This window comes from Carassius gibelio, chromosome A21, assembly GCF_023724105.1.
Source record: "Carassius gibelio isolate Cgi1373 ecotype wild population from Czech Republic chromosome A21, carGib1.2-hapl.c, whole genome shotgun sequence".
In the NCBI taxonomy this organism is placed as follows: domain Eukaryota; kingdom Metazoa; phylum Chordata; class Actinopteri; order Cypriniformes; family Cyprinidae; genus Carassius; species Carassius gibelio.
Window position 1 is genome coordinate 19,849,173 of NC_068391.1, and position 68,409 is coordinate 19,917,581.

The 68,409-nt window shown below is 36.1% G+C and overlaps 3 protein-coding genes and 4 non-coding genes across 7 annotated transcripts; 1 reads left to right on the forward strand and 6 right to left on the reverse strand.

Moving 5' to 3' along the window:
* Positions 1–2,907: 2,907 nt before the first annotated feature.
* Positions 2,908–35,984, forward strand: LOC127941616 (PDZ and LIM domain protein 4). The gene is made up of 7 exons (XM_052536899.1): positions 2,908–3,076; positions 8,534–8,685; positions 16,927–17,008; positions 25,534–25,733; positions 27,139–27,296; positions 29,797–29,950; positions 33,581–35,984. Exons 1-7 carry the CDS (start codon positions 2,984–2,986, stop codon positions 33,783–33,785), a joined length of 1,044 nt encoding a protein of 347 aa, XP_052392859.1. The 5' UTR covers positions 2,908–2,983; the 3' UTR covers positions 33,786–35,984.
* A 3,454-nt stretch (positions 35,985–39,438) lies between these two features.
* Positions 39,439–47,354, reverse strand: LOC127941615 (H/ACA ribonucleoprotein complex subunit DKC1-like). Its single transcript, XM_052536898.1, has 15 exons — positions 47,280–47,354; positions 46,488–46,549; positions 45,595–45,681; positions 45,178–45,269; positions 44,800–44,984; positions 44,640–44,704; positions 43,955–44,081; positions 42,528–42,658; positions 42,080–42,223; positions 41,875–41,995; positions 41,582–41,700; positions 41,398–41,501; positions 40,686–40,737; positions 40,456–40,614; positions 39,439–39,709 (listed from the first exon to the last, which is right to left on the reverse strand). Exons 1-15 carry the CDS (start codon positions 47,335–47,337, stop codon positions 39,641–39,643), a joined length of 1,575 nt encoding a protein of 524 aa, XP_052392858.1. The 5' UTR covers positions 47,338–47,354; the 3' UTR covers positions 39,439–39,640.
* Positions 41,754–41,829, reverse strand: LOC127942380 (small nucleolar RNA SNORD83). Its single transcript, XR_008149303.1, has one exon. It is a non-coding gene; the product is annotated as a small nucleolar RNA SNORD83 (small nucleolar RNA).
* On the reverse strand, positions 42,728–42,804 carry LOC127942378 (small nucleolar RNA SNORD83). The gene has a single exon (XR_008149302.1). It is a non-coding gene; the product is annotated as a small nucleolar RNA SNORD83 (small nucleolar RNA).
* Positions 45,054–45,130, reverse strand: LOC127942377 (small nucleolar RNA SNORD83). Its single transcript, XR_008149301.1, has one exon. It is a non-coding gene; the product is annotated as a small nucleolar RNA SNORD83 (small nucleolar RNA).
* Positions 45,346–45,554, reverse strand: LOC127942387 (small nucleolar RNA SNORD17). The gene has a single exon (XR_008149310.1). It is a non-coding gene; the product is annotated as a small nucleolar RNA SNORD17 (small nucleolar RNA).
* A 699-nt stretch (positions 47,355–48,053) lies between the features above and the next one.
* On the reverse strand, positions 48,054–57,759 carry LOC127942191 (trimethyllysine dioxygenase, mitochondrial). The gene is made up of 8 exons (XM_052537834.1): positions 57,556–57,759; positions 57,265–57,415; positions 56,476–56,652; positions 53,414–53,693; positions 53,190–53,309; positions 51,425–51,661; positions 51,196–51,334; positions 48,054–49,270 (listed from the first exon to the last, which is right to left on the reverse strand). The coding sequence occupies exons 2-8, from the start codon at positions 57,407–57,409 to the stop codon at positions 49,139–49,141; spliced, it is 1,230 nt and encodes a 409-aa protein (XP_052393794.1). The 5' UTR covers positions 57,410–57,415; positions 57,556–57,759; the 3' UTR covers positions 48,054–49,138.
* Between the last annotated feature and the right edge of the window lie 10,650 nt (positions 57,760–68,409).

Genomic DNA, 68,409 nt, shown 5'->3' on the forward strand with positions numbered 1-68,409 from the left:
AGGATCCTGAGCAGATTCAGCCCTTGTTCTGTCAGGTGTCCCGACAAAGGAGTCATGGTTTGTAAGCATTTATGACTGTTCTGGTTAATCTTAAACCATTGATTTCCCATGCCAGGTTCCTCTCTTTTGCATATGTTCGTATGCGTTTGTCAATGATTCATGGAAACTTTGCATATCATCACCGCGCAGACCATCAGCTCCCATGTGTGAACCCTACTTGGATGTCAGCATGTGAAACCGTGCAAACCATTGCAGGACTACAGGACTACAAAAGCCAATGAAATAAAATAAATAAACTAAGAAAGCTGCAGTGGACAGCTCAAGCAGTTCACTTCAGTATTTTTACACATTCAAAGTTGATGTATTTTAAATTAAATATAATTCAACTTCATTATTACAAATGTGTAATGATAGCTATATATTAATATCAATAAAATTACATAAGCATATTTTAGTGTATCATAAATGCTTGTCAGTATATTTGGCAATACACTTCACACAACAGATGTAATAATGATAAAGGATCTAAAATATGGTCATGCAGAATAAACCGTTAATATGTGCTTTATAAGTACTAATAAAAGCCAATAGGCTAGTAATATGCATGCTAATAAACAACTAGTTAATAGTGAGAATCAGTCCCTAAACTAAAGTGTTACCATATTTTTAAAGTTTATTACAAATTCATTTTAATAGAATGCTAAACTGCACTTCTGTTTCACATGGGTTCAAGTGCCAGAAAGCACTTTCTACCTACTTTCTTCCATTCTGGGGTGCATTTCCCAAAAGCATAGTTGCTAACTAAGTTAGTAACTTTGTTGGTTGCAATACAATTTCCCATTGCCAACCAACTAAGTTGCTAACAGGTTAGCAACTATGCTTTTGGGAAACGCACCCCTGAACGCTAGTGTAAGTCAATACTGAGCAGTTGAAGTCAAGGGCAGCGTCACATACACTGAGCACGAGGTGTAAATGAGATAGGAAGCACAGAATCAACCGATGAAAAGCCCAAGGCTGTTTGTTAGAGAGTATTAAACACTTGCTCTGCATATGTGACACACGTCAACTCCTTTTTGAACACACAACACTATTAAATATTAAACAGGACCATCTGTCAAACACAAGGTTATGCTATTCATGAAAAGTCAAAAAGCGTTACTTCAACTTCGAAGTATAGATATTATATTTTTTCTTGTATGTAGAGCCTTTGAATAGCCCCTACATTTGATCTTTTTTCTATTCCTCCCAGATCTCTCTGCGTGTGTTAAAGCACATATAGTCCTACTGTCCTCAGAAGTTGGATGTGAATGCACAAGCGTAAATACATCTGCTACCAATATTCCATACAGCATTATGCTAATGACATGAATTAAACAGTCTAATTTTCTCCAGCATGTTCATTGCCTTCAGGAATTGGTTATGAAGTCTATATTAGCATTCCAAATCTCATACTGTAAAGCAAAATTTTAATTTTAACTTTCTGCCCAGTGGATAGTTGTTTGGAAAAACAATGTTCTGAAGAGCTGAGGTCAAGGAAAATAGATACGAACGGCGTCGACATTAACTTTATGTTTTGACTGATGTTTGCAAAAGTTACAACTATTGAGAAAGCTGAGGATTATGCATGTGTTTTTCCATGCTAATAACTCTGAAAAAGCTTTGACTTCTGCAGTGACCAGTGTTCAGGAATGTCTTACCAAATCAGGTTTATTATTGAACACACACACACACACAAACTGTGTGTTTGTTTGCAAAACAACCAGCTGAGAGGTTTTTCTAAGAGGTGAGGAGCTTGAAACTGTTTACTTAAAGAGTTTACAAACCTTGGGTTGACTTTGGATTCTGCTTTCAATTTTAAAAGTCACATGAAAAAGTTGGCTAATATTGTAAAGTTTAATTTAAAGATTTTAAGTACCTTAGGCCATTTCTGACAGTCGGCGCTGCTAGGTTGTATTTACACTGAGTGATCTTTTCACATATTGGGTGTTATAAATGGGTCGTTTAGAAGTGGCACAACTCAAAGACAATAGAATCACTGTATAAGAAGGTGATAAAACTGTTAGATAAAAAAAAAACGTCATTTTATTATTCTTTCAAACCCAAACACAATCAATTGAGTTTTGAAAATAGGATGTAGCCTATTAAATATCGGAGTAAATATTGGAATAGTTTACCACAGTCAATATGAGACTCGTCATACCTTTATCATTTAAAAAATTGGCTGATGACGAATTAGTTGTGTAAACCCTTTACTTAGAAATGTTAAATATGTGTTGGTATTATTCTTTTATGTACTGTTGTATGTGTATTTGAGTGTATGTAAATTAACAATGTTGCTATAATCCGGTTTGTTTATATTTTGTATTACTACAAATGTTCATTAACATGGATTGTCCCTATCAAATAAATAAACAATACAATATAACGTTTTACTTGCTCGATGAGGATGTTAAAACAAATGTAATACATAAATTCCTACAACTTTCACGCTGTGAAAATAAAAACGGAAGACAGAAGACAATAGGCGCAGCGCTGAAAAGGGGCGGAGCTAGACTTCTAAAAAAAAAGAATCCACTTTTTTTATATATATATATATATATATATATATATATATATATATATATATATATATATATATATATATATATATATATATATAGTATTTTTTTTCATCTGAACATCTTTAAAAAAAATCTAAAGAACCTTTTATGGTATTAAAGTAAGGTCATTCAATGAACCACATATGCTTAATCTTTAAGAGCGTCACTTAAAAGCAGTTGAGCTGTTTTAAAGGGTTTCGTTGTGTTGAGGTGAATTTGTATGGTTCTGAATGAATTGTGTGGTGTTGCACTGGGCGGGTTGTGTGTGCTTGTCTGTTCCTCCCCTCAGCGCTGGACTCTCCTCCTCACTCTGCACTAGTTTTATTTAAAGAGTGAATGAGGACAGCGCAGTTTCTCTGCTGTGGATACCGTTTGAATCAAATATGTCTCACACTGTGACTCTCGCCGGTCCCTCGCCGTGGGGGTTTCGTCTGGTGGGTGGACGGGACTTCAGCACACCGCTCATCATCTCAAAAGTACGTCTTTTCTTATGTTTCTCTTTAATGAATAACTCTTTGAGAGTGAGGCGAGGGCCTCTTCACAGCCGGCGCGTTACTCCGCTGTCACGATGTTACATGACATTTGGGCTTTACGTCTCTTAGATCAGATAAACTTTACAAACTCTTTTTTTTTTTTTTTTTTGTATTGCGTTGATTGTTCTGTTACAGTAAGTACAGATAGTGACATCATCGCATTTGCCTCCCAATCTGTAACGATAATATTTTAATGTGACTTTATTTTGTTATTCAAACATATTAATCAGAAGTTGCTCTTTTAGGCTCATTAAACCTAACGGAGTTCTTGGGTCGGTTCCATTGAAATATGGACATCATCTCTAAAATCTCTTTAGAAAAATAACAGCAGAAACATGAGACTTAGAGTCTAAGCATATAACTGTAAAATCAATAGCACTGGTCAGATCATTTAGTCTGGGAAGAAATGTTTGAGTTCATGTTAAAACCTTTGATAATTTGGGTTCAGTCAATATATTGAGGTGAAAAATGTAAAAAGCAGGAAACTTAATGGGAAAGTTGATCTAAAAATGAAAATGATGACATCATTATTTCCTCACCATTGAGCTGGGTTTCTTTCTTCTGCTGAGCACTTAAGAAGATGTTTTGAAGAATGTTTGTGACCAAACAGTTGACGGTAGCCATTGACCTCTACAGTATTTTTTATATACAATGGAAGTCAGTGGCTACCATTTAACCACATTCTTCAAAATACCTTGTGTTCAACAGAAGGTTTGGGATGGCATGAGGGTGAGTGAATGATGACAACATTTAGATTTTGGGGCAAACTTTCTCTTCAGGGAAAGGTCTATGAGAAACATTCAAGATATTTCTGAGACCTCTTTGTGATTTTCACATTTCTTTGGGCTCTGACTTCGATGCTTCTCAAATAAATGAAAAGCTGAATCATGCTCGACTTACCCTATCATTTACTGCACATTTGTGGTCTGTAAATGCCAATGCCAGAAGAAATCTTATTCAGCTGGCTTCCACTTACATTGCCTTAGAAAAGCAGCAGCTGGTTTTCACCAATTAATATTTACAGCCCCAGCCAGCCAGGGCTTTATCTGTGAGATGAAATGGTTGTGGATGTTTAGTCTACTCCACACGTCCAGTGGATGAATAAATGGAGTGGATGCAGGCACAGTTTTCTAGTCATTTAGATGCAAAAAAATCCAAATCCAGATCCCATACAAATAAAACAGCCCCTAGCCAGAGTAAGAACCCTGTGTTGATCAGTTTCAATGTTGTCTAGGCCAAAAAAACATCTGCAGCTTGTGAAGATAGCAGCTTGATCGCACTGAAAGCTGGTGAAAGGCTCCTCAGTCTGAAACTGGTGAAGTGGAGGCTCAGATTCATATATTTCGCATTCACATCCTGACGATTTTCATCTGGCACTGTGGGTAGATTTCCCAGTACTTGCTGAAATGAACAGGTCAGCCACAGGTTTTGTTAAGTGTCTATTAGGGTTGCAGATGTTAAGTTGTCTGTTGCCAAAATAGCAATTTTTCCAGAATCAAAATGAAAACCTCCAAATGGAAAAGTTTAAACACAAGATGCAGTTTTAGGAAAACGAATGCGGACAGCTGATTCAGATAATGTGGCAGATGCATTGGTAATATAAAGAGATTGTTTTTCAAAACTGCAGTTACAGTAGCCATAGGGTCTCCACAGCCTTGTTGTAAAATGCCTTTGCTTCTGAGCTAATGGGTTGAAGATTTGGTGTTTTCCTGCTGTATGCGAAAGTGCAATACATAACAAATTGTCAGCGCTTGTGGCCATCCATTCACAGGAATTCACAGCCCCGTGTCACACAGAAGGCCATGCTTTCACTACTCTTTCCCAAGTCTTCACTTCAAAAGTACTAAAAAGATCTGAAACCTTCATTTTAAAGTTGTCCGAACCGGTTTAGCATGCACCGTCTTCTAAACATATTTACTCTGTTAATCTTCGGTGTCTGGCTGGCTTCATTGGGGATTTCACAGAACTGATTTATTGCATCCAGGGCCTTCCTCTTGTTATTGCTCTGTAAGGGCATGCAGTAATGCTGGCACGCTGCAGCTCATTGTCCACAGTCGTTCAGCTCCGCATTCGTAACACAGACACATTCCAGGAAGCCATGTGACATCATTCAAAATGAGATTAAGTAGCAAGTAGGAGATTTTCAAACACAGGACTCATCTAAAAAGTTCACAACTGTTCAGCGTCATGGGTGTTTTGTCAAGCAACACTGTTAAAGTTGAATGTCTGCTTAAATGCTCTATCGGACCGGGTCATGGACGGGTAGGGAAAAACATTGCTTAAATGCCAAGGATTGCCTACTTAAAAAATGCTTGCACAAAAAAACTCTACTGTATTTCAATGCAAATTCATCTGTCGTTAGAAGCTAGGCAGATGCCAGCACCGTCAGTTTGCGTGACGTGCACCCATCCTTGAAAAACAATACAAAATAACAAACTTTCAACAAAATAAGTTCCAGTTTACAATAAACATGGGTTCAGTTGCAACAAAGATACACATGGTTTGTGCTGAGCACATTTAAAGCATGATTCACTATTGCAGGGTAAGCATATTTGGTCATTCTTTGGGACTTCAGTGTGAAATCTGGGTACTGAAGGTAAACCGGTTTACAACAGCTGTTCTATACTAAAGTGTTTTTTAGGAACTTTGTGTCCTAAGAATTTACTAGGACTATTAACTTTGTGGTACATTGAAAACAACTCTTTATATCCAATTTTCAGTAAACCAAGCATACATTTTCAGCACCCTAGTATACATGTTTTTTTGTTTTTCATAGAATTGCCATTTATAGTCATTAAAATGTTAAGTAGGGATGTGTGATATTGGATTTGTGTCGATATTTGAAATGCTTATATCTTTTAACTCACTTTGACTGATAGCCGATGTCAATATATTTGCTTTTGTTTGAAAACAACACCAAGTCTCTCCTGTGTTGAGATTATGAATTTACGATTGCTGCTTTATTCTGAAACACAAGTTAAATAACATCTAAATGTTTTTTTGTGTGTACTTTACATTTTATTTTATTACAAGCAGGCCTGTAGTGCACCATAAATCAATAAAACGCTTTACCAGACAGGCATCAGGTCATTACACTTTTGTACCTTTCAGGTATTAATATCAACACTTTAGATACAAAGTTGTACCTTTTGAAAAGGTACAGTCCCAGTGACCGCTTTAGTAGCTGTTTTTCTGACAGTGTAAGATCATAATCTTCTCATAACTTGTCCTCTCTCTCAGGGCAGGGTAAACCAAAAATGTTTCAAGATAAAACACCATGTGTAGGATGACTCAGGACAGGCAAAGAAACTCGATAAATGGGATGAATTAACCTTAATAGTAGGTCATAGCTTCTGTTTGCTAAATATTTAGGGTTGTACATATGTGCTTGGCTTATTATAGGCTGATATATTTGCTAGTTAATGACTTTGAGGTAGGCTTAATCGCACTCAGAACAACAGCCCTCTGTGCTTAAGTCAAGTGTCCTGCAATTAGGAACAATTTCAGGCAATTTCCTGACTTAATGTCTAAACTGGGCTTTTGAGCGACATTTAGACGTCTCTGAATACTTCAGCTTCATTGTATCTACTTAGTATGTAGAGTTAAAGTGGGTCTTAGAAAATGTATCTCTTGTTAATGGGATTGGTGATTTCTACTTGCAATTCCCTATATAGTAGTTTGATTGTAAAAAAGTATAGATTTATAATATCGACCCATATAACAGTTCCTGAATAACATGAAAAGGCAATCAAAGATGTCTGCTTGCATTTCATCGTTTTTTTGCTCCAGAGCCCCCCATGAATTGAACAGATAACTCACTTTAGTTTGTGAGATCTCAAAGCCAACGAGTGCTGGCAGGATGTGTGATAAGCATGGGTTAGACATATAATTACTGATATAATTACTGAAAATTGTTGTCATGTGTAGAAAAAATGACCAACCAAAGTCTAACACATAAATTATTTTTTGAAGGAATTCAGCAGTTGTTTACTGTAATTGTTTAAAGTACTTTTAAAAAAGAATATTGTGGTTTTTGCTTCTTATGAAAACTGCTTGTCATTAAAACCGTGTCTAGAAATATTTCTCCATAAAATCAAAAGAAAAGACAAGAAATTCTGTTTTGCATAGTTTCAATTATATACCTTTTTAAAATCACTTTTATTACAAAGATCTTTGGCATTATGATGTTCCTTTTTTATGACTTCATTATTTCCTTCCCCATTGTCAGAAAAATAAAAAAAAACATTACTGTAAAGGAAAAACAATGGCTCATTGGAAAAACTTACCTATACTTACAATACACTGCAGTTTCCAGCTGAAATAGCACTAGTGGCAGTAAAACACCACCAACTTTTAATCGTTCCCATGCAAATTATGGTGTAAAAGGCAGAAAATTGATTAAGAAAGGTTTTTTCACTTGGTTCCTTGCTCTAATAACTCTAATAACATCAGAACACTTCTAATGTACAATATAGGGTAAGGGTTCCCAAAAATATTATGTTGTAAAAATGTATATGTAAAATATTTACTTGATATATCCCTTGAGATTTTAGGTTAATATTTTAATAATTAAATGACATGTTGTCTTCTCAGATAAGTGTTAATGGTCACATGACTTGCAAGTAAACAATAAAATATTTCCTCTGTTTTTAGTTTTTAAATTATTATTATTATTTTTTTTTTTTACAAATTATTAAAATATATTAGTAGTAGTAGTAGTATGTTTTAATACTAATTATAAAAAATGAAGACACAAATATATTTTTGTAATTTATTTTTACTGCAAAGTAAAAATTCAGTATTTGATGATAATTATAACAAGAATTTTATTTCCCACTAAAATACCACTGTTTATGTCTAAAGCTCTTCACTTTCAAGTCTTATAACATTTCAAATCCTTAAGCTTTTATTTGACAGAATACTGGTGAACTTTTGTCCAAAAATACTGAATGTAAATAAAGAGAACAGGGTGCTTGCAACACCAAGGTCACTGGTTTAATTCCCAGGTAATGCATAATACACTTACATTGTACTTACAGTAAATGTACTGACTGAAAAAAAACTCTTGTTTTGACAAGATTTTTAATTGCTGTTTTAAGTTGATGAAATGAAGATATTAAGAGATTTAATAGAATTTTGACAGGCAAGGCTTTGCAACTCATAGAGTCAAAAAAGCAAACTAATCAGAGCTACAATAACTGCATGGGTGCATCACATTGAATAGTCATTGCATTCTACATTAGTCAAGTGTGACTGATCATATATCATTGGTCTAGTTGTTGGCTTTGTCTCACAGATGGTTTCCAGTCAGTCAGTAATGGTACCTTTGGCTGCAGGCGCTGCAGTGTTTGTCTTGGGTGTGGTGCCTCCTTAACCTCTTTTCTGTTTGGCTTTTGTTAGATAACACCTGCGAGTAAAGCAGCGTTGGGCAACTTGTGCCCTGGAGACACCATCCTAGCCATCAATGGAGAAAGCACAGAGACCATGACACACATGGAGGCTCAGAACCGCATTAAAGCCTGCACAGATCAGCTTGTGTTGGCCATCAGCAGGTATACCTACCTTACTCTCCAAACATTCACATGGTGCAAAGATATGAGACCACATGCACATCTGTTTCCTTCTCTATCAGAAAAAAATGGTACAAGAGCTGTCACTAGGGCACTACCTTTTTAAAAGGTACACTTTTGTGCCTTATTAACCCCTCAATGGTGCATATTAGTAACTTAAAAGTTCGTATTAGTCCCTAGAGTGTGCATATTAGTACATCTTAGTACCTTTTGAAAGGGTATCACAAAAGTAGCAGCTATTGTACCTTTTTTTGAGATTTTGAAAAATGCTTGAGTGCTTGTGAACTTCTCTAAGTGTTTATTATGCAGTTACAGGTCAGATAGTGATATTATTGTGACTCTTTGTTTGAGCGAGTCGTCTAGGCCAGACATAACAACACTGGCTCAACCAATCATGTGCGTTTGGTGCAAGGATCTGACTACTGGAATGATTTATAATACGTCACGATTTTTCAGACTCTCAGTTCTAATGCACTGTACACAGAGAAAAAGAAATTCATTTACAATCCCCCTTAACAAACTTCTGCTTTTTTTTACTTTTCTATTCAATATAATCCATTAAGATGTAATATAATGATAAAGGGAGTCATGCATGTATGCTGAAATTGCTTTTTAGCAATGTTAGAAATGAACTCTTCCATTTAAGAGCAATATTTTCCCACTAGTGTAAGTTTTTGTTGTTGTTTTTTTGCCTTTTTTTATTCCTTGTTAAATGTATCTGTGTTGTCTAACATAATTATTATAAAAACACAATAAACATAAAAAACGTTACTGGCCAACTAGTTTTTACAAGAATTTGGTGCTTGGTGAATGTTAATGTTAGGCCCTGATCATAGCAGGTGCTGCCCATCATAAATAAAAGCATGTGACAGGCGTGGCAGATCATAATCAGAGGAATACATCTGAAAAAGGCAAAACAACAAGCATGTTTACATGCACACCGATACACTGATAACCAGTCATCCGGCTTACATGCAAACCAATAACCCGGCATGCAAGTAAACTGCATTTATAGTGTGCGTTAAATATGCTAAGTACAGAAGATCAAACGTGTGAGACAGTCAGTTCTGTGTTGACCGAACACAAACTGTGTGTTGATCGTACTGTTCCATTTTTACACAACCATAGGAAACTTCATTCTCCCAACATCGTTCTCCCTAAACGTTTTAGTCGTCAGTATAATACTTTTTAAACATACAGAACTTTCACATGCGAGTGTGAGATTCACCCGGAGGCATTGTATGCTACATCTTGCCATATTTGGTGTGTGTTCTCTGAGCAAGCTGCTCTTGTTATTTGGAAAAGCCCCGACCTCTGTGCTCGTTTATCATCTTTTGACATCAAGTGGTACGTTCACATAGGAGTAGTAAATTTATTTAAGGATACCCTGGGTTGTTTATACTCGGCCTTCGACTGGGAACTTTAGAGACTCCTTTAGTTTTCCTCAACAGCTGATCACATTTCAAAACCTTCAGCCAAAATGTTCTTTCATCAGTATATCTACATGACTAGAGTACATTTTTTTTTACATTTTGTCAACATCTGATCTTTGCTGTCTTTAGGTGTTTTTATGGCCTGCATAGATGGCCCTGTGAAGGTCATGTGACAGCATTGTAAATGCAAAAACACGGCCCCCCGTATCTTTTGGTATGTGACCTTTAGCAGATGACAATGATACATTTGTATTAGTCTGTGCTCTTGAAATGAGTGTTGCACAAGCACGTCACTACTATAGCGGTTTGTTCACACTATTATGTTTAGATGGAAAAAACAAAGCTAATTATATGTTGTTAGTTGCAGTTTAATTTGAGAGATGCATAGATGATAAATTGGAAAAAATGCATGACACATTATAAATAAGACAGTTCAGGTATAGCCAAAAAAATGTGCTGCCTCTTTAAACTTTTATAACCCAGTAAAAAAAAAGAAGAAAAAAAGCGGGTTCTTCCAGTTAAATTAAATGTGCATGTAAGTTTAGATTCGATAACAAGATTTAAGATTCGAGATAAATCAGTACTGGATTATTCCCAGTAAACAGTGTCATTTGTGCCAAGGGGAAGTTTTTATATTTATTTTTTTAATAAATCATATTTTCCCTCCAGGGTTCCAACTGCCATTTATCACCATATATATATATATACCCAGCCCAGGTGACGAAAAGTAACGCAAAATTAACGTAATGCATTACTTTCTATAAAAATTAACTAGGTAAATTAATTAGTTACTTTTTTGAGCAATTATGGGGATGAACATCTGCATAAAATAGCTGATAACATACTCAACTAGTCAGTCTTCTCGCTTTTTATTTGTGCTGATGGTTCTGAAATGGGGACATGTAAATAATATTTGGATTAAAAAGTCAAACTTCTTTTTAAAAAAAAGTTTATCATTACTGACTAAACATTGTCACATATTTGAAATAATGTGATTTAAATTTAATCAGTGTGAATCAGTATGACATATCCCACAAACACGGCTCTGTCAGTAATAATTACTACCATAATAAGCTAAATTGTTTAATTGATTTATGCACATAATGTAACATAATTCTGAAATAAATGAATTTGTTGTCCAAACATGTCAGTGTTTGAGGAATGAGGCTGGAAATAACACACAAATGCTGACAGTGGAAAATAAGAGCCAACACATTTCAGCCAAAATGACCAGGAAAGCATGGGATTCTGAACAGCATCCAGTATTTACATAAACATATTACTGATTTAAGCAATTCCAGAACCATTGTCTTTCTTGCTTAAGTACTAATAGGAGTTGAAAACCCCAGTGAAATCAAAACATGATCTTAGCATCACCCACTGAGGCTTTGTTTTGACTTAGCTGAATGTAAGACCTCATCCATTACTCTTTTGTTTTCAAGGGTCACAGTTTGATTGATATCTCAGTGACGCAGGTTAGTAAAGGTCATGACACACCAAGCCTGTGGCCTGCCAAAAAGTTATGCTTGAAAACTCTGTGAAGACTGTAGCCGATGGCCAACTCACATGTGTTATGCGTCAGTATGAGAGGTCTCCATGCGTGAGATAACTCTCCAGACCTGCAGGTGGCAGTATTCTGTATTCAGCATTCAGAAATGGAAACTGAATCTAGAACTGCAGATATACCACTTTGAATATGAATCATGATGATTAGTTGGCTTAATTACAAAACATAACAAAATTACTAAAATTAAATAAAGGAACCACAGAAAATATTCAATTTAAATACAATATTAGAGTAAAAGCTAATTCATAATATTAACTAAAACTGCAATAGTGTATCAGTAGCCGGGTTTCCATCCAAAGTTACGAATTTAACTTGTGCGCAAAATTGGAATATCGCACGAAACATTTGCGAACAAGCACTGTTTCCATCCAAAGAGTCAAAGACAACAAAATCGTCACTTCCTGATAAACTAAGTGCGTTACATCTCTCACTCACAATTTCTCGTAACTTGGGGACAGGAGAGGTTTCAGTGAATAAATGGAAAAACAATGTAACTTGCATTATTATTTAAAAGAAGTAACTTGCATATTTTCATGTAAATTTACTTTAGTTGTTACTTAGAAAAATGAATCTGATTATGTTACTTGTTATGCGTTAATCCCAAAACAGATCAGTAGTATATGTCAAAAAACAAAAACTACTGATCATACTTGTGCATTTTTGTCTTCCCGTTCATGAACAGTTGGATTGAGCCCAGTGCATTATGGGTACTGAAGCTTTCCTACCTTTTAGGCAAATAGGAGCAGCTCTTTTTCTCAGCTTTCTCTAGTCATTATATTCTTTTCTACTGTATTGACAGCCAGTTATTTTAAAATGCAGTGTTGCCACTGGTCATTTACCCCTTTAACGCCCCTCATTCTTGTATTTCTGACTGTAACATTCAGAGTTTCCATGTCTGGTTACTGGATGTACAGGATATGTTCCCGCTTGACCTCTGAATCAGCACTGGACAAAAAAGGTCTACTGTAACATGTCATACAGACGCACCCTGGCGTATCCTTCAGCTACTGTGAAGGCAGAGAACAGCTGCTGGGAATCTCTCCGTATCTCGCTAGCCTCCTTCCTCTTTAAAGAAAGTTGGAGTCTGGAAAAGGCGGAGAGTGCGGATGACAAAGATTTGTTTCCACAAGTCATGAAGCTGTCGGAAAGAGCCTGCTGGGCCAGCGACTTAAAGCTCAGTGAGTCATAAGACCTGGGTCATGGAAGTGCAGGGGAGCGGAGAAAATAAAAAAGAGGAATTAAGGCAAAGAGAAAACAGGGCAGGACTTAGTGCTTAGTGGACAATGACGCAGGAATGAAGAATTGTGTGTGGATTTGAAAGCTTAGAGGAGGAAACAAAGAGAGGGAAGAGCTACGTTTGCCATTCCTTGACAGCTGAAAAGGGAATTTCAAAGGATCCGTGGAGAGGGGTGATGTCATCGAATTGAAGCACTTGTCAAATAACGTTTAGTGTTTGAAATTAAAATATAGTTTAGAATTTCTGGTACTGGTTTCGCTGTTGGTTAAACAAACAGGACTTCTGGTGGTTGAGCCAAAAGTTGACATGTTAGGACATCCTGCATTAAGCAGACTTGTACTGTGATTTTTATTTATTTATTTTTTACCCCACGGGACCCAAATATTTTATTAATACGATACTGGAGCAGGAATGGACACTGTTCTGCAGATTCTATCTCTGTCCCTAATTATACAGGGCCGGTCCCATGGAGCCAGTTTAGCCAGGTAGGTTTTAGATCAGTTGGGTTTTAGGGTTTTAGTGTTATATCCTGGGTAAGAGATTGCAAACTAATACTGGAACAGATGTCAGCATTAAAGTGCATTAAATGCATCAAAGATATAATATGTGTAATATATAATTCATACATCAAATCCAGGCAGTTTCATCTTTAAACCGTTTCACTGTGAACTGCTTTTATTTGGAGCAAGACACCTTAAAAGGATAAAATGGTTTTATAGTATTCTGTGTCTCCTGTTTATCACATCTCATCACAGTTGCTAGTGAAGAACAAATTGTCTCCAGTAAAGTGGGAAAAATGGGACAAATGAAAGTCGCTGTGTCTAGACTCTTTAGAAAGTCAGTGTATGAATGACTTATAGTTGACGGTGACACATTTAACTGAGAAATGCGAGAAAACATTTTATCATTTAAAAATAAATAAATAAACCACATGCTTCAGGGCAGAACCATTGTCTTTGTAAAACAGACTCTTAAAATGTGAGATTCAAGAATTTGCGAAAAAATAATTCCATTCCTTTTTCAGTGAATAATGCCCAAACAACTTGAAATGATTAAACAATGCTCAGATACAAATACATACACTATACAAATGCAAATAAGCATCTGGTTTTTATTACTGGGGCACAGCAAAATACCAATTGCTCTCTTATCATACCTCAAGTGTCTTATGAAAAATGACCATTTGGAAACTATATTTGAACAGTCCATCGCTGTGTTTTCTGGAAACCTCTGTGCATTAGTCATCTTCCTGAAAATGGAAATGAAACAAAGCAGCAAAGCCAAAGCGAACCCTCCACTATTGCAACTCGGTTACACATTCAAGGAATCCCAACCAGATGGGAAAAAATGATAGAGACAGAAACATTTTATTTTAGCAACAGAGTTGAGACACCCACTGATAACATGAGTTAATGAGATGACGTCATTCATTTATTTGTATTCCTACTGTAAATAGTACTTTTGAGATGCTAATCTCATTCTAAACCTAACCCTAACACTGTTTCTTAAAATATATATAATTTTTTTTAATGCAAACAGATAGGTGTAATCATCATTTATTAATTGCTAAAATGCCAAAGAAAAACGTACCAAAGTAGTCCAAATAACAATATGATAGCAATGGTTAAACAAATACATAAATGTTATTCATTTGAAGGTTTTGAAGTATAGTCTGGTTTAACATTATGCAAATATTTTATAACATTTCATTCTGTTGTGCAAATTTGTTAAAATTTCATGATTAAAATACAAATGAAAACAAATACATTAGATTAACCAATTAATTCCATTTCTTCACACATAAGGAATTATAATATGTTCATGTCTACAAAGTTGTTCCTACATCAAAACTTTACGTTTTAGATGACGTCAATCATTTTATTGTCTATGCAAACTTAAGAAAATGTATGTGTGGTAGAATCACACTTTATGTAAAATACATTCAGGTCAAGTCACCTTTATTTGTATAGCGCTTTATACAATACTGTCAAAGCAGCTTTACAGAATCATTTTTCATCTGACGTCAGGTTATTGATGATTCAGTGATGTCATCATCCAATTCAGTTCTCTTCCAATAGTGTCTGTGCAATCAGTCAAGCGTGCACAACTAAGCAAGCCAAAGGAAGCAAACCTCCATCTGTGACAGAAATGGAGAAAAAAACGCTTTAGGAGAAACCAGGTTTACTCTGGACAGGTGAAACCAGCATGGCGTGGTTTAACTCCAGGCTGCAGCACTGATCAGATTGTGCAGAGGACTCGTCTGGTTCTGATGGTCATCGAGGTGATGAGGTATTAAAAAGGGATCTGTCTCTGGGGTGAATCTAGCTGTCCTGGTCTCCACTGACATTCAGGGATGTAGAGGATGTCTCTAGGTACTGATCCACCATCTGGACTGGACACATACTGGATGAATGAAAGAGACTAATATTAGCGTAGATGCCATTCTTCTTACGATCTATTCTTGCATACTAATACTCATGAGATCATGTTGAGAAAAATCCCGTTTGTCCCTATGAGGAGGTCAGTCTCCATTTAAGTGTCTCATTGTCGTGCTGATAGAAGACAGATTTTGAACAGCCTCCCAATGCATAATTATGTGCCACAAACTTGCTTGATTATAATGGAGAAAGAGTGTAAACAAAATGATTCATTGTGTGCATCATTTCTGCCCACACTGCATCTGCCTCTCTAATTTCCCCTCATTCTCCGACACACAGTACTTCACATTGTTGATGCAATACGAGTATGAGTGTTTATTTGCCATGTGTCTCGTGTGGGTTTCGTAGAAATTGCTCAATTTCCCAAATAATTATGAAGAAATTAAAATTTTCGATTTCAACAAATTATATAAAAAAACTTAATTGTTTTATGTAAAATAAATGTACTCCATTATCTTGGAAATATATATATATATATATATATATATATATATATATATATATATAAGCCAAAAGGTAATCATCACAACTAAATTATCTGCATCAGCTTTAAATATATATATATATATATATATATATATATATATATATATTAATGGCTCACACCTGACCATTTCAATTCAATTCCATTTTAATTTGTAATTTTTTTTACATTAGTTGGCAACCAAGAATACTTGTTTCTTCTTTTGCTACATCTAATTTTTGAGGCCGAGTCGTAATTGTTGGCTGCATATGTCATCGAGATGGTCTCATTTAAGAAGAGTAACCGTTAGATTGCAAAGTAAGAAAAAAAACAGTATTTTAAACCTCACGAGGAGTAACAATCAATTATAATATAGGGTTACCTTTCTTAAATTATGTATACAGCCTACGAATGCAACCTCCAGAGGACACAGCCTCTGCTGCTTTTGTCTTGATTTTTCCTGCTCTGTTTACACAACTGGGAAAATAACATAAAGCTTTCCTGCCCAATATATCTTTCCTGTTATATAGAGCGGTGGTACTGTCATACCACCAAGTCCTACATACAACAATAAACAAAAACAAAAAAAATGTTACAACTACAGTACAACCATTTAAAAGCATCTTTATTCAAGTGGGTATCATATGGAAAACATCCTTTAATCAGTAACATCCAGATGACCCTAAGTCCCTTTGACATTCATTTCCAAGTCATTGCCTCACCCTGCCACATCCAAGGCAGCTCAGAAGGGGGTGCGTTCATGCTCCAGTGATCAAGTTTCCATTATGGGACCACAGAGGTTTCTTTGTTGCTCAGATCTGCATATGGCTGTGTGCATGTAGGTGTGAGTAGAAAGGGGGCAGAGGAAAACCACCGTCTTTGTTCGTCCATTTGGTCAAAAGATGCTTAGTATCTGTTTTATTGCACCATTTAACTTGACCATTATGCTGTTTGAGATTTTCATGACAAGCAAGCACATTGATCACTGATATCAGTCAATAATGTTGTCAGCCTTAGACTGTTTTAACTCATGTATGCAGCTCAATGGCTTCACTCACTTCACTGCTTTTGATTTTCTATTTTAGATCTGGAAAGGTTTGGTCTCCAATTGGATTAGAAGAAAACAAGACGAGTCCATTCACCGGCACACTGGAGTCTGAGTCACAGGTATAAATGTAATGTATAATGGGATGCTTTTAAACCCTCACGGCTTAAATTACGTTTTAATTGAAGGCATTTAGCAGATGCTTCTCTGGAGACTCATAATTCTTTTAGCTTCACATGTGAGCATGTTGTGATCAACAGATGTTTCTTTGACTCTCAATTCTGAGATTTGATCTCACAATTCTGAGTTTATTTGTTAAAATTATAATTCTGTCTCTCTTTTTTTAAATAGAATCAGAATTGTGAGTTATAAACTCACGATTTGCAATAAAGTCAGATAAAAGTTGTGAGATAAAAAGTCGCAAATACCCTAAAATAAAAATTTTAATTAGTGGTGATAACAAAAAACTGAATTGCACAAAAAAATGATAATGCAATTCTGAGTTAATATTCATATTCTTCCTCCGAATTCTGATTTGCGAGAGAAAAAAGTCTGAATTGTTAGATAAAAAAGTCACAATTACTTTGATCATTTTTATGCTATGATGGAAACTTGCTTCTATAGTATTGATAAGGAAAGTCACGACAGCTTCTTTATGGAAACTAACTGATATTGTTACACATGGCACCTTCATGTATGGTATAAGTCAACGAAGGTGTTCTTGTGAGTGATAATTTACCAGGTCAGATGCATTCACAAGGAAGGTGCATCTATTGAAATGAATGCATGCATGCTTATTTGGCTCTTTAGATATGGTCAAATATATAAAAAACTTGGTTATATATATATGTTGTAGAATATGTAAAGAATATGTTGTAACATTTTCTAGTCAGATTGATTTGACTTTTTCCCTATACAGTTTTTGTTTTATCCAGCTGTATTTACTTGATGCAACTAATAACATCCAAGTGAAAGATATAAAACCAACATGTCAAAAAAAAAACCTGAATCCCTGAGTTGGAAAGGGAGCACGCCCTTTGTGTCAGTATTTTGTTGAAACACCTTTAGCCCTTTCTATTCAGTCATGTCATGAAAAATAGCAATTGTCAGATATTTTATGGCAAATGAGACAGATGGTCTGAAATGGTTTTTGGCCCTGACATTGGCATCGGTTGGGCATTGCACAAATCCTTCAGTAAAATCACATTCCCATTTGGTGGCTGTATGTCATAACGTCTATAAAGTGTGTTTCCGTCATTTCCAGAGCAGATGTGTGCCTCATGCTGACATGTAAGTCATAGTGGCTTCTGCCATGGCCACTGGAAAGTATGAATGTTGAAAGTCTGTAAGAATAGTGATAGAACAAGTCACGTCATTTCCACTGGAAGTAGATGCAGCCAAGTATGTGTTAGATCCAAAGAATTTTTCAGAGGCTGTATTTTAACCCAGACTGTGTAGGTCAGAGCATAACTGAGGTATTGTTTCATTGCTTGGAATTCTTGTTACCTCAGATTTGTCATATGAGATGGAATTTCTTTTATGAATGGAACAAAATTGGCCATGATCAGCCAAGCTTTTAAGGCCCGCTTTTATAGCCCTCTTTTATTATGTTTTTTTAAAATAAATGCATTATTATTTCTCAAAATTCAGTTTAATTCTTGGTGTTCCTCGTTTTTATTTTTACTTTTCCAGTTATGTGAGTAATCATAATCAAACCATTACTGATTATACTTAGAATCAGTTTGGAATAATTTAGACAATTAGTTGAATGTTTAATTGCAGTCTCTTCTGTTCCTCAAGCATGCATTTATTTGATCAAAAATACAGTAAAAATTAAAATATATAATTTAAAGTTTGATGATCCTTCAGCAATCATTCTAATACTGTATGTACATTTGGTGCTCAATTATTATCAGTTATCATTGTAGTTCAATTATTAATAATGGTTCTTATTAGTATCTATGGTGGAAACAATTTTAACTTTTTCAGGATTTTTTATTAATGTAAATTTCAAATGAACAGCATCAAAACTGAAATCTTTTTGTAACATTATATACTTATTTCTTTTTGTAAGATTATAAACATTTACTGAAACTTGATTGATTAATTTGATGATTCCTTGCTGAATAAAAGTATCAATTTATTAATAAACCTACTTATCTTAAAACTTTGAATGATAAAAATGTATCATAGTTTCCACAAAAATATTAAGCAGCAACAAAATAATAGGAAATGTGATATGAAAATCTGCATACTAGAATGATTTCAGAAGAATCTTGAGAAAATTCAGCTTTGCACCACAGGAATAAATAATAGTCACTTTTATCTCCAATATCTTGCAATATTTGGTGCATTTTGTGTACGGTAACCTATTTCGTTAAAAGGAATAGTTCACCCAAAAATGAAAATTTTATGTTTATCTGCCTATCCCCAGGGCATCCAAGATGTAGGTGACTTTGTTTCTTCAGTTGAACACAAACCAATATTTTTTTGCTCAAACCGTTGCAGTCCATCAGTGTTGTAATGTAAGTGGATGAGAATCACATCTAAAACATACAATAAAACAAATAAAAACAAAAACACACACAAGAAAGCCACCTATCTGCAACGGTTTCAGGTAAAAATCTTGGTTTGTGTTCTACTTAAAAAACATTTTCTACATTTTCTACATTTTCGATACCCCGGGGGTAAGCTGACAAACACCACATTTAAATTTTTGGGGTGAACTATGCCTTTAGGGGTGGAACGGTTCAACTTTTTCACGGTTTGGTTTGTTTCACGGTTTTAGAGTCACGGTTTCGGTATGGTTCGGTATGTGCTATGTTTATGGAGAAACTATACTTAAAAATATATATCTAACTACGAGCAACAGCACAAATAAATACAAAAGGGTAAAGATACAAATAAAAGAAACATTTTTTTTCTTTATTTTTTGGGGGGGGGGGGGGGGGGCAGGTCTAGCATTAGTTTTTAGGGACAGAAATTTAATAAAGTAATAATTTGTAAAACAGCATCGCATATTTGACTGTATAAATTAAAGATTATTCTTTATTAAAGTTACAAACTCTTTTTAATAAAGAGTAGTGAGTGATTTCTTTGTTGTTGCTGTTCGATTAATATAAAGACTGTCACTTTAAGAGAATGCACTGATACAGTAGGTCTACATTCAGCCGGCTATGTCTGCTGTAGGATACTTACCAAAACAGTAATTTTCACGTATTTTTTGTGTGAATTTGTCCATTTAAACACAATACTTCAGAGAGAGCTTATACTTGCGCTTGTTCTGAGGCGCGGGTTTGCTCGCTTTGGATGAGTGCATAAACAAATCTTCTCACTGCGCGCGAGCGAGCGAGTATCCTCTGGCTCTTAAATGTTTAAACTGACAAAGCTTAAATGAGTTTAAACACAGATATCTGCATGTGGTGTTCAGGTCTCATCTGCGCGCACGCACTATCAGCACCCGGTGATGAAGGAATAAATGACATTGTTTTTCATTTTCTCATTTTTTCCATGTTTTTTATGTGTGGGAATCCAGAATGCACGTGCATAAACAGAAACATATATTAGCTGAACCATGTTTGTTTTACACATTATTTATAGCTAACCATATTACAGATGCTTTGTCAGATTTAAGTTGAACCGCGGTCCCAGCGCGTGTTGAACCGAGTGTGCCATCCCTAATATTTAGTAGTTTCCTTTGTATTATTTGATGGTGAGCTGGAGATGTTATGTTATGCGGCTGATTCTGGGAGTGTTTTTTTTTTTAGCCATATGGTTTCCATCAGGTCCTCCCTTCAACTTCTATTTCTCATTTTCAGTGTTCAGGTCGATATCAACCTCCATAAATCAGGGGTCGTTTCCCCACAGCAAGCCTTAATGAATAAAAGTAGGTTTGGGGTCAGTTTAGATTTATTCATTTCATTGCTAGCAGTCTGCTGCAGAAGCAGGGCTCTTTGGACGGTTCTGAATGTTCTGGCTCTCTGGGTCATCACCCAGAGCCAAAGGGCATGCTGGGATAGCATTGTAAAACAGGTCGGTGAAACCTGATGATAGTCAGGATTTATGAGTGGACACAAACACTCCTCATAAATATTTTTCTGGTCTTTCTGTGTTTCTGGTAGGCCCTCAGTGATGATTAAGTTTACTTTAGGATAGTCATTGCTGTCTGTTTGAATCATACAAAACATGTCCAAGTTGTGTTTATTTCAGAAAGAAAAACACGGAATTAAATTTAGCATTTTTGGTTGTATCGCCCCTGATGAGGACACTGTACCTCATCTTTTTAGTCCATCATTCTCTGGAAGTTCTCATTCATGTAGTAATTACATTAATAAATAAAAGTCAGTACAACTAAAATAACTGATTGATGTTTAGTAACACTTTACAATATGAATAAATATTACAGATGAATAAATATTGTCACAAATGTACTTTTTTAACTGTAATGTTCTAATAACTAATGTTAACTAATGGGACCTTATTGTAAAGTGTTACCAAATAATTCACAATAATGATTTATCTTGTTTTTGCGTAACAGTAATTTAAATTGAAGCAATTAATAAATTAATAAAAATAAATAAATAAACAAAATAGAAATTCTTATTTCCTTAATAATACATAGATTTTGTACATTTTTACACCACACTGTTTTAAAAGGTTGTCATGTAAAATTTTTCTGAAGTTGAGTTAAGGTTAGGGCTAGAGTTAAACAAAGTGAGTTTGTTTAAACAGCTATTTCAGTGATCCCCTTCATTCACTGTAGGTTAAATAAATCAATTTAATGAGACAAAAGCCTTATCCGGATTTATTAAATAACAAAAATTAAGCTTATATACTTAAAATGTATGGTAAAAAAAGGTACATAATTGAATGGTTTTCCATGGTAAGATTACAAAACTGGCACTTTTATAAGCTACACACCAGATGTGTAGACTAGTAAATCTGCCATTTTTATTGCAGTTACACCCTTTTGTGGCAGACATGTGAAGTAAAGAAGCATGCATCAACACACAGGTCTTCAACGGGTATTTTTTTAGCAACAAGAGGATTTCTGCCACGGTTTTCTCTATAGAAATGCCTCTGGGTGTTGCGTCCCCAACAGGGCTGTAAACATTATCTATAGCAGGACTATAGATGATATATGCAGAGTTCTGCCATGAAACTCTAGATGGTGCAGTCCGATAGGTCTAAGTCAATCTGACCGAATGACATCATTATCACATGGCACAGCTGATTGGTTCTGTCCTGTATCGGTAGCCAATGAGCTCGCTGCTCAGCATTCAAATATATGACTAGGGCTTACCATAGCAGTTGCAGCTTGCTTCAGAAACCCTCCACCTTCCCCAGCTCCACCTGTATAGATCTGCTATGAGGCGTTTCATCTATGCTATGTCTGTTATATTTGCAGTAGCAATATTTCTTACATGCTCACTAACAGTCTGTTTGGTGGTCTAGTTCAATTTATGTTCCCTGAGTTTTTAGATGATTCCTTCCCAGTAAAAGAACAATCTGTATTGGCCTGCATCTGAATTGTTTTCAAGTATGAACTTTTTTTTTAATACTTTAGATGTTTCTGTTCAGTGTTAATCAGCTACTGGCCAGATCATCGCTCTAATGCTGTAAAACAAACAATGTTTGTAATTATAAAATAACAAATGTTAATATGATGATAAATGATCTGCTGTTCAGGTCAAACCAATCTTGACCCATAACCAGAGTCTGTACATTTGTGGCATCTGATATCAATTTAACTGCTCTGTGAAGTTTGATTTTTGGGAGGTTTTGTATTCATATTGCCTCCATGCTTTTCCAAGATTTTTAAAGGTTCCTGGTATTTTAAAGGTATGTTTCATGCTCTGAATATTTATTTGAAGTTAAGCAAAGATCAGAATTGTCAAATACAAAAATAACTTTCATTCAGCGTCTATTGTGAAAGCATCACAACCTTTAAATGTTTCAGCTATACACTGTTTCTCCTCTTGGTAACAAGAAATCGTAATATTTTAACTTGAGCAAGTTTTTTAAAACCAGTAGTTTACGGTCTTCTAAGACAAAAGAGCTTGATGACAACATATTCGTAATTCAGTTATTTCTCCACAATACAAAAGAAAAGAGCAAGTCAAATTTCCACTTTGTGGACATTAAATAAACTAACTAACATTTATTAAGATGACCTGCAAGAGCTTCTGCATCTTTCTGATGTCAGCTTGATGAAAGCATAAGCAAGATTATTTTATCCCTGATCATTTCCGTGTGATCTTTACGTTCAAGCGCCACATGGATTTTGTAAACCTGCCATGCATTTTTGCACAGAAGCTGGATGGCAATGTTGGAACTAAAACTGCACTTTATGTAATCTATCTTATTTTATATTCTGTGAGGGTATTTATAAAGATACAGAGGAAAATAATCATGTTTTAAACATTATAAGTGGCCCTCAAGGGAACGAATAACATGCTAAAATGCATATGAACCTACTAAATCATTCATATTACTGCATAGAAATAGTCTCACACATTGTTTAAAATGAGCGACTGAGAACAGCTGGCTTCTGTCCACTTAAAATGAAAAATGCAATCTTCATACTGACTTGTTGCCCTTGGAACATTTTGTACCGTAATACTGAGTGATGGGAGATCTTTTTCACTGTCAACAGTAAACAGAACCTTTTCTTGGAAAGATGAAAATGTGGATTGCAGACAAACTATCTGCCTCCTGCTGTGGAGCTGAAAGATGAGCGCTGCTTAGATTGTCTATTTACCATAGAGAGAGAGAGAGAGAGAGAGAGAGAGAATTCTGTCATTATTTAATCACCTTTGTGTCATTCCAAACTCAAATACTCATATGTTTTTGTAAAACACAGTAGGATATGCCATGCATTTTGGAATTGACTATAAACAGTTGATTCCAGATTAATTTTCTTGATTCAGCTCTTGTTTCCCAATGCTTTAGAATAATGATGGTTCAGTGTTGGAGTTTTAAAAATGGTACACTATCAATTATGTTTGAAATAATAAAGGGTTTTAACTGTGTGAAAGAATTCTCATCGGTTCACCTAGGCTGCATTTGTTTGTTCAAAAATACAGTAAAATAGTAATGTTGGAAATTTTGTTACAATAACTGTTTTCTGTAATATTTAGTAAAATGCAATTTATTGCTATGATCAAATCTGATTTTTCAGCATCATTACTCATTGTCACATGATTCTTGCTGATTTTTTATTTAAATTAAAACTTTTTTTGACGTTTACACTACTTCAGACAAACTCTTTAGCAAAAAAAAATAAAAAACATCTCCACTCCATCTGCGAAGGATAACACAAATATGTTTCCTTAAATGACCGCTACAACTTGTACTCAAGAACTGAATTGACCAGAGGCGAATGTATAAGATGGGAATTTGTGTGCAACAGTAAATATTTAGGTATTTGTAGGTAAGCTGTTTACTGGGTGCATCTCAGATCTGTAAACCTGTCCAAGGCTGTTTTACTGATGGATCATGCTCGACTCGTACAGTCATCTCAATTCGATAGGGATGTAACGATTCACAATCCTGCTTTCAAAAATATTTGAATAAAATGAAATTTAAGGCAAATTATGAATGAACAAGTGTCTATTTCTTCAAATAAGTAAATAAACGAATAATAAAACTAAAAAATATATCTGTTTATATATGCATAGGGTTTATGATATTTCCAAGCTTGGATTTTTCTTACTGTTTTTTAATTTTTATTTTATGTCAACATTTTCCTGCAGAAAAAGGACCTTGTACAGAAAAAAAGGCCTGACTTTAGCTTTGTGAAATTATGCTTCATAAAAGCAGGCAAACTGAATGAGACCCAAACTCAATCTCTGACAGCAGGTGGCGCTTATGGAAAAACAGCAATACAGCATTTCCTAGGTTACAGCTGTGATTATAAACACTACTTTAATATGCATTATACAGACATAAGGTGAGGTTTTCTGAAGATAGTCTGTTATATTCAGAAATACATTCATGTAACTCCTGACTCCCAATTGTATCGTGATTTGGTTTACATCTCAACCGAATTGAACTGCATATGTTACCCTGGACCACAAAACCAGTCTTAAGTGTAAATTTTTCTAGATTTAGATTCATGCATCATCCGAAAGCTGAATTAATAAGCTTTCCATTGATGTGTGGTTTGTTAGGAGGACAATATTTGGCTTAGATACAACTATTTAAAAATCTGGAATCTGAGGGAGCAAAAAAACAAAAAAAATTAAATACTGAGAAAATCGCCTTCAAAGTTGTCCAAATGAAGTTCTTAGCAATGCATATTACCAAACAAAAATTATGTTTTGATATGTTTATGGTAAGAAATTTACAAAATATGTTCATGGAACATGATCGTTACTTAATATCCTAATGATTTTTGGCATAAAATAAAAATCTATCATTTTGACCCATACAATGTATTTTTGGCTATTGCTAAAACTATACCCCAGCGACTTCAGACTGGTTTTGGCTCCAGGGTCACATATTTTAAGCCATTTTCAAATGGCTCAGGATGCATCATTACATATGCTACCTAAAATTCAAAGGTGATACGCTTTTAGTAAAAAGTGTATAAGTTGCTCTGGAATTTAGAAATTATTTGAATAAAAATCACTTTTTTTTTCCACAGACTTTTCGACCAATCAGCAGCGGCTATAGCCCCACTCCCATGAGTCCGTCCCCCAAGAGTCCCATCACAGGCGGTGTGCCCTACAATAACGGCACCTCCAGACCTACCTACAACAATCCAGCTGGCCTGTATTCACAAAATAATGGAAACGGTGCCCTAACAAAGCAGATGGCCGGCCTCGGCCTAGGCTCCCCCCACAGGTGTGACATTTTACAGCTATTCACACATGCACAGGAATAAAGCTTTTTTTCTTCATTGGAATAACAATTAGACGAGGCACGTAAGGTAAATTAAGTCAGTTCTGATCTCACATTAACTGTACACTGATAACTTCTAGCCAACACAAACCACACTGCTGTTGCAACGGCCAGAAACTGATATTTATGATCCTCACAAGGCTGTGAGAAACAGTGATTTATCAAGGAAGCAATGTTGGAAATGTACAGTGCAGGTCCTGTCTTCGCTCAGACCACTTCACAACAATAAACACTTCAGACTGAAAGATATTACAGCTCTTCATGCCTATTGTTATGTAAAAACCAGTTCATGTTGAACTGGATTGTGAGAGAAGAGACGTCAGGGAACATCTGCTGCACTGATATTTGCAAACTACCCTTGAGTTTCCTGAAGCACTAGAGTATTTGTATGATAGATAAGGGTGAATGAGAAGCAGTAGGTTGCTTGTAAAACCCGCTGTTTATTCTGTAGATGACAAAACCCCTTCTATACTTAAAGTGGTCATGAAGTGCCTTTTTTATCATTTTGTACTGTTTTCTAAGGTCACTTATAAGATTTGTACATCAAAAAACATAATAATCTAGAAGTAATAGACTCATTTCTGTCCTGTTTTGACCTACTCATCATAACGCTCTGTCTGAATAGGCGTTTTCTGTTTGAATGGATTTTAGACTCGGAAGTAAACGCCCACTGATTGGTTAACAGCTGTGTATGTTTGACAGCCTACACAAATGATAGATGGATGCGGATTTGACTTAGGTTAAAAACACATACATACTAGGTACATATCAAATGATCTGTAATAACAACAGACAAAGCAATAGTGACGATGTAAACAGCTACTCACTTGTGTGCTGGGACATTACTGTCGGATCCAATAGAGTCGCACAGCATCATCTTTTATATTCAGTCTTTCTGAAAATCCTGCGTCGAATTGTGCCTTGTTTATAAACGAATCTATATCTTGTTAAACTTGTAAAATGAATATGAGTTTAATTGATCGTGCTGTTATTTTCAAATGATAAAGCATGCCATTTTGGGGAGAAATGTCTTTAGGGTATCGCATTTTTTTAGAGGAATATTACAAAAGTCGTAACAGGCAGAAAATGATACCTAAAATATTTCCTCATGCCAGACTTTTTGAAGTACAGTATGCAGCTTTACGGTGTTTAAAGTTTTGACTGGTAGATTTTTAACAAATGTGTTTTGATTGAATTTTAAGCACTTACCTTGGCTTCCATTCTTTCAGTTTTTATAAATACCTTGATTCACTGAAAGATTGTTTTGCTCCGTATGAAAACATATGGCAATATCAGATGTTTCTGGAAGAGAAAGAGATGGGGATGTGTTTTTTACTCTCAATTTCAGCCCTGAACTGCCAGTGAATTCATCAGGCAACCGCAACGGTTTCGACCCACAGTCAGATGTCTACAGGATGCTTCAGGACCATGAGGAACCTGTGTCAGCTCCCAAACAATCTGGCTCCTTTAAATACCTGCAGGAAATCCTGGAAGCTGAGGATGGGGGTCAGTTTCACCTTATATTTCTCTCTCAGAATCTATGTTTAAAAGTTCTTAGTTTCCAGTAATATGTTAAAAACAGTGCTATATAGTAATTTGTTTCTATGATTTTATCAGTTGTACCTTTAAAACTAAATAACTTTTGTCCACTTTTCACGTAATGTGTGTGTGTGTCTGTGTGTGTGTGTGTGTGTGTGTGTGTGTGTGTGTGTGTGTGTGTGTGTGTATATAATCTTAGTAAACAGAAACCTGTTAATTCAAAAGACCAAACAAAATTAAATTTTCCATTATTTTTTGCTGTGTCACTCTAAAGTGTGGGCCTTAAATTAAATCTCAAACTGACTGAATGATGAGGTGCTTGTATGCTTGCAGTGTTAAGCACTGTATATCTGCTTTTCATTGTAAATAGTCTTTGCAATTTGTCTATCCATATTGAAAGTGAATGTGTTGTCCAACACGGCACAGAATGGGTCCAGATTTACTGGGAGTTTGCACCGGCGCAAAATCTCTTTTGGCAGTAAAAGTGTGAACTTTGCAGCTGACCTTATTGCATTTGCATTTGTAGGCGTTTCCCTTTGAGACACAACATTTATGGGAGGAGAGGATTTAAAAGCATGCAAGGTGATCTGCGGTATTCAGTTTACTGGTATTTGCACCATTATTTAACACTGCAAAAAAAGCTGCTGCAGAAAAAAAAAAAATTTACTTGCAGCTGGTTTTGAGTCACTTGTTTCATGATAAGCTGCAGGTTACAGTCGATCTACTGTTTTTGTTGTTTGGTATGAAAGACTGTGATATGGTGTTTTATCACAATACATGAGTATTTGCTTGTTACTAGAAATGCTACACTATGTTAAAATTGTCATGCTGCTTAAAAATTTACTCTGTAAATGTACTGCATTTTTGGGCCAGATCGCTCTCTAGTCTCTTACAAGCTAAAAAAAAACACAAAATGCTTTGCTTTATGTCATTTAAGCCTAAAAATATGTTTTGTCTCAGCCAAATCCCATAGAGAGACTTCTAGACCACACTATACATACAATTAGCTATTTCTCTTAGGTTGAATTGAAGGCCTGTGGAGCCACAGGGCTCAGAGATCAAGTGTTTAAGTGTGTAAATAATGGTATTCGTTGACAGGTTTGGAGTTGTAACCTGTCCCAGCAGTCCTTGGGAATAAGAGTTAATGATCTCACTTTGGCACAGCAACAGTCGGTTGACGGAGGCGGGCACCATTGTATCATGTATCCGTAATTTTTTCTCGGATGTTTCCTCATCCAGCAGCAGGGTGGTTTTCTCCACTGAGCTCATGCTACGCCAGTCCTGGGTCTAAACTTGGCTTGAAACTGAGAAAATAGGAGGAGGCCTTGGCAGCTGTGCTCCATACTTGGCCCCAGCAGTGCCCTGAAGCTAACACACACCCGTGATTTTCAGCTATGTCTGCGTGGAGAATAGTATCTGACCTGAGACTGAAGCGTGAAGGACATTCATTTCCGGCCAGCTCTTGTTCCAGGGACAGCTGCCGAGCGCTCATTTTGAGTTGTTCCTCACTTTTTAAAGCAAGAGTTCACTCAAAAAATGAGAATTTATTCAAGAATGCTATTTGAAGAGTGAATTTGTATGCAAATTAATGAAACCGCATAACTGAATTAAGACGGATTTGGGGAAAGTTACTTTTAAAAGTAATGCATTACAATATTGCATTACACCCTAAAAAAGTAACTAATTGCATTACTTTGTTGCATTTTATGGAACGCAATAATTATCTTTATAGCTATCATTTTTGGTGTGAACGGGCCTTAGGCTGAAGGAAATGTAAATTCAAAAAGCTCAAATAAACCTTTCAGCTGTTCTGCCATTATGAATTGCATAAAGACTGGGACGTTTTTATCTGAAGTTATTTTTACTCATTAGTACGGTTGAATTCGATTATTTAAGGTCAGCTACAAAGACACTGATTAATAAATTGGGATTAAATGCATAAAGGAGATTCGTATTATTTACCATATTTAAATATTACAGGTTTGTGTTATTATTTGCATTTCACTGTTTTTGTTCATTTTGAGGAATACAGAATCTGTTTTTGTGTGAGTGAGAGGAGTAAATGCATCTTACTCCGCAGGGATGCACAAATGTGTTTCAGTCTGCTTCTCATGAGAGCACCTGGAGGTTTGGTTTGGTTACCCTTTAAATATAACTACAAAAAAATCTAATAATTATTAATTTAAGTAATAGCATTATTGCCCTTTTAACATAAAATAATAAACAAAACCTTAAATCCAGTGTGATATTACTATTATATTTAAAAATAAATAGTGAGTTTTAAATAAAATTATTTGAAAGCAGGCTACGCTTAAAAAAAATACAATGCATGAGTGCAATGAGCTGTCTGAACTTATTTACCAAGCACATTTTTTATTTTGGTCATGCATGTGCAGTGGCACACCACTCATGTGCATCCCTGAATATAATATTCTGTGCCCTTGACTCGAGTTTATTTTCCTTTCAGGGACCTCACCGGTGGACAAACCCAGTGTCAGAGGCTTGCGTTCCCCTGTCAAATCTCCCGTGCCAAAGCTGGGCAGCCCCATACCGGCTCCTCTGGCACCAATCCCTGGTTTACAGAAGCTGCCGCAGTGCACACGCTGCGCAAACGGCATTGTGTAAGTTGTGCTTCATATCAGTTTGTTTAAACAAATAGTAATATTTGCAGAGAAAAGCCCACAACTGAACATTAAGAAGATTGATAGTACTGCGACAAGTGACACTGGAAGCCAATATGAGTTTGTTTCCATATCTTTGAACATGAACCTACGAAGCTTAACTTACTGACATTAAAAGTGCACAAAAATAGTGGTAGCTCATAGTGTGTGTAATAGTTAAAGGATTAGTTCATTTCTAACATTTCCATGTCATCCAAGATGTCCATGTCTTTCTTTCTTAAGTCGAAAAGAAATTAAGATTTTGGAGGAAAGCATTAGTAGATTTTCCTCCATATAGTGGACTTCAATGGGGACCAAATGGCTGAAGGTCTAAAATATGGTTTCAGTGCACCTTAAATTTTTTTAAACGTATATACTTTTAAATCACAAATGCTCGTCTTGCACTAGCTGGACTTCACGCATTACATGTTCACATTGGAAAGTGACCCGACCCAGTGTTTGTGAAGCGGACCTGCAAAAATGGTCAAACGGCCTTTACAAAAAAAAGGTAAAACGATAATATCGGACGCTTTTGAAGTTGGGGGAGAAAATGAGAAATTAGTTTTACTTCCTACCCTTGCTTTATGAACTGGAGTGCACACTTTCCTACCTGATTACATAATGCATGGATTTGTGGACACACATCTCAGAGCTAGTGCAAGATGTGCATTTGTGGTTAAAAAGAATGTACATTTGTATTTTTTTTAATCAAATAAGCGATGGTTTTGCTAGATAAGAGCCATATTCTTTGGCTGGGATCATGTAGAGTCCTTTGAAGCTGCACTGAAACTGCAATTTAGACCTTCATGAACATCTTGGATGACATGGGTGTGAGTAAATTATCAGGAAAAGTTTTTTCTGGAAGTGAACTAATGGTTTAAATGAAGCTGACCTGCCGCAGCATGTGTTCCTCTCGCTGCACAGGTGATCAGTATATTACTGCAAGTCACTTTACCGCTGTTGGCACTTTCCCACAGTTTCTATTAAAAATGAGTAAACGGTGAGGTCATATGATAAGGAAGTTCCACAGAAGTGTGAAACAAGGTGTTCATTTATAAATGCTGTTGACAGATGTTATAGCCTCTAAATAACTGTTCACTGAGATCAATAATAGGAAGTGGATTCCCAGCGAACAACAAAGTTATAAAAACATTATTTCTGAATGTTCTCTGAAGGTACAAAATGTCCAGATTTTAAAATGTTTTAGAAACGTTTCTGTGAACGTTAAGAGAACATTAGATTTTATGTTTTACAGCATCATGGGAATGTTACTTTTGAATGTTCTCTAAAATAAGTAGCAAGGTTTAAAAAATGCTTAAAGAACATCCAACTCAAACATTTCAGAAACGTTCCATGAACAATGTATAAATAATGTTTTTTGTGCTGGCATTTTAAGAACATCATTAAAGGGCAGATAACTGAACAAATGTTCCATTAATGTTACTTTATAATGTGCAGGAGAACCTTGTACTTTGAGCTGGGTTAGTGATATGTATTCAATCAGCCGTTAGGTTCACATAACAGACATTTCTCCAGAACAGTAGCTTTCTGTTTCTGTTCTATATCTTGGGTTAGATTCGTTTTACTGATCAAACATTATATTGCTAATCCTGCTTTTAAAAAAAGTTTTGTTCTTTGCCATATTATCATACAGCCCTTTTTTCTTTTCTTTTTTAACAAGTCTATCCACAGAAGTCTGTAGTATTGGATTAGTTTTCTGGTTTAAACCAGTTTTGTTAAGTGTCTCTAGAAGCAAACAAGTCAAAGTCTGCTTTATTGCCAGTTCTGCCGCATGTACTGCACATGCAGAAAATTGAAATTGAGTCACTGTCAGACCCAAATAACACTAAGCACTGAATCAGTAGAATGTAAAAATACAAATACAAAATATAAATATGGACGTGGATAAACAAAAAGGACAGATAAAGTAGCACAAGGCACATGGCAAATAGAATGCAAACCTGTGAAATAAACCAGTAGTGCAGATTTAATGAGTGTAGTGCAAAAAAAAAGATAAAAAATAACACTTCATAGAAAATAGAAACATTAAAAGAAACCAGGTTTGTTGTTGTTAGTGCATGACAAAAAATAAGATGTGTATTTTAGAAATAAATCACTGTGAACTTTAAGGTTGTTTGAAATGTTTTTATTTATACTAAGTAAACTAAATCAAATAAAACATTGATAATTTTTTTTATCTTAAGTGAAAGCTCTATTTTCATATCATATTATAGCTGATTCTGCCTTTGTTTGTGGTGAAATTAAGGACAAAAATATTTATTGTGTATAAAGAAAATATGTTAAGTATGGTGTAGCTTTTTTTGTTGTTCGTTTATTTGTTTGTTGGAAGGTTCTGGAATTTTTTTTAAATCAAAATGTATGGTTTAAACTAGTATTTAAAACAGAAGTGTGGTGCGGCGCTCAAACAAGTTCACAAAAAGGAAAGGATTACAATGAGCATTCTGTTTGTTTGCTTTATTTTACAAAAGCACACATCGGTTTTTATTGTGTGTGCAAAAATAAAAGTAAACTTATTTGCAGATTATCTCTTACTCCAAAAATGTTTTTTTTTTTTTTTTATGTTTCAACTATTGCACACATCCCACGTATTATAGCAATTCAAACTTAACATTGCAGTCTGTTCATTATCAAAATACAGTCAACCAAAAATATAAAAGGTTACACTAGTCAGTTTAAATAGACCGTAGTGTACTGGTCCACTCTGCTTTTAAGGAACATTTTTGATCATGTAAAGAAGATGCTCTTTTCCGTCTATATGCGAATGTATGTAAAGTACAAGCCTAGTTTACATTATAAATAATAGTTTAACATACAAATACATTGCGAATACAGAAATATTTGGATTTGTGCTGAATTAGACATGAGCAATAACCTCCAAATGCATCTATCCAAACGTATGTCGCGCTCTCTTCATTTTATCAAATGATCATAATCACATATATTAATTTTATAATTCTGCTACTAGCATTTTATTTAGACTAAAACCTCTTTATTTAATTTGATAAAGCATTTGAAAGTAGCTTTTGTTCATCCTGTGACTGCGTGTCACTGAAATAGACGCATTTAGCAGCATTAAGGTTAATAATGATGTATCGATTAATTGATCGTTAATTTGAACGCCGATCAATCATGGTAAAGATAGAAAATTGACACCCCAAGTTTAAACCAAACCATATTTGGCAGTAACAAATTAAATGTTTCTTTTTATAAGTTGCCCCAAAGTATTTTCTATTTTTCGGTGTATAATACTAACCAAGAGGATACACTGTATTTTTTACACCATATCAATCGAATTCAATAATGTTAATAAATACATTAATTTCTTAGATATTTTTTTTTTTTTACATTGGAAATATATTTTAAATGTTTGCAAGGAAAATATAGTTGGATGCTCCAAATTGTAGAAATTGGACTGAAACATTTATTTATAAACATAAATATTAAAGTCCTTAAAAGTGTCTCTTTATAAGATTTGTCCTTTTGTACACTTTTATCTATCTGCCATTGACAATAAAATCCCAGAAGAGTAAGATACAATAAATAACATTTAAGAACTGTCTTATAACGCAGGGGAACCATCGTGAAGGCCAGAGACAAGCTCTATCACCCCGACTGCTTCGTGTGTGACGACTGTGGGCTGAATCTAAAGCAGAGAGGATATTTCTTCATCGATGAGAATCTGTATTGCGAGACGCACGCCAAAGCCCGAGTGCAGCCTCCGGAGGGGTACGACGTGGTGGCAGTGTATCCCAACTCCAAAGTGGAACTGGTCTAACACACACACACACACACAGGTTTCCCTTGAGGATTCAGCTTGGCGAAGTGGAAATGAGAATAACAAACTGAAATATCTTTTTCAATTCCTGCTCAACTTTATCCTGGACTCGCGTTCTGTAGTTTCGTAACCTGCAGTTACCCTCCTACTGATATCGAGCAGCACTTATTTCTAGGTTAGATGGCCTTACTAACATTCGTACAGAGCAATTCTAGTGTTGCTTTAAGTTTAAAACACAAGATAGCAGAATAGACAAAACAACGTTCCAGAAGAACATCTGTTCACCTAAATTCCAGTGGCACACCAACGATTTATTTTTCTGAAAGCTGTGGAGAACTAATATGCTCAAAAATGCCACGAAGAATGTTTCGAGCCATGTGGAAAATGGAAATGGTATTCATTTATTCAGAACGTTTGGGACGGTATGTTTATTCTTTGGCTAAGAAGCCAAGACGTGTTTTTTCTAGCTTCCATTGCCAAACCCCGCTTCATCTTTGCAGAAGATAATGAGACTGTAGGAATGGAAAACTGCGTTTGATTGGCTCGGAGCAAAATTATGCTGTATCTGTGTTGTATGTGAATGTAACCTGACACGTAATTGCTTTTCTGAACACAATTTCTGTCACAAATATGCATTTTTTTCATTCACATCAGCTATCTTCATGGTAAATCAACCATTTGAAGAGAATATTGATAAATGAGGCTTTTATCTATTCAGCATGTTTTCGGTCACAAATCTAGCTCGCTGAAAAAAAAATGGTTTTATGGCACAAACATTTCTAGATAACTCTATCACTCCCTCTCTTGAGTACTGATGTTCAGTAACACACGTTATGTTTAATAGCACTGTGTGGTTGAAATGCGTTGGCCAAGCGATTCGGACTGCGTTTGCATACAGTATGTGATTGAAACTAGATTTTTCTATTAGATTTTGATGGTTTGGATGACTTCATGTAAAATGAAACCAGAATAGTAAAGTAGATATGCTTTTATTTTTTTGTCTTTTTGTTAAGTGGCTAGGCTTTTGTAAATTCTGTAAAAAAAATGAGAAATGTTTGTTTTTCTAGTTTTCTTATGAATGATGCATTGTGTGGGTTTTAGAAACGTGTAACAACTTTACTTTTTTGTCGACCTAAGAACCTTCTGTAAATAATTAGAATGCTAACAGATAATTTTCCAACATAATGACATTTGAACTGAAAACTGAAAACTGAAAACAGGGACTTATAGTCATTTTAATGGATTATTATGTCATTCCAAACCCTTCTGACTTTCTTCCGTGGAACACAAAGGAGTTAAGCTACTAAAAAGCAGCATGAAAGTATTATAAAAAATAGTCCATATGACTTGTGCGCTGCAGTCTGAGTTCTGTGAAGCCAAACAATAACATCGTGTGAGGATCAGACCAAAACTGCAGGCAATATTGTGACTCATATTCCATTTTCAAAACCGCTTGATAATCACAACTATTTTTTTCCTCTGGAAGTTTTTATGGTTGTTTCTCAGTTACAGTTATGGATGTGCATGCAAAGTTTTGCCATGCAGATGTGTTTTGGAAACGCTGTACAAACTATGATTCTCAATTGTATTAGGGGTCAACCTGAACCCCATTGGTTTCCATACAATTTGCCAAAAAAAATCAACACTCAACACAACCAGCAAACGGTCAAACAAGTCCATCTAGCATATGTTTACATAGAAAACAATGCTAGCGCACTGGAATGGAAAAACACGTTCAGTGTGAATGCCCCCGAAACCGTTTATTCAGATGTTTCGTCTGCCATATCTCACATATCTTCAATCTTTAAATATGACACATCAAGACATTGCATCAGGAATCACTGGTTCTCACACGAAGACCTTGATGAGCTAATTCAGCTGTGTTTAATTAGGACAGAAGCCAGCGCCGCAGGATAGTGGCCCTCCCATTGGAGGTTTGGACACCCCTTTACTAAACCGTTCCACAGAAGAAAGCCATGCAACTTTGGAATCGCACAAAAAAAGGAAAGAAAAAAAAAACAAGCAGTTTTGTCTTGAGCAGAATGCTAACTGAGTCTGTGTTAGCGCCTCCCAGAGCTCCTGTGGATGCGTTCCCAAACTATTGCCAAATAACCATTCGCTGTTTTCACAAGCCGTATGCTTTTGCTTATCAGAAACACTCTGCATAAGTGACCATCATTAAAATCTTCCACTTTCACAGCCGTTGGCTTCTTTCTTCAAAGCACCTCATGCAGACACAAGTTGGGTTAAAATGGGCTTTTTTTATGTTGTAGATATTTCACCCAGCTGAGAGGTTTGTGTTTTCAGCTGTCAAGGTCAAACTGCTCTTCTGACGCATGGCTCTCGCTCAGTGGCCTCTTCGTAATCAGATCCAGAACTGCATTTCAGTTGCTTTTCACATTCCATTTCTACTTTTTCTGTATCCCTCATTATCTCCAACCACAATGATGGCTGTTGCAATTCCTTCATGGGAAATCAAATGACTCAGTCTAAAATGCGCAGTGGTTAATATTGCGGCAAACCCTCTTACTCTCCCTCAGTTTTGCCGAACTTGACTCTGTGAATGTTTCAGGTCGGGTCATGTTACAAATATTCTGGTGCATGTTGGTACTTCATATCAGGATTTTTTCTTCTCAAAACTTAGTGATTAACAGTGTAATAAAAAAAGGATCAAATTAATTGAGATTACAGATTACAGGTTTTTGCCAATGGATAGTTGTTTATATATTCTTTTGCATTATTTAGAATTTTGGGTGGATTTTATAATGCAATGCAAAATGTATAATTTTTCTGAACGAGTGTTTTTTTATTACTTTCTTTTTTCATTCATTCCGTTTCCATTTTTGACCACGAAGGTACAAATATCTACTTTTTAATTTTTCAACGCTTTAACATATTTAAATAATGTTCATTTTTTTTTTTTTTTTTTTTTATTATTGAAGTGGGTTCACATAGCTAATGCAACGAAATAGACAAGTTTCATCCCATTTCAAAAAAAATTTTTGATTTATTTTTTATTTTTTTTCTAGACCGGGTCATAAGTGTTACATTTTAATTTTCGACCCTTTAACACATCTGAATCATGGCCAGGAATTATTAATTTTTTTTGTATGTGTGTGTTCACATAGCTAAATGCAACCTAAGTCACCATGTATCATTTAATTCTGAATAAGCTAAACATTTACAATATTCAAAATGTATTATTTATTTATTTTTTCAGTCAAAAGTGACTGAAGAGGCCCAGAATATCCAATTGTGAGTCATCAGGCGTGTCTTAAAACTCTGTAAAGTGTTTCTTGGTTGCTTAGCTAGATAAATAATATTTGAGAACTTAGGAATTTCTCTTTAGAAATTGAGTTTTTTTTTCTTGCTTAATATTTACATGAACGCAGCCCAACTTTTAAGGCACCAGGAAGACAAAGTATGCTAAACTGCACTTTCAGCTGGACTAGCATGGAAATGTGTGGTCATTTCAGCTGGGTCACCGCTGGGAGATCCAGAGGCATGCACACAGAAGCAGATCTCTCTTGTGCTGAGTCAGAGACTGCTGGCAGCACACTTCTCAAGACCAAGTTTGGACAAAACCGTGGAGAGGGCTGCTTTAGATCAGGAGCAGAAAAACAGAAACAGATATCTGAAGAGCTTCCTCTGCAATGTAGCTAAAAATAAACCTAAAGCATTTGTTACTGTAAAAACAATCAGCAATCGTTATATACCCCATCAGAAGAGGTCTCTCCAGGTTCCTCCATTACAACTAGTCAAGAATATCATGATTTGTGAGGAAGACAAGAAGCATTCAGGATTTGATGAGAAAGTAAAACCGCATGCTGTTATAAAGAGTGTAATACAGGGCTCGTATTGCCATGGAAAAGGAAAAACAGCCATTTAATGGTTTCATTAAATAAATTTTAAAAACTGGTACCTGTAAATCCAGCACGGTGATCTCTATTCAATCATTTTTAAAACAATTTTCCATGACGAAAGAGTGGAAACCGTTGAAATTTGTTGGTGAAAAAGACTGGGAACCTCTTCTAAAGCAGCCAAAAGCAGAATCACTCAGTTTTCTTTACTGTGTTTGTGTGACAAAATATCAAACATATAACAGAGCAGACCGCCGTATAATTAGTGGTTTCACAGAATCCCATATCCAGCGGCTTCTCAAAACAGTCTGTGATGTCATCGCCTTACCAAAAGTTCCCAAAGTGTGTTAAATGAGGTCATTAGAGGCAATAAGAAGGAAACCCCTGCTCTCCCAAGCTATAATAAAAACATGAAATCTTTTATGTACAGCCAGAAGAACTAGGGTTGCCAAGTGCACGCTTTTCCTACACTATCTGGCTACTTTTATACTCGGTCGGCTTTTGTTTCAGATTGCATACTTTTTTTTTTTCTTCATCAATGTTTGCATGGACGTACACTCTTCCCAGTGTATGGTTTCACAAAAAGAGGAACTCTGTGCTTTGGGAAAGTGTATGTTTGGGCTTCAAATAGTAAATGGATGGCTTTAGAGTGTAGTCTCGGCCGGCACACCCATGAACCGCTGGATGAACGTCTGATGCACAACACACACACAATGGAAAACACTAAAGGAGTTTCTAAGTCTTCATCTGATTGGATTAATCCTATGAGCTCAGGAAGAAGTGTCACTTTCTTCAACAGTTGTTGGGACTGCAAAGCCACTTTATAGAAGAAAGTCATTGTGTGACTCAATGAAATGCTGGATTTCCAAAAGCATTTGAAATCCACAGTACCATTATTGCAGTAAACTTGCACAATGTTTTACTAAATGTATACACATTTCATTTTAGAGGACGTATTGTAGAGATAAAGAGACTGCAGGGGCTCGTTTCATCAAAGATTCTTTTGATTGAAATGAAAACCAGGCTTCTTAAGGCTTGGAGTTTGTCAGGAAGTATCTGCAGAACAAACACTGCTCTCATTCATTCCAGATTATATTTCAACTGAATGAAACACTGATGTTTAGATCCATCACTCAAGAAAGTCTATTCTTACTAACAAAGTGGAGAGAAGAAAGAAGCGGGAAGCGGTTTGTTTCCAGTTCCATTGGTCTGAAGCTGAATTCTAAGAGAGCATCCAATAATACCTTTCGAACATGAATACAGCCCTCAAATATTCACCTGAAATTACAAGAATAGCTACATAACAGCTTTATTTGAATTGCAATAGTGATTAAGCTTTCCCTACAACTGCTAAAAATAAAAACAAGCTTGGTTTGTGATTCAATAAACTGTCCAACAGTGCTTTATGTAAATCCCTTGTTCTGATTTCATTATTTCTTGTGAGGAAGATGAACTTATGGATAGGAGAAAGAGTCCACTGATTCAACAACAGATAATTATATAACAGATTTTCCAACCCGTCTGTAATTCATCTTACTTTTCGACCATTTAAACATCAGAAACTGCTCCAGATTGCATGTTACTGCTTGTGTTGGGCGGAGGTGTTTTTCCCTCATGTGACCTCCATTTTCTCCTGTATCGTCCGGAGTGTGCATTTACATTTTTAGGGGAAATAAAACGTATGAACTCTTCTTATAAACTGATAACCAAGCAAACTTGTGTGCAGTCGCTGTAGAAATGATCCTCTGAATGGACACACTGAGTGTAAAACCAGGTCAACAGAGAAAAAAGGCTTTTTGTTGTTGTAAAAACTCAAGTCATGTTTCATTTGATTACAGGATTACAATTTCTGTATTTACAATAAAAAAAATAAAAAAAACTCAAATACATTCAAATACATGAATAAACCCAGGCAATATGGGTTTCATTTGGACAATAAAAAGAAATAACCGTAAAGATTTACAAGCAAACTCCTGGGATTGACACAGTCCCTGCTCATTCTGAGCCAGCCTCAGCATCTTTAGACTTTTTCTTCTTTTTCTTCTTCTTTGCGCTCTCCGTAACCTGTGTGTGAACAAATGAGGTCAGAATTAGTGCTTTCAATTCATACATTTAATGTCATGATAATATTAATCAATTTCATACTGAATCTCCAAATGAATGTAGAAAAGATGGCATTATTTTACGAAGTAGCCTATCATTAATGAAGACCAGTATAATATCAATACTGCTATTAAACGTGTTTCCCTCTCAATTTTAGCCATTAATTCAACATTACAGTAAAACTAAAGACATTTTTAACATTTAATAGGCTTTGAAATTTAATTCAAAAACTTCACTCAACTAAATTATGTGCATAATCTATCATTTTGCATATAGTTCAACCTACTCAAGCTACAACACACTTTCTTTTGTTCTCAGATCTCCGTCAATGACAGACTGCAGCAGGTTTCACTTTAAAGCAGCACTGTCTCTTTAAAACCTGACCTGGTGCATTAAGGACTTTTGTTTTGTTTTTTTTTACTAATTTAAGACTTATTATAAGTTTATGATACCACTAACCAAAAGAAGGCATTTTGACATCATTGTGTGTTTTTGTCCATTAAACAGATCTCTCTGCACACTTTCTGAAGCGCTTGAACATGACTAACTTCTCTTGTGATAGTCCACAATCTACTGTAGCACTAGCCAAAGGATGCCAGGAAAATAAAAATGCATGCTGAAAATGTATGAAGTAATGGTATGATTGCATTGTGCACATTGACAGCCTTTATGCTGCCTTTCATCCAAACCACCCATCACAAGCTCACCTCAGTCTCCTCCTCCGCTGGAGCCTCGGCCGCTGCCTCTTCTGCCAGCTTCAATTTCTTTTCTTTCTTCTTTTTCTTCTTCTCCTTCTTGTCTTCTTCCGTCTTTGTGTCCTGAGCAGCTGCCGCGTCACTTTCGCTTCCACTCTCGTCTCGTTTCCTCTAGAAAAACAGAAACCATGTTAATACTGATTTTAAAGAGTAAATTATCCAAAGTGCTTCAGAAATCATACCTTTGCTGCCGTCTGCTCAGCAACTTCAGCGCTCTTTTTCGCCTTGGGTGTGCTAGAAGAGGAAAGAATCTTTCACTTAATCAGACCTCAGTTTTGTAATCTCTGGTCCGCTGACATCTTGTGGGCACTTTACGAATTGCATGCCATACAAAGTCCAGCATTCCTGATGAAAGTGTTGTGTGTGTTGTGTAATGGTTTCTTCGTTTTGTTTACCGTACATGTCAAGCAGAGGCAAACTCAGAGTCTCTGTTTAATAATAATAAGTGACTTTGGGAAGGTTTTGGGCTTGCATATGAAAATAGTAGGTTGTTTTTTTAGGGCTTTGATTTAATGCATTAACCTGGAGCTTTTAATTATGGGGACTTTTTTCTTCAAATGAATGAATCCACCCCGACCCGGTCCTATATCATCTTACACTGACACAGTTGCTGATGAGCATCATGCAGGACCAAGGACTGAGTGTAGAAACATTTTAATGATATTGTATGCTCTTAAATTAAAGATGTGACACCAAAAAAATCTCCTCGTCTTAAATATACATGTTGTTTTCCACTAAAAATGGAGCAGTAATTTGTGTAAGAGATGCATGCAACAGGAAGAAACTCCTTAAATTGCACGGGAACAATGATACATTCTCTATTTGATAACACATTTGGATGCTGTTGTGTTTAAAATAGTAATAGTTAAATGTTTTTGTGATCAGCAGCTGTACCTGTAATCGACGTAGCCCTCGGTCCAGTCCGCCGGGGTGCTGCCGTTGGGCTTGCCGTGTTTGTCTAGAAGTCCTTTTTGGATCATCATTTTCTTCTGACTGGCCTGAAACACATGCATTTTTTAAATAGATGCAAACGCTGATTTCCCCAATAAACCGTGTGGTTCCTCTGAACACATCTCACCTTCGGTCCAAGGCCCCATTTGCGCGGATACGTGTCTCGCTCCATAATGACCCTCTTGATTTTGGCGACAACGCCGTGGTCACATGTGGAAATGACGGCTGTCGTCATCAGAGCAACCGCTGCGGAAAAACAAACCTAAATCAGTCAGACCTGCACAAAGACTCTGAGCTGAAGCCATCAGTCTCGGGTAATAGATGGACGGTCATCTTTGCAGTTGTGCTAATGCCATCTACTTCACATCATGTGGCTCAGAACAGTGCATGCTGGGATGGGAGAGAGGTTTTAACATTCACCTGTACAAATGGCTTCTCCTTTAGTGGTTATGACGACTATGTCTTGATTGACTTCGATCCCATCTTCATACCTCAGAACGCCTGGTAACATGATCTTAGCGCCGTAACATATCGCGTTCACCTGTTACACAACAAGCATCGTCAGACCGGCCGCCTGCAAGCTTCATCTGGAATATTAAATCACAAAATGAGCCAGTTTTCATACCGCGCTGTCCTTCATGACGATCCTCTTGTGGGAGATGAGGAGTTTTTCCAGAGGGTAGATCACTCTCCTCAGGTAAGTCTCGTCTTTGTTGTGGTCAAACTGCCACTGGGCGTCCAACACGTCATGCATGGTCACCAGGTTATCCTTAGAGAGACCAACACGAGGATCAGTTAACAAAAACGCAGTGTGTCAGTAAATATTGTATTTATTCATGCAACTATCTGTGACCTGACCCATTGTAAATGTTTTTCATACTATGAAGTCAAAGGCTAAATGTCTACTGTTTGGTCACCAACATTCTTCAAAAAAAATCATCTTTTCCATTTGAATCAAGAGTCACAGTCCAGAGTTTGATGTAGGCTTAAGTCTGATGAAGGTTATGTATTTTTCTAATGCATGTAGCAATGATTAGCAGAAGCAGGGAGGAAGCCCAGGACAGCAGACGTACCTTTTCTCCCATGACTCCGGAGCGGACGCGCCGCAGCTCCTGCATCTGACCGCCCACCCCCAGCAGCAGCCCCAGATGAACACACAGAGTCCTGATGTACGTGCCCGCTTCACAGCTCACCCAGAAGATACCTGCACACCCACCGATCTCAGTTACTCACAGCGTCACACTTCACAGACATCATAGTCATAGCGCATGACAGCCATCAGTCATGGGTGATAGATAGCAGGTCATCTTCACACAGAGTGCTCATGCAATCTACATCACATCATGTGGCTTCAGAAGAAGAGTCGACATGAAACTGCATTCACAACAGGCCTAAAATAATCACAATATTCTCCATATCATATATGATTAATAGTTATGATATTCACTTACTGTATTTTTCGGACTATAAGTCGCATTTATTTAGAACAAAGAACCAATAGAAAACATTACCGTCTCCAGCCTGCTAGAGGGTGCTCTGTCTATAGTGTAGACTACAGGAGAACTGAGCAGCATAGAGCGCCCTCTTGTGGCTGGAGATGGTAATGTTTTCTATTGGTTAATTTCTCTTGGTTCATGTAAAATTGATTTTGACAAATAAGTCGCACCTGACTATAAGTCGCAGGACCAGCCGAACTATAAAAAAAAGTGTGACTTATAGTCCGGAAAATATTGTAATAAACAGTGTTGGGGAAAGTTACTTTAAAAGTAATGCCTTACAATGTTGTATAAAAAAAAAAGTAACTAATTGTATTGCTTAGTTAGCATAACGTTACTTTTGAGCTGCACTTGCTTAGTTTAACCCAAAAAAAATATATATTATATTTAAGTGGGAAGTGCCTCTGCACTCACAATTTTGGTGAATAGATGAGAAAATAAATTAACTTGCATTACTTTTTTGAAAAAAAAAATCTATTTAAATGTAATGAGTAGACCTTGAGAATGAATGTAAATTGAACTTGTTTGTTCCCAGTTAAACTCCACAGAGATCCCTTTTAATTTAGGGCCCCATAACACCTTTTTACATACATATATATATATATATGTGAGATTCTGTATTTGATTTAACAAATTTAGCATAAAAAAAAGATATCTTGGAAAAGAATAATATTGCAACACTAATAAGCTTTTAAAATATAAATCGACTCTCGGAGCAGCTCTGTAGATAAAGTTGACATGTTCACGTCTCATATATTGAGATGCCGATGCTAAAAACAGTGAGCGACACACGTTTTTCAGTTTGTGCATCAGATGAAGCCACGTCATTCATTTCCCCCGAGACACGCAGAATTTGTAACAGAGTTATTAGACGCAATTTAGTTTATTCTGGGATCGGCTGTTAAATAAGTCCATAGAGTAAAAACGTCGCCTTTTTGAAAAATCTACTTTATAGAAATAAGGTGCAGATTTCATGTCGACTAATGAAAACCTTAAGTTTCTACCTAGTCGTCTCTCTGGATCATATTCGATGAGCTTGCTCTCGTAGATGGTCCTCACTCGCAGCTGGCGCTTCACAGCGGCGATGAGCGGAGGCCTCTGGAACAGAGCTCCTGTCAGACACTCCAGAGCCTGCAGAGAGAAGCACACACACTCAGACTCGTGCTCCGACTTCCTGTCTCATCTACAGTCAGACGGTCCGTGTGTGTGTGTGATCAGATGTGTCCGCTCTTCTTCGGTGAAACCGGGGCCTCCAAACCTGCATGAGGCTCCAGACCAGCGGCTGCAGAAGAACACTGCAGCTGAGAGCCGGAGACCAGAGCGAGAGAGGAGCCCGGAGACACTCAGAGAATGGATAAAACACGCTCATCATCTCACACACACAACAGAGGACCGCCACACTGATGACTTACACTAGCCACCTGCATTATTTACTGCATGAAGAACGGTCACTGAAGACATCAGAATCTCAATGTCAAGGAAAAAAAGAGCTTTCGATAATATACATGCATGCATGCTTTTAATTACATAAAGGCTTTCAAAAAAGCAAATGCATATGCATTCATTAAGAATTTCAGCAAATTAATAAATGTAATGTTTTTTAGTCCATGCACTTAAAAAGATTTAACATCAGAGTACATCTACACAGTCATATCGACCAACTCGTCTGCTTGTTTAAAGCTTACTTACCCTCGCTAGCTGGTGTTCGTTCTCTAGTGCATTGTGCAGCCGTACTATGCCCACATACTCTTTGCCTAAAAGCAACGGCACAAGAGTAGTCAGGAGAGGCCACTAGTTTTACTGGAAGTGTGTGTGAACATATCAAACTCTCGATATACAGGGGACCCACCGGCGCTCTGCTGAGACTTGACCAGACGCGTGGCTCGCTCCACACACACGATCAGGCAGCCCGTGACTTTGGGGTCAAGAGTACCGCTGTGGCCCGTTTTCTCCACACGAAGAATCCTCTTGATCCAAGCGACGACTTCATGGGAAGAGGGGTTTGCAGGTTTGTCCAGATTGATGAAACCAGTCCTGGGTGGACGGATTACAAACACTTCAGGAACTCGTGGTACAACTCAAAACACTTGGTTTTCTTGGAGAAGCCATCAGTCATGGGTGATAGATAGCTGGTCATCTTTGCACAGAGTGCTAATGCAATCTACATCACATCATGTGGCTTCGCATCACACTTTAATAACTTACTAGGGATGTAACAATGCAGTACCTGACATAATCATGTATGTTCCTCTTGAGCGGGTTCGAGCCATGAGGCAGAGGAGTGTAATGAGCCGTCCGGATATTGAGCTTGTCGAAGTTCTGTAGAGAAGCAGGTTTATAGGTCACTACAGGAACATTAAGCAGAAGAGACTATTTGAAAACCCCAGTGACACGTGTGATCAGACACGTCTATTCGTCTTTGTCAGAACCGGTCTGACCCCTCGCACCAGCACGTCAGACCCCACACCAGTGACCCGACAGAACGTCAGACCAGCAGAGCAGAACCAGACGGCTGTGACCCCGTGACCCAGAACGGGCCGCACGGCCGCTGAGGGACAGAACCAGCGGCGCTCGGCGAATGGATAAACACGTTCATCACGCCACACGTGCAGTTGAACCAGAGGATCTGTACGCAGACACTGACCTTCAGCAGTAACGGCCACTGAGACGTGTCCAAGCGGGCCACCTTCGATTCAGGTTTGATGAGGAAGTCTCCACTTTCTTGAATGTCCTGGTGGTGACAATTCAAAAACTGGTTTGAAAACTGACCAACATCAAGGTTGAAATCAGACAGTGATGTCACAATACCAAAGTTTGGTGCTACCCAATTTTTTTTATTATTATTATATACATCTCATCAATACTTACAAGAAGTATTAAGACAATTCTTCATAACATGCACCCAAGATTGGTCAATTCAGTGGTCAAATACAGGGTTTCTGCAGGATTTGAGTTTAAACTTTTTAAAACAAGTCTTTTCTGCCATTACAAATGTCTCAAGTTTCATAAATTAATATGCATTTACTTAGAAAGAAATTACATGAGCTTTGTTTTCTGTGAAGCTGGTGTAAATTAAGTAAATTTGATTTAATTTTTTTTTCTTCTGCTAACAGGCCCTGAAACACAAGCGTAATTTGCCTCATTACAGACAGAAATATATATATATTTTAAGTATGAACTCACATTTTGTTCTCTGACTCAAAACAAGACTTCACATAGTTTTGCATGGAGGAAATCAAGTATTTTGAGATCAGGTCGTTTGGCTTTATGACTTTCTGCTACTAATAAAAGATTAAGACCCACACAAACCCTGCAAATATTTCAGAAGCAAATCAAACACTAAATCCATTTTTGCAAAAATGAATAATGTAAACATCTTCCTCACTAAATGCCCAGTTATACATTATTACATTTGTGTCAGTAAATATTTATGCTGATGATGCATGAAGTTAAAGGCTACACAGTCTGCTAGTGGGAAAGTGACAAATCAAAAAACAAGTCATTAAGGTGCATGCATAAAAAGAAAAAGGTAATTACCCCAATTTCTTCTTCTGAAATTTTCTTCGTCTTCTTTTTCTTCTCTTTCTTAGCTGACCCAACTGAGGACAAAATAAGTCACAGTTCCAGATCATTTGATCATGAACATTGATTAAAGTGTGCAGCACAGGGCAGGCGAGTTTATGAGGATGCTGCGGACGCACGTGCACAGCACGTGGAGTCTGATTCTACCGAGAGAGTTAAATCACTCCATTATTAACGCTGAATATCATTAAACCACTGTTACTACAGATCACGTTCCAGTTACGAGATGCAAAGTTAAACATGATCACTTACAATCAATAAGTGACTGTGATTTGAGGTTATCAGAAATTGGTCTGGTCCCTTCATGCATTGTAATTAAAAGCTTTTTATTAAGGTTTTTAAAAAGGCAACTGTAGCAGGCGTCCACGCAAACAGAAATACATTTAATTTCCATAATATTAGCTTGACAAATGCCCGGTTATTCGTGCATGGTTCCATTTCCTACTACCTACTACTAGCAGTAGTAATAATACTAATGACTGTAAAACAAGGTTCTAAACGAAAACACTTAAGTTAAGCATAAGTCTTAACGTAACGTTACATGTCTAAAAGTGCACGCGGGAATCTTTTAACACTAGCGTTACCATTCGCATGCTTGAAGTTGAGAACTCATATTTTGATTGACGTACCGTCACACTTCTTAAGCGCATTATACTTGTTAATAAAAATGCAATGCAAAATATTTTGAGTTTAATTTTAAGCATCATCGTAACAGAAATAACGCAAACGTATAAACCATGATCTTACTTTCTGTGTCCGCCATCTTCACTGCTGCGCGCTCCAGCACGTGTGACTGAACGCGCATGCGTGTTTCTAACTGAAAGGGCCTCACATCTCGTGATGTGAAGTATCGCGATATTATAATAACTTTAACAACGATTAGCCACAAGATGGCACAAACAAACAAAACTACATATTTTTTATTCCACATATCCAAAAAACATTAACTTGTCCACAAATCCTTCATTAACATATTCACACAAAAAAGTTGATATTCAACATAACACAGTGTCACGGATCACTTGTCCAAATACTATTTACTAACATCAAAACGGGTTTGACTGACTAAATCACACAAATGTTGATCTTCAGATGAAAAATCATAGGCATTCATGAACTGTGTCGAAATGAGATGCAGAAGAAAAACAACAGAACAAACCCAAATCTCTAAATAAATGATGTTGATAATTACCATTAACTTTTATGATTGTCCAGAATAAATAATAAGTTTCTTTCAAATATATATTAAATATTTATTCAAGGACTGGTTGGAGAATTTTGAATTTATGGAATCTATATTTTTTTAGATAATATATATTTATAAATAAATGCATATCTTGGTTAAAGTGTGAACTGCATTGACTTTTCCACTTTGCACTATGTGTGTACTTTATTGTGTGCAGTTTATAGTATTGCAGTATGTTCTTTGTCTAAACTAAAATTAATATAATCAAAAAGTGACAAGGCTATTCAACTTAAAACAAAATGCAATTAAAAAAGACAAAATGCAAAGATACAAAATGCAAGGAAATTAATAATGTATTTATTTTCCAGAGGTACCATTGGTATTTTGTGCGTACATACATATGAGATCATTTTATATTGGATACAGAATGTTAAAATGCCTCAGATTCCAAAAAAAGCTCAGATTAATGCAATACAGTATATTTAAGCTTTGTGAGATCTTTAATATTATCTCAACCATGCACTCCCACATCACTGTTAAGGCACAAACCCACAGAAATACCCTCCATTTACAACCGTTTAAAGGATCGGTTCACAGTATCAGTTTAATTCATGACATTAAATCTCTTTCAACTTTAGGACACTGCTCCTTCTTTCTGCCTACAGTCTGTCACACAAGACTGTGTGAATTAATCTGAGCTGGACCAAAGCCAGCATCTGGAGTTTTTTTTCTTTTCTGAAATTGACTTATCATTTCACTGTAGAAAACCTGTTTGTCAGCTCGGATCAGGTGGAATACTTTGATATAGATCAAAATTAGATCAAAAATAGATTAAAAAAGATCAAAAGTGAGCACCGTTCACTTGCATTAGATGGTGAAAAATCCTATAATGTTTTACTCTAAAACTTGAATTTCTCTTCAGCTGAAAAAAGAAAGACAGATACAGTACACCTTGGATGGTGAGTAAATAATCAGGACATTATCATTTTTGTGAGAACACATTTCCAGGATTCAAACATCATTCTGCGAAACAAAGGATCTTCTGATTTGTGTGAATAAACTCCTTCAAATCAGACATTATAGTACAACTCTTTTAAAATATGTGCGTTTCACTCCATATTCTGCTGAGTTCCTGACCATTTCTAAAAAATACAAATAAAAATGTACATTTAAATTAAACTCTTTATTGCTACCATCTGTTTTTCTGTGGAAAGAAATCGTTATGGATCAAAAGATGCCTCCTCTACAATAAACAAATTTTATTCAAATCATAAAATCATTCAAAAAAGAGCTGAGTTGATAAGTAATACTGTTGGGATCCTGCTGTATAGCAAGCGTCCTCCGCTATGCTTGAGGAATCGGCTTGTTTTTGGTGAATGCTGGTGTACCGCTGTCATTTGGGAAGTTTAGCATTAGGTACTCAGGCCTGGAGACCCAGAGAGCGTGCTGTGTTCAGCACATCGTCACGCGTCAGATAACATCCGCACAGCTGTCGCAGGCCGGTGAACGACTCTCTGCCGTGCAGAACACGCCAGTTATCAATGAACAGAACCTTGGAGAAAACAACAGCAGTATGTTAACATGCACTGAATAAATCCAATCTGATTCTGAAAGCTCTGCTTAGATGCACCGTAAATTATGCAATCTGATTCACACAGTTGTTTACATGTGCATCTATTCTGGACTAAATTGTAGACACTGCATTCGTTAATGGAGAAAGCCATTGTGAGAAAGTCAAGGGAGCCACCATTTTTGCTTTGATGACATATTATAAAAATATATCATTGAGGCCCTATCATGGATTTTTGAAAAAGACTTTTCATGCAGTGTGTAACACAGCTCAAAGTGAATGAAGACATCCTGCAAAGTTTGAAATCTGAAAGTACACAGTGAATAAAGATATCGTCTCTCAAAAGTCGACTCTGACTCAATTATTAAAATGAAATATTAATACCTAAATATTAAAACGAGTCATTTTTTAAAACGAATCCCATGCTTTTCATGTTGACGTAGAAATTAATCATTAGCATATTGCCCGCCCACTTGTTGGTCTTTTTCCATTGGTCTGAATGAAAATGCAATTCATTCTTTGCCACTACGTGCTTCTTTTGGAGTGGTAAAAATAGCGGTTTGTAACGCTATACACAAAGCAGCGCTGCTCTCACAAACCTGCTTTATTATGAAATTAAAATGAACGCTACTTTAGCGTGACTCAATGGAGGGGTTTGGAAAAACGAATCGTTTTGAGCAAATAAAGTAAAAAACAAATGCATATTTTAAAGGGATACTCCACCGTGTTTTCATATTAAACTATGTTTTCCCCTTACCTAAGACGAGTTGATACATACCTCTCTCGTCTCAGTGTGTGCACTCAATCGCTTTGGCGCGCGGTGACACTTTGAAAGCACTTAGCTTAGCCCATTCATTCAATAAGGGCCAAGCAGAGAAGTTACCAAACACCTCCACGTTTTCCCTATTTAAATACAGTTACTCGCGTAGTGTAACTTGACCTAGGATGGTAACACAAAACAAAACGTTGCGCTTTTCTAAGCGTGTAAAATGGACAACTATATTGTGTGGCGGAATACCATGGCAAGTGCTTGTAAGCACTTCGTCTTGGCGCAGTAATATCTTCACTAGAGGGAGCGGGGGCCGGTGGGAGGATTTTTCACGAGTGAAGATATTACTGCGCCAAGACGAAGTGCTTACAAGCACTTGCCATGGTATTCCGCCACACAATATAGTTGTCCATTTTACACGCTTAGAAAAGCGCAACGTTTTGTTTTGTGTTACCGTCCTAGGTCGAGTTACTTAGGTAAGGGGAAAACATAGTTTAATATGAAAACATGGTGGAGTATCCCTTTAAGACAATAAAAGTGTTGTTTGACCTTGCATGCATGACACCCAAAACCAAAATCTGTACCTTTCTTTTTTTTTTGCATTGTGAATTTTTATGACATTTTGACACTGTTAAACTTGACATATGAAATAATAGTTAAAATATGTTACATAGTGTTTTTTTTTTTTGACAAGATTTTGAAAGTACAGGGCCAAGCACATTTTCAATTTACATTTAAAAAAAAAAAAGACAGTACAATTCTACTTTAAACGTATACTTTGCAATGTTTTTATCTCTCATAATATCAAATACAAAAAAAAAAAAAAAACTGGCTTTATTTTCTTTATGGCTAGTTATACTTATTTTAAAATCATAAACTATGTTTTTAGATTGTAATGTTAAAATTTTGGAATGAAATGTGATTTTAACCTTTTTTTGCACATAATATAAAGGCTTACATGGTTACATTAACTTTATTTGTTTTCATAGCCTTTGGCTGGTAAATTAAATAAACCAATATTGAATACAGATTAGTTTTAAATCCAAATACAAAAACGATGAGATATCTCGGAAAATTGTTTTTTTTTGCCCATATGGCCCAGCCCTATCTCAAACACCAGTGGAGATGTACTGCATACCTTCCCAGGTTTGAGTTTGACCCACAGCTCATTGTCTGGTCTCCTGAGTTCAGCGGAGAGCTGTCTGTGAGCCGTGTACCAGCGCCGCACCACATCATGAGGGACTGTGTTAATAACAGAACGGTCATAGTTATTATACCTGCAAAACAAGAGAACACAACTCAAACAAAGCTGGTGCAAAAACATTTAGATGTTCCTGTGACAGCACACGGGGAGTGAAGTCTCTTACCGAATCATGTACAGCTCGTTGTTCCACGGATAGACGTTGAGCACGGGGCCGATGCCGATCATGTGGTTGCGATGCTCACTCAGGTTCTCCACGTACTCGTGTTTGATGGGCACGTGTGAAAGCAGCTCGAAGTACTCGGGCGTGCGCTGGAGGACCGCGTCAGCCGCGTGGAAACCGTCCACCAGCAGAGTTCGGCCGCCCGTTCCTTCATGTCTCAGACAGTGAAACACCTGGATGCTGACGGAGCAACACAAAGCATGTATTAATCACCATTACACCGTACATGAAACTTCTGTTCCTCTTGATTTCCTTTTGGCTTTACCTCTGCATTTACATCCAACATTAATACAAATGTTTTTGAAACCATTATTGCACTGACATTTTCCACTTGATCTACTTTTTGATGCAATAACTAAATCATTGATATCAACAATAAACCATTGTGTATTTTATCATTAGAATAATACTAGAGTGCTACAAGTCTAATGTTTCCTGTAACATTTCACCGAGTAGCTGTTACAATTCCAATCATTTATGGAAAGCAAAACATTTATATAGATGTTAAGTTAATAGATAACCAACCAACTCTTTCACAGAACAGCTTTCAACATTAACATCATTAGAACAATTATTGACAATTTCAATTCGGTGAAGAGATTGTCAAATTTGGGGCAAGTAATCCAGACTGATGTTCAAAGAGATGCACAGCCTGACCATCACATGTAGACCCATGAGAGTAATCATGATCACAAGATCTGTGGATGGACTTCCCCCATCTAGAAGACAAGAACCAGACTGAGATTCCTTTAAGGGAACATTTCAGCCTCATGTCTCCACAGAACATCTTTATGTCAAGGAATGGCAGAGAAACTGTCTTATACAGATGTAGATGCCTCAAAATGAACTCAAAAAGCCTTCTAAATGAACATCAGTCCATCGCTTAACTCCATATTCATTTATATGTAACCCACACATTTGACTATTGTGTTTATAATCAGTTATTGTCTATGTCTTTTTAATAACTATTGGATAGCTAAAGGATACATAATCATGTTTAATATGTACGTATGTGTTAATTTCTGACCATCAGTTATTTGTCAAATGTATCATATTCTTGTTATAGGAATCATGTCCAAAATTAGACCCTGCAAGAACAGGAAAATGTTGACCCCCTTTGCACATTCAACACCAGTAACTTTACCTCCAGACTGAGCTAAACTGTTGTATCTAATATAATTTTAACCTCATAGAGGAACTCAATGCGAGGGTTAATTAAGTGATTGATGGTTGTTCATGTTTATGCAATTTCACATATTGCTGTTAACTTGGGATTCCATATTTCCATTCTCTTAAACTCATCTTTCCCTAACTTTCGATCTTCCTGAAACTTCTATTAATGTGTGTGTGCGTGTGCTTATGTTTTAGATTAGTTTATATCTCTTAGATTTATCTAATAAAGCCTTATTCATATTGAAAAGAGAAGTATCTTGTGTTTTGTGCTTAAAAGTTAATGTCTTAAACTGCCGATCTTGTTACTGTGCTAATTGATAGTGTTTCACTATAGTTTGGATATTAATATCCAGCGCAGATTTGATGTTAAACGGCTCGTTCAGTGAATCGCAGGCGCGTCTCAGTGATCAGCCGTGAAACACTGATTCCGTTCAAATTCCCTTTAAAATCGATGCACTACAGAAAGTCGATCTGACAGACAGGCATTTGGCCTTTGGTGGCTAACTGAAGCCCGACTCTGATTTTTCCGGTTTACCCGCAGGGTTCTTGGAAGTATGAGGTGTCGGTGTGGCGGTCCAGTGCCAGCTTTGTGTAGGCTGTATCTCCACGAGAGAAATCTGAAGTGAAGTTCCACATCCGCCCGTACATGGTCTCCCTGGAAACAAAGAATTGCTTCATCTTAAAGAGTAAATGATCACAGACAATCCGTTAAATCTGCTATCAAATCAACTCTGCAGGATTTACTGTACTGGCCCTGACCTGATGAGGCTCACTCTTTGGGTCACCGTTTCAGTAGCTTCTAGGGTTGGTGGGACGCCTTCCACGAAGGCAATTCCGTAAAGCAGGAAGTTGTTGAGGAAGTTCTTCAGCTCCTCGTCGCAGCTCATGAACTTGTCCCAGCTGGCAGAGGGCACCTGAGCGCTGGAGTAGATATCAGCGCTCCACAGGACACGAGGTTGCACCGCGCTCCTCTTCTGGCCCTCGTAGCTGTTCTGGGCCAGCCATGTGAGAGTGTACCGTGTGATGTGTCCATCTGGCCCTGGAGGAAATGATCTCATTAGGAGATAACTATGATCAATGAGTGAACATTTCATCAGTGGAAGATGTTAATAGTTCAGTAATGAGTCTATCAGCGTATGGGGTTCGGTACAAGTTGAGCTCAATTCACAAAAATTAAAGGAACACTCCACTTTTTAAAAAAAAAATAGGCTCATCTTCTAACTCCTCTAGTGTTAAACAGTTGAGTTTTACGTTTTTTAAACCCATTAAGCTGATCTCCAGGTCTGGTTTAACTCTAGAGGAGTTAGAAAATGTGCCCCTTTTTCAAAAAAAAGAGGAGTGTTCCTTTAATTTCCTTTAATAAAACAAAAAACAAATCTGGGTTACAGTGAGGCCCTTACAGTAGAAGTGAATGGGAACAAAATGTACTCGGTATCAATAGTGTAGCCTGCACCATAAACGTGTGAAATAATTGCTTATGACATTTTCTGTGTAAAGTCACATCCAATTTTACAACTTCATTGCCACTATGACACAAGATTATAAACCCTGAAACCCTAAAGTAGCTAAAAATGCTGATTTAAACAGCAAAAATAGATTTGCTATTAAGTTTAACTTCCATTGAATCTGACTCATAAATGTAAAGTTAAATTGACACTCTTAAATACAAAATACAGCAATGTTCCAAAAGATTCATTATCCTTACAATTAAATGGTTATCCTTGAAGTTTACACACAGGTTTACTAACATAATGACAACCCAATCATTTAATTTATTCCATGAACTCGTGTTCCTCACACCTGATCATATTTAGCAGAAGTACTCTGATTGTATTGACTGAAGAGTAAAGTCTGGTTCCTCTCGTTCTGTTTTCACCAATCTAAACATCCAGACAGGTTTTTCTCGCCACCGTCACCTTTGACTTTCTTACTAGGAGCTCACAAGAGCTTTCATCCAAAACTCATGTTGTTTCAAACCTGTACGACTTCTGTCTTCTGCAGAAGAAGGAATATTGTATTGAAGAATGTGGGAAACAAATTGTACGGACACAGCCCAGAAACATTTCTCAACATATCTTACACAACAACATGAGGATCATTTTTGGGTGAACAGCAGAGAAGGGAGTGTGTGCTTTCCAGATTTCTTCAAATGAACCATTTTACATCATTTTAATTGGCTGAAAAGCTGCTTTTGAACCATATGGATTGTGAAAAGAGCTGTACGAATAAAAATGCTAACAGCATTTCTCACTATTAGCTGCTTATCAGCATGCATTATTATCTTATTCTGCATGATCATATTTTAGATCCGTACCTAACTTAACAACTACTCTACTAACTATTATTAAGCAGCAAATTAGGAGTTTATTGAGGCAAAAGTCATAGTTAATAGTGAGAATTGGTCCCCATAGAAAAATGTTTAATGCAAAAGCGATTGCCATTAAATGCAATGCAACTTTTTCTTTGCTATGATGTGAACTGAATTGTCCACAGTAATATTAGGATTATAGAAATGTTTTAAGAAAGTAAACAGGGCCCATCTGATTTCATGTCAACTTAATAAAAAGGGAAACTCAGGGCACTTAACACCAAATATTTCACCGGTCGACTGACACAATCTTGGGCCAAAGTAACAAGTGAGTCATCAGAAAGTGAAGAATGCTGTTACTATGTAACTAACTGTAAAAATAAGGTAAAATGAATCTCACAGATGGGTTTCGTAAGAGTCAAAGGTTTGTCTTTCTCACAGAGACTTATCTTTACTTAGGAAAGAGATATCCATCTTTATTTTGGAAGAGTGTTTCATTTATCTCATCACCACAATCTCTGAGGAGAGAAGCATGAAGGCACAGTGAAAGTCTGATTATCTTCCGATCCCAACATTCCGCAATCTTGCAGAACACCGTGAACATTTTGTAAAGGAGACACGTTTAATGGTTTTGTTTAGTTTCCCGTACAAATACATTTTGAAAGGATGTTTACCAGGAAATGAGGAATGGGGGAATAAATGGGTTGGTTCACCGAAAAATGAAAATTGGCGATGCTTCTAATTTCAAAGGCTGTGCATTTGTCAGCTGCACATGTTAATTGCAAAAAAATAAATAATAGTAACCATTATATTTCAAAGAAATAATTAAATTACTCAAGAAAAAACAGCCAAGTTTATAATGGTTACTTTTGGAAAATAAGAAATCCTTGATTACATATCCGGCTGATATTCTCTGAAGGGTGCGTCCTTTGAAAATCAGACACAGATGTGGTTATTAATTGGAAACATCTTCCTTACTGTTTTTAACAGCAGCTCATAGTGCTCGAGTCTGTCAAGCTGCAAAACAAGACCACTACAGCAACAATATGTGTGAGCCTGGACCACAAAAACAAGATTTGAGTGTCAATTTCTGGAAATTGAGGTTTATGCATCATCTGAAAGCAGAATAAATAATATTTCCGTTGATGTATGGTTTATTAGGATCTGACAATATTTGTTCGAGATACAACTATTTGAAAATCTGGAATCTGAGGGTGCACAAAATATCAAAATATTGAGAAAATCATCTTTAAAATGAAATCTTAGCAATGCATATTACTAATACAAAAAATTGGATTTGATATATTTATGGTAGGAAATTTACTAAATATCTTCATGGAACATGATCTTTACCTAATATCCTAATGATTTTTGGCATAAAAGAAAAATCGATAATTTTGACCCATGCAATGGTTTTTTGGCTATTGCTACAAATACACCCCAGAGACTTCAGACTGCTTCTGTGCTGCAGGGTCACATCTGTCAGTAAAGCCATGCAGTGCTGAACACTTACACGTGAGGAACAGGCTGTTCTCGTCCACTCTGCTCTTGAAAGGCCTGATGTTCAGATCAATGCTGGCAGTGTCCAGGTTTCGCTGGTGTGTTTTTGAGTTGTAGCATGAAGCCGAGCGACAGTGATCTCGCAGCCACACGTAGTCAAAGTGCATTACAAGACCACCATAGTGGAGCTCTGAAGAAATATATTCAATTATTACTCTTGTTTAAACAAACATTCATTTTTTTAACCTACTGTTTATTATGGAATGTAATTTAACATAATAATCATATTATGATGTTCATGAATAAATTCTACAATGATGCACATTTATCAGAGTAAATAATGTGGATATAACAGTGATAGCAGCCAGGCTGATTACTCAACCGTTTTAGTGAGTAAATATAAAATAAACTTACATATATTTGTTTGCATCTTGTTTGCAATTATGAAATTTTATTCAAACCTAATCAGCCATTAAATTAAAAATAAATAAAATAGTAATAATGATTTTTTTTATCTAAAAGACCTTAGATCTAGCATTATTTTAGTATCATTGAGATACTATTATTTTTATTTTTTTTATGTAATTTTTTTTTTACTATTAATTTGCATTTCAGTAATAGTTGTTTCAGTACATCATATTAAATTAAATGAAAATAACAGTTTTAGTTAACTAGAATAACTCTGGTTTGATCACTGTATGTATCTATAATCATTTGGTTGAGAATGAACAAAACCCTTATAATAATAACACAATAGGAAGCTATTTATATTGCACTAGTCTGGGAATGTGATGTGTCTCACCCAGGCAGTCAGGCAGAAGCTGATAGTTGCATGAAGATGAATGGGTGGCAGTGTGCTGTAATCTCTTGCTCTGAGAACTGGCTCTCAAACCTTGCTCCAAGTGCACATATCCTCTCAGTCTGCTCAACATCCTTATCAATGCCATAGTGACCTGCAAAAAGAGAAAACCCCTTGCACATAACGCACTAATCACCAGCACATGCAGCCAAATGCCCTCATACACAAAATCTGGACATCAATACAGGTAGTGACAATGTAATACAGTGTATCAAAGTCTGCATGCATGCTTACTTGCAGACCACGAGCCTCGCAAGCGAGAAGGATCCGGAAATTCAAGCTCCAAGTGTGAAACCTCGGTGAACTTCGACTCGCGTCTGTTTCTTAAAGAGCTGCTTTATAAAATCGTTAACATTAATCATTGAACTTGAGCTTCATCCCCGCCATTGTGTCATGTGCTGTCCACGCAAGCGCTCAAACCCACAGAATCTACTATGCCGACGACGTACTTAATATTCATGAGCAAGAGCTGTGCTATTGGAGGTTACCGAGCAACGTCAGCATCATCTAATTAATATTAACGAGCATTCGCCGGGAAGGTTACAGCGTGACGTCACTTCGGATGTATTCATATTAATAAGCAAATCCTTTATCATAGTAGGATTCAGTTTTAGGACTTTTTTTTGTTCAATATAAAATATGTAAGCATATACTTACATTTACTTATCAGGTGAAAAAAGCTTATTAAATGCAATTTACTTTACACTGTCGACAGTAAAACTATATTTATTTTATAACATTAACATTTTATATCACTTATAAAATAATAATACAGTAATAATCATCCGTAAATAACTGTTAATAAAAGCCACATGCACACTTCTTCATCATAACTTACTAGTATGTAACTAGTTGTTTTATTTCTAATTTGTAAAGTATTAGCATACTTGCTCATGAAATACTAGTACTTTCACAATTCTCGGTAGATGGTAGACTAGAAAGCACTAGATAGTAATTATAATAATAATATTAACAAGGTTGAACAATAACAATCTCTCTCTCTCTCTCTCTCTCTCTCTCTCTCTCTCTCGCTCTCTCTCAAAGGGAAAGTATAGAGTGGCTACTGACACCTGGTGGTGTAAATCTAAAACAGCAGTACAGAAAATTTAAGTTTCCTATTTTCAAGATTGACTTCTATTATTATAGTCTTAGTATTATAGTCAATTAAAATTTTAAATTAACTTTTAAATTGTTATTATTTAAAATTATTGTTGTTTCTGGTACACTGTAATAAAAATGATTGTTATTTTAAAAGTAAAAACCTGTTATATGGTTAACAGTAAGTTTCCATAGGCCTACTATATACGGTGAATAGATGTAATTACATTTAATGAAATTTTAAAGTAAAAAATGTTTTTTGGAAATGAAAAAAGGTTTAAAGTGTAAAAACGAAAATTTAAACTCCCAGAATTCTCTGCATGTGAAACTTCATAGCTGATGTTTTTTTTTTTATTATTGCTATGTTTCTTACATCAAAAAATGCAAAAAGTTCTACTGGGGTATGACATTGAATGTGAAATACTCTTTGAATGTGGGATTTCTTATTATCAAAAAAACTAAATCGAGAAAGTAGTGAAAAAAATAAGTCTTTATTCACATGGCTTTATATTAAAAACATCTCTCAAGCGTTGTGGCTAACAAGCCTTCATCAGGGTGTCAAACTACAAACACACTCAGTCCAGTCAACAATCAGTTCATTACATTTACATTTACATTTAATCATTTAGCAGATGCTTTTATGCAAAGCGAATTACAAATAAGAACAATAGAAGCAGTCAGATCAAAAGAGAACAACAACAGTATACAAGTGCCATGACAAGTCTCAGTTAGTCTAGAACAGAACGCATAGCCAGGTTTTTGTTTTGTTTTTTTTAATGAAAAGACATTTATTTGTTTGGTAAATAAACCCAATAAACTTGATTCATTATTATTACAAAACAGAACGAAAACGAAAAAAGTCAATGTTGACTTTTCATTCATATTTAAATAGCACTAATGTAAATTTGAAGCTCAGTTTGGATTATTATTATTTTTATTTTATTTTTTGGTCTACCATCCACTCCCATTATAAAGCATATTTAATATAACTCTGATTGTATTGGTCTGGAAGAAGAACGTCATATACACCTAAGATGGCTTGAGGGTGAGTAAATCATGGAGTAATTTTTATTTTTGGTGAACTATCCCTCTAAACATCCTCACCATAGGTCAAAATGTTCAGTTAGCGGCCAGATAAGATGCAAGTAGCCAACCATTTAATATCTTACATCTGTTTTAGGATAGAGATGTTAAACGACTGACAAAAATAATCAGGAACATGTCTAATTTCGCCATTTATATTGACATGATTCATGTAATGAAATACATGATTTGTAATTGTCAATGCGAAGTGTTGTGTGTGTGTGTGTGCTGCTAAAGTGTATTGATGGTCTAAAAAACTAAAGACAAGGTCACCATTTGACTATAGTCAGCTACATTTATAATACAGCGGAATTACAGTAACTCCCTTTAACAAGAGAAAATAAGATCAAAAAGAAAATAGCACCCCCTATCTACTTACCCCTTTACAAATTAACAATATAAACTCATTACAGATTTAGAAACAAAAGGGGAACAAACAAAAAGAGAGAGGTGTGAAATTAATTCATTAAGTCTTATAGTCATAAGTATTTCTTTATGTGTTTTTTTTTTTTTGTTGTTGTTGTTGTTGTTGTTTGTTTTTCTAGAAAGATGCTGGACCCTTTATATAAGATGCTGGATCACACTCAATGTTGTATCGTGCAGCCGCGCTGTGACTACAACCAACCGCAGAGTGAACAACCTACTTCCTGTTCACACTTGTACATGAATGGTCATGTGATGTGTGTTTTCATTTTCATTTTAAAACGCACTATATTTAGCCTAAAGAAAAATGAAATTATACTCTTTCTCTGGTTCTGAATGTGGTTACTGGACACTGTACATGCATTGAGCTTTTGTTCAGAAAACATGTGTAAATGAATAAGGCTGCAATGTTTAGAGTTCCTGAATGAAAATCTCCTAATCTGAAATCATATTTGATTCATTCCTATTGACAAAAATAATGCATGTAAACATAGTGGAGCTGCGATGGCACTGAACTACATTAAGATATGAAGGAAACTGGGAGCCTATAGCAACTTGAAGGATGCTGCTTCACAATTTGTCCAAAACAAGACTTTATTATTAATTATTGAATTACTCTCAGAACAGCCTTCGTTCTGCGTGTGTATCCTGTGATGTTTTGATTTTGAGCTTTACTTGGCACGGAGTAGGCGATCACAAATCACTACCTGTCTGTGGCTGCTGTTATGAGGAAGTCCCTGCAGCTCATTTACTCTTCCTCCAAACCCTTCGCTGCCAAGTTTGAGATGCTAAATATAACAGTGGTGATCAGATGTTTTTCAAAGGTCCTGTCACTTTAAGAATGTTAATCATTTAAATCATGCATCTTTGTAGAAACTGCAATCAGGCGTTTACATGGACAGTGCACCAAAAAATAACATTGTCATCACTTACTCATCACTTCCAAATATGCATGACTGTTCAGCTGGCATAAAAGAAGATCATCTGAAGAGTGTTGGTAACCAAACCGTTTAATTTCACACTGGCTTCCGTTGTAAGGACAAAAATACAGTGGAAGTTAAAGGGAAGCGAAACTCTTTGGTTAACAACACTCTTCAACATTCTTCTCCCGGTTCCACAGAAGAAAGTAGTCAGACAGGTTAGGTTTTAGGTTTCTTAAAGAAAACTTTGCATCCAAAATGGCATAGCCTACTGTCTAAATGGGAACTTCTTTTAACAAGTAATTACTTGGTGTCTGTTAAAAATAAGTATGTTCTATATAGGACGAATGTAAATCGGATGGCTGGCATTCACAAATCCTCTCCTGTGGCCTCATGGGATAGTAAAGTGTCCATCATGCAATGCACACTTCAGAGTCTCGTCGTGATTAGACAGTGATGTATTTATGACAGTGAATTCCACTTACCTGAAAGTCACAAAAACACTCAAGATTACATACAGTTGCTTTAATGTGTGGAATGTTGAGCTGCGTCCAAAAAGGAACCCCGCGGGACACAACGCAAATCTCGCGGGAGATTACGTTTTTTTCAAGTTTGTAGGTGTCCAGCTACAGAACAATTCATTGTAAAATAACACTCCATAGTGTTCAATGTAAAACTTAAATATACAATCAAACCAAAATATATTTAAGAGACCTTCAACATATTTCTCACATTATCACAGTTTACTTGCTATAGTTTGGAAAATGGTAATAAAATATGACAAGATCTCAAAGTTAAACTGTCAGAACAAATGAATCTTGATAAGGTTAGCTAACTTTGATAGAAAGATATCTAATGAATAACAATATGCAAAAACTTCAGACAACTGTTGGTATGACAATATTTACACATCTATCAATACTTTGTTGACCAATTACCAAGCAATGCTTAAATTTGTTTAGATCGTGGTGTGAAAAGGTTCTATTAACACAGAAGCAAAACCTGGTGCTTTATATGATGCTTAATTTTTGGTCCCAATTTTATTATTATTATTATTATTATTATTATTATTAATAATCAATTTCACTAGTGGTTTACTGTATGAAGAACTTTTGGGTATAATATTTGACAGTTCACTTTATTTTGCTATACTCACTTGCATAAAAGTATTATAGTGTCCTGCACCTACTAGTAAAAAAAAAACATATCTGGTGTCTGAATAATTGCTGGTTTGATTGTGCATTAATTATTGTTAAAATAACAAAATTTTTAGTTAACTAAAAACAAAATAAACAAAATAAGGCAAATACAGTGTTCAAGCGTTTTAAGACGCCTCTCTCTGTGTGAGCCCTGAACACCAGAAAAAAATAGCAGTTTATATTACTTTTCCACCGCACACCTTCCTCACTGTCGTTTTCCTTTTTTATATAAATACAAATGATTTAGTTAAGATGGAAAACGTAGCTACGATACAATTCTAAAATGAAAGCGTCTGCTTTGCTTCATGCAGCCAAGGTTGCCAGGTCCTGCAGGTTTGCGTGACAAATGAAGCACATGCCAGTCAATAACAGCCCGATGTAGAGCACATTCTGCACATTGATCATAAACACAGCTCTAAGGCCCCCTTTAATAAAATAAACCGCGCAGTTCTGTCACAGGTTGAATGCAAAATGTTTTAATACAAGCGTTCAGTCAAATGTTAGTTATGCAATATTTAAAACTTTTAACCCTCGGGGGAAAATCAACCCACGCACGGTAACAGTTTAAAAGTCTCCTTTCTTTTTCTTTTTCAAACCGTTTGGAGGAGCATGGTTTGAAATCCGACAAGTTAGTCATGACACAAATCTGATTTGATCACATGCAAATTATAGTGCGGACCAGAGGTGTAAAGTATTTGAGTAAATTATTAATTACTGTTGAGTATTTTTTTTTTGGATACTCTGTAGCTTTATCAAAGATTATCAGTACCAAAGATATCAACAACTTCACTATATTTGAATTAGTATATCTGTCTTTACTCCACTGCATCTGTAATGAGTTTTGCGATTAGGCTACACATTACATTTTGCATTACATAACTTTTTCTGCAACAGTTTATTCCTGAAAATACATCTTGCCCTTGCTCAACCAAACTTGTCCACATTGGCTGCTTTATGTGAATGCAAGTTCATTAGCAAGTAGTCTAGTTGTGAATCACAGGTGTTTCTGAGATGGACATGATCGTTTATTTTTATTTTTTATCTTTAACACGCCACTCTGGCTATGGTGGAAAGAGGATTAACGTGTATCTAAAACGTTGCTCAATTTCAAATGTTGCAGTTTAAAATTAAATGAGGGAAAGGGAGTTTTGAACAAGTTAAACTGATGAAAAAATGTGTGTACAAAATTTAAAATTTAATTTTAGCCACTACTTGCCGGTTTAAAAAACTTGCATAGCCTATTACATTGAGATATATGTCAATGTATAGCGCAAGAACACTGAGTTAGGCTATATGTTAAAGCCACAGAACAACCATCTGTGTTGTATTATTATTATTATGATCAAACACCTATTTAAAGTAATTAATTGACCTGTAATAAATAGTTCTAGGCTACACACCAGCTCTAGTCTGATTGTGCGTCAGGAACGGATGATATTGAAACAGCAGGTTTGTCATGTAATGTCCTGCCCTCATTGCAGCGCTGATAAATGAAGCGCGCGCGCGCTCACTGAGAGACAGCACGAGCACAGCGCGAAGAGCGCGTCCACGAGGAGAAGGTAAGACTGTGTGCTGCTTCTGCGTTTGACTGGGTTCAGTTTAGTAGTCTTTGGTATTTATACAACAGGAGATTGATGAGCTGAAGAGTTATAACAGCTCATCTCAATAACTAAGGCTAAATGTCCAAAATAATTTTGCCTATAAAGTTTTTTTCTTTCTTTTTGCGGTGGAATTGCATGTCGGTTTCGGGCATCTAATTCAAAATTCTCTTATATAAGAAAATAATTTTTCATCCAAACCAAAATATTGTCGTATAACGACGTTCAGACAAGATTTTACAAACTATATGAAGGCATACATTTATTTTACCGAGTTTCTGTTGGGAAACGATTCGACATATTACATACTGTATTGCTTAATTCATCAATTTTGTGTTTTATAATCATTATACATTTTGACAATAATGACAAATTTGCCAATAACGCTGGAAATGTTCAATAACTTTTTTTTCTGCATTCAAAACAAATGCGAGTTTAAAAAATAAAGCTGCCATGCAAATTGCTTTCTGAAAAAAAAGTGTGACAGCCTCTTTCTCCCCTATAATAGCAATTTTATAATAACTAGTTGTCATTTTATTTGATTTTTATTTAGAGTAAAGTTTAGAATAATAATAATAATATCTTGCTTGTCATTCATCCTGAACAGGTTTATTCACGAGACTATTTTAAAGATCAGTAACATCAATGTCATGCTTGTACCAGGTCTTATCTTCTCCAAACTGTTTGACAAATTAACCAATTGCAGTGTCTATGAAGTGCAACATATTGAAAACTTGTTTTCTGAATGTTACACATAAAGTTAAATTCAGGACAGCAGGTGGCCACAGCAGTCTGAAATCATTTAGACAAGAAATATATTTCAGAGTTAAATTTAGAAAAAGCGTCCTTTTCAAAACTCCAAGTTACATTTGATAAGGAAATCTGAGTACACCTCAATACGACCCGCTGGCATTGACAGCTGTACTAGAACTGTATGAAACTGTATTCTTGACGTTGTCCTGGGATTGTGTTCACAAAACATTCTTGAGAATACAGTTCTTCTTTACTGCACCACAGCAGTCCAAATGCATTCAACAACTATTTCAAAAATTATTTTTCCCACCCAGACATAACCACAAAGCTCTACAGGCCGGTTTTGTTCTTTGTTCTCAGTGATACTACGTTGGAGCAAGGAACGCGGATACATAAGAGTCACAGGAATAATTAAATAAATAATTATCTTTAATAGACAAACCGAAGGGCAACGCAGGGTGGACAGGAGACACACATAACACCCTCAGGAGATGACCAATACCAGACAGGGAATATAGGCCAAACACCAGTTTAAATACATGACAAAACGAGGGTTATTGACAAGACACACCTGAATCAATTAAACTCAATCAAACAAGAGAGAAACTGTGTCACGTGGAGCACATGGGGACCGAAACACAACAAAACAGGAACACAAGTCTGACAGGTTTGCACATTTACATACTCTTTTCAAAATTGCTAAACTAGTTCAAGATCTCACGTAATACAAAACTGAATAAGACACGTCTACAGTAACACCATATTGAAATATATTTTAATTATCCAAAAACTGAAATATTATTAGATTTACAGTAGCTGAACACCAGCAAACGTGTTTGTCTTTCAGTTTCATCTAGACGAAAGGGTAAACATAAGTATAATATTGTACTGTAATGTAAATTTGGACCATGTAACAAGTTCTGCAGAGAGTGGAGAGTGCCATTCTGGTTTTGTCACATTTCACATAACATTTAACGTTATGTAATGCAACTGTTTTTTAGTGGTTTTTAAGTCATTATTTCATGAAGGAGAAAGCATGTCTGTGGTGTTGTGGTATTCTTGAGGCCTGTGATTTTCCTCTTGAGAAAAACAACGATGTTCTCAAAAACATTTCTTAAGAATTTTATTTATGAATAAACTTCTTGGAATTTGTCTTAAGAATTTTTAAAAGATATTTCGTTAATCCAGCCTCTGATGCCCCAGCTTGCCCTTTCTTTTCTTTTCTTTTTGTAACAGGTTTGGTATGATCGTTAAACTTTATGACAAAGAGTAATATTGGCAGCCAGCAGTGAACATGACTCACCTGATACATACATTAGAGACATGATAGCCTATAGGTTTGTGAAAACCTGTCTGGATTTTTACATCTTTGTTGCATGAACTAAGAAATCATTTAAGGAAAGTAAGTGAATTTAGTAACCTATACATCCTCCTTTTGCAGGAATACCTCCACTAAACATTTCCTGCAGCTAGCTTATAAGACTTTTGACCATCCCTCCCCACAAACCTTCAGTTTATCAATATTTCAGGGTTGTCTTGATGGCACAGCCCTCTTTAGGTTATGCATCTCATTTGACTTAAGGTCGGTACTCAGGAAAACACGCATTTTCTTCTTTTTCAGCCATACTTTATTTTAATTCTTAGTGTGCTTTGGTCATTGTCTTATTGCATCACCAAGCCTCTCTAAAGCTTGAAGTCATGAATATCTTGTTGCGTATTTTAATTCATTAATTGCAATGTGTTCATACCCTGAAGCAGCAAAGCAGGATTAAACCATGACGCTTTATCCACCATAGTTATTGTATTTTTGCAGGAGGCTTTTGTTGTTATTCTTAGGATTTTTTCTCACTTATTTTAGGATTGCCTATAGGGATCTTTGCTTAAAAAAACAAATTTGTCAGTAAATTCACTAACATGCTTCATGCAACAAACACTTTTTTTGTGCACATGTTTTTTGTCAGATTGTTTTTGTGCATAACTGTGACTTTTGTCCATAATTTGTGAGTAATAAATGCAAAAATCCATATGTGACCCTGGAGAACAAAAGCAGTCTTAAGTCGCTGGGTTATATTTGTAGCAATAGCTATGAGAAAAACATTGTATGAGTCAAATTTATCCATTTTTCTTTTATGCCAAAAATCATTAGTATATTAAGTAAAGATCATGTTCCATGAAGGTATTTTGTACATTTCCTACCGTAAATATATCAAAACTTATTTTTTGATCAGTAACTTGCATTGCTAAAAACTTCATTTGGACAACTTTAAAGGAGATTTTCAAATAGCTGTATCTCGTCCAAATATTGTCAGATCCTAATAAACCATACATTAATGGAAAGTGTATTTATTCAGATTGATGTATAAATCTAAATTCCCAAAAAATGTACACTTAAGACTGGTTTTGTGGTCCAAGGTCACATATATTTTCAAACAATTTGCATGCATTTCCCTGCCATATAAAAACAAAGATTGCATTATTAATCCATTAAGAAAAAAATATTGTAAATGTCTGTTGACAAAAAACAAGTTGAGAGTGAAGTGCACAAGTGCTGCTTTGCATTGACGTTTACTCTTTCAGGGCTGAACTGATATACTGCTGAACTAGTTCTCGCCCGACTGGCATTTCTGGCAGAGTTCTTAAATGCCGAGAGGATAGCAGTTAAGGGCTACGTTCACACTGTCAGTTTTTGGGATTGTCAACCACATTTTCTTTACAGGTGTATGTCTCCGAATGTCCCGTTCACACAGCAGCTAACACTTGTGTTTAGAATAATGTGTGTATGAACGTGCAACCGGAGTCAAGCCCGTTTTCCTTACCAATTACCACAGCGACAGTAACAAAAGTGAAATCAGAAATGGCGATGTGCATAATACTGAAAGTCTTATCACTTTCTGACACGACGAGAGTCCAATCGAGCCACGAGTTCTTTCATCAAATCTTCATCAACCGACAGCAGCCTTTAAATTTGTGTGAGGAGCATTTGAGTCTCGCGCAGAACACAAAACTGACCGGATCTAAAACTGTCAGGAGACAGACACACGGCCCACATGAAAAAAATACTATTTTATAGTAAATACTAGTGCTTTTGAACTATACTAAAGTAAAATACTTTGCTGCGGTACTTCTATACAGTAGTTGCTGTGGTAATATAACAACCATACTAATTAAACAAATTACTGTAGTATATTTTGTATAGGGTATAGTCTAATATACTAAAATACACTACAGTTTACTGTAGTAAAAACTGAAGTATATCACAGTATTTATTTCATTTTATCTGTTCACTTTGGTTAATACTACAGTATTCTGCAGCATTCATTAACAAAGTGTTATAAATACTATAATATATACAGTATAATACACTAGTTCAAAAACACTAGTATTTACTATAAATTACTATAGTAATTTTTATTGTCATTTTCCCATCACTGTAAAAAGTTACCGAATATACGCATAAAAACACGTGAAGTTCACACACTCTTCTCCTCTTCTCTTCTTTTTTGCGAAACCTTTGCAAATTAAAAATGTATTCCTTCTAATTTCTGTAATACACATGCAGTTTGACAATCACTGAGTCATGTTTTGCCAAAGGCCAAAAGTGAAAGATTAAGAAATATTACAGACTACAAGTCAAGACAACAGTTTCTTGGTGATAACAGGCAAATCAATGTGAGCTATGCAAATCAAGTCAGATTTAGTTACACTTCTCATCATCCCAGTTTGAAGAAAAGAATCACACACATAGGAATACTTGTCCTAATAATGAGTGCTTTCATCATAACTCACCCTCGAGTTGTTCCACACCCTTATGTCCTTCTTTCTTCCCTAGAAAACATAAAAGAGGATAATGTTAATGCCTTATCTTCATACAGTTATGTACACTGCTCCAGAAAGGACATAAATACACAAAATACCATTACCTATAAATGTAGACCATGTTACATTCCTAGTCTAGATAACTTTGTGTGAGGAACATAATAATTAAAAATCTTGCTCACACTTGCCGCTGCGTCA

Coding starts and splice junctions, on each gene's coding strand:
- LOC127941615 (XM_052536898.1), bottom strand. CDS start 47,337: ATGCGCGTTCAGTCACACGTGCTGGAGCGCGCAGCAGTGAAGATGGCG. Junction 44,705..44,799: donor CAAGTCTCAGCAGAGCGCCG/GTGGGTCCCCTG, acceptor CGTTGCTTTTAG/GCAAAGAGTATGTGGGCATA. Junction 41,996..42,079: donor TCGTCATGAAGGACAGCGCG/GTATGAAAACTG, acceptor GTTGTGTAACAG/GTGAACGCGATATGTTACGG.
- LOC127941616 (XM_052536899.1), top strand. CDS start 2,984: ATGTCTCACACTGTGACTCTCGCCGGTCCCTCGCCGTGGGGGTTTCGT. Junction 3,077..8,533: donor CACCGCTCATCATCTCAAAA/GTACGTCTTTTC, acceptor GGCTTTTGTTAG/ATAACACCTGCGAGTAAAGC. Junction 27,297..29,796: donor CCTGGAAGCTGAGGATGGGG/GTCAGTTTCACC, acceptor TTTTCCTTTCAG/GGACCTCACCGGTGGACAAA.
- LOC127942191 (XM_052537834.1), bottom strand. CDS start 57,409: ATGGCATTGATAAGGATGTTGAGCAGACTGAGAGGATATGTGCACTTG. Junction 56,653..57,264: donor GCTTCTGCCTGACTGCCTGG/GTGAGACACATC, acceptor ATATTTCTTCAG/AGCTCCACTATGGTGGTCTT. Junction 51,335..51,424: donor AACGAGCTGTACATGATTCG/GTAAGAGACTTC, acceptor CTTGTTTTGCAG/GTATAATAACTATGACCGTT.